Here is a 64,941-nt window from a genome sequence, read left to right on the forward strand (position 1 = left end):
AGGGCATTCTTTTCCTGAGCCAGCAGGGGAGGACCACTGGATTTCAGCAGGAACCAGGCAGCCAAGTTCACAGATGCAGAGTCAGACATTTAGATGCTATCATTGCCAGGGTAGCCACAAACCATCCAAATGCTTCCATTTCCAGCCTGTGGGAAAGTCAATCATATCCAAATAGCATGCAGGAGTAGAGGAAACAGTAATGCTCCAGGTCCTGGAAATGCTCCAGGTCACAGCAATGCACCAGGTCAGCGTTATGGTAGACCTAAAGCTAGTTCAGGCTCCTGGAAGTCCTCAAATGTGCACATGATAGATATGGAAACAGAAGTTGATATTATTGAGCAGGAAGATCAAGGTTGTACTCAGAAAGCAAGAACAACAGTACATGCAAGTTGAGAGAAAAAGGGCTGAAGATATAATTCCAGTGCCTGCAGAAAAAAATGAAAGTCTTTGATACAGCTGCAGCAGTGTCTGTTATCTCAGAAGGAGAGTACAAGAAGTCTCTAAGTCATATTCCCTTACGGAAACTGGTGTGACATTGACTAGTTATGCAAAAACAGTATTCCAGTATTAGGTGAAGTGAGTGTTAAGGTGGAATACAATGATGCATCCTATTAATAACCATTCATAGTAGTAGGAGGGAACAAAGTCTCCCTGATGGGAGGAAATTGGCTGAAGAAAATATGTTTAAATTGGGCCAAGTTATTTACAGTAGGGATCAGTAAGAGTACATCTGACAATTGAGGAAGTGAGGACTGATTCATTTTTAGCACACGAGTTACCTATAAACTACTTTACATATACAAATGACATACCAGGATCTGCTAGAGAAATTTCTGAAGAAACTCACAAGGAGGTGGTGCTCAGTAAAGTACTCAATTACATCATGATGGCTGGTCTAAAGAGTGTGATGATGAGAAATTGCAGGAGTAGTTCACACAAAGAAATGAACTATGTGTAGATCAAGGTTATATCCTATGGGGTTTAAGAGTAATTATTCCACCAAGGTTTAGGGAGAGATTGTTAGAGGAACTTCATCAAGTATACACAGGGATAGTCCATGTGAAAGCAATAGCAAGAAGCTAATTTTGGTATCCAAAGGTAGATAGAGATATTGAAGAGTTGGTGAAAAGTTGTGAAGTGTGTCTCAGAATGAGAAATGATCCAAACAAGGTTCCTTTCATTCCGTGGTCAAACACAAGAAAACAGTGGAAACGAGTACGTCAATTTCTTTGAAGTGAAAGATAAAGATTATTTTGTTTTGGTTGGTAGCTGTAGCAAATGGATAAATGTTGAGTTTATGCCTAATACCACAAGTGCCAAAACTATTGAGGTTTTGAGAAGTTGGTTTGCAATTTATTTTTGCCAGAAGTGTTGGTGTCAGATAATGGTTCATAGTTTACATCAGAAGAGTTTGAAATATTTCTGAGTAAGTATGCCATCAAACATACTCTAATACCACATATCACCTAGCATTGAATGCTGCTACAAAAAGTGTACAAATTGTGAAGAGGTCTTTGGAGAAGTACTTGCTCAGTGACAAGCTAAGCAGTAATTTCCATGTTTCTTTTCAACACAGGCTACACATATTTCTGTTTTCTTACAGAATAACCCCACAATCTACAATAGATTGCTCACCTTGTGAGTTAGTGTTTAAACACACTCCTAGGACAAGATTTAGTTTGCTTAAGCCTGATGTCAATAGCAAAGTAAGAGAAAAGCAAGACAGAGTGAAGATGAGTCATGATCACAGGTATGTAACCCAACCAGTTAATTTTCAGAATATTGTTATTGTATTCTGGGAAATTATGTTTGTGTGCCATTTTACATTTAATGTAATTTTTTTAAGTGGGGAGGAGGTATAGTATACTGTATTAAACTGGCTTATCATATTATAATATGTTTTGTATACTGCCTTTCTGCTGCCCTCTCTGTTGGGAGGTACAAATAAAAGTTTCCAACATGGCTGCGCCCAGTTAAGACCTCATGTTAGTTTTATTCTGAATACACAACAGAAATGGAGAAGAAGAAAAGACATGCACACACAGCTGCTGCCTGATGTTTCCAGTATTTTCTGGTTTTGTATTAAATTTCCAGCACCTACAGGATGGAATTTTATCCATGTCGCGTCATTTCTGATGGCGAAACCGAAAGTGGCAGCACTTTCACTCCCTCCCTTCTTTCCGGTTCCCATGTGATTACAATTGAAAATCAAAGGGCCAGTGGCGGGCACGGGAGACATGTGAGATCATGTGGCACGGAACGCTTTTCATTGGTGTAACCTATTGTCAGTCAGTGAAGCATCATGTATAGCAGGGCTATAAATAATCCTTCAGTACAATCAGGGAGGCTCATCAGCATGGCCATTTATCTTTAAGGAGAGTATTCTATGTTTTTTTTCCCCCTTTAACTTAGTATAAGCTTTTATCCACCCTCACCCATCCTCACACCTCTCCAACACCATCACCACCCATTTTGTCCCAGCTGCCCAGGGGCCTTCTCCTCAGGACACCGACAGGGTGAGCGTCATTTCCTCATTCCCCCCTGGCATTGAACCCCTTACCTCCAGCAGGCTAGACTAAGGAGGATGCCCCTGCACCAGTGCAGGAGATGCTTACAGAGGAGTAACAGACATGGCCTTTATTGTTGAAATTTTTTTTGTTTTTGCATTGAGTCGTCACTGATAGTTTCAGTATGCAGTTTTGCACTCGTCAGTCTGTGGCACATGGCTTCAAAAGGAGACTCAGCTGGCCCTCACTTCCATGCCTTGTAAAAGGAGATTCCCCAAGTCTACTCACAACTCACTTCCTCACTGCTTCAATGTCAGATATACTCTTGGGGGAGGCAGTGGTGTTGTGGTATTGTCACTGGACTAGTAACCCAGAGACCCAGGGTATTCCCACCATTTGAATTAAATTAATAAAAAAAAATGGAATTAAAAAGCTAGTCTAATGATGACCATGAAACATTGTCGATTGTCGCAAAAACCCATCTGGTTCACTAATGTTCAAATCTGCTGTCCTTACCTGGTCTGGCCTACATTGACTCCAGACCCACAGCAATGTGATTGACTCTTAAAATGCCCTCTGAAATGACCTAGCAAGCCACTCAGTTGTACCTTATAAAAAAAGACTTTAAATTCTCCTACATTGTACCTGATACCTATGCACTAATGTGCATCAGACTGCTCAGGTTCACTGATCTGCGAATTGAAAATTGAATTCTCGACCTTCATGTCCCATTAACAAGCTCATCAAGGAGCTTAACAGGCCGTTAATTGGAGGCGAGCGGGTCCCTGACATTCCCCTCCCACCCCCGCCCCACCCTCACTTTGAAAATTGGCATGTGTCCCGGAGGCATTGCAATCCAGAGACGCCTTCTGGGCATATGATCTTCAATCCACACCTAAACCAGTGCTCACTCACAAAGCAGTTTGAAAATCTAGCCCTATGCCTCACGGGATCCTGTATGCCGTTTTAGCCACTTTCTAAACCTGCCCTGCCATCTTCAACGATTTATGTTCCTATACCCCCAAGTCTCTCTGTTCCTGTACTCCCTTTAGATTTTTACTTTTTAATTTATATTACTTCTACTCATTCTTCCTACCAAAATGTAACACTTCACAATTCTCAACATGAAATTTCATCTGCCATGCACCCACCAGTCTGTCTATGACTTTTTGAAGTCTATCACTATCCTCCTCACAGTTCACCATACTTCCAAGTTTTGTGTCATCTGCAAATTTTGAAATTGTGCCCTTTGCACCAATTTCAAGAGATTAAGAAGTTCAATGATGTGGCCAGCGCAGGTAAAGTAACACACTAGCCACTTTCCTTTTGTTTCCTTGGGCAGCAGCACATTATTCACCACCTAAATTTTGCAGTTGCACAAATAGCCCTTCATACAGTACTCTGTTTTAAGGATCTTACAATATATGTTGCCATCTCTCCTAAATACAACCACCTGCATGCACAACTTTGCCCCTTCTTCCACGTTAACAGGCTGATACCATCACATCGCTTACTTCAGTTGCTCTGTACTACCTGGCAGATACTCCTTAGTTGCTAGTCTCCATATACTGTATGCATGCTTGAGCTTTAGTGCCAGTAGCAGCCACTGTAGTATGCACTTTGCTTGTAATTCCGAAAGAATTACACATAAAATCAATCACATGATGGATGGCTTTATCTGTTTGGGAGGTTTTCTGCAGTGTATTCATTCTACACAGAGATAAATAGCTTCCATCCAGTTGCTTTTGAAAGCAGAATGCTTCATTCTGGAATTTGTCAAACAAATAGTTCAGTGGAACAATCAGTAAAATTCAAGCCTTATATTTTTGAACATGAACAATTCAAACAATTTATGAGCATTACCTAAATGTTTTAGTTTAAAATATGTTTATACGAGCTGTTTAATGTACAATAATGTTATTAGCAAACAGTTGCTAATTTTCAGTATAGAGATGAAAATTCATAACTATTTTCATGCATTTAGAATTAGTCACTTGCATTTGCAGTTTTCTAAGTGTAAAATGGACCATTGTAAAACCTTGGTAGAATGGCAGGGTAAATTTGAACACTGTTATTTAAAAATTTGGAATATAGATGGTGTTAGTGCACTTGAAAGCCTGTATCAAACTGTTTACTCAGCCGGTGCAGACTGGCTCCTGTGAATAGGGTAGCCTCCAACCCGAGAAAACTGTCAGATGCAAACCTTTAGAGAAAGAAAACTGGCTCAGTGCCATTAGAGGTACAAAGAATTGTGTTCTATAAAGATTCTGAAGTATCTCTGAGTGTTGGCACAAACAAAAGCAGACAGTTGCCACCGCTGGGACTTAAATTAGGTTCACTATATCAGATCTAGCTGTGGGAAGCCTAACCTCAATACAATTCTCCCACTTCAGGTCTAACCTCAGAGAAAATGCCAGCCAGACTGGCAAAGTTGGAAATGTAACTTTGCACTAAACATATACATATAAGATTAGCAAATGCACAGTTGATTTAAGTTGTGTTTGTTATTGCAGAGTAATTGTGTGTACGTTGGTCTCTCATACGCAGTTATCTATTGTTGCTGAACTTGCCTTGTACTATAAATTGAGCAGATTTGACAGCAGGGGAATCGGGTATACTGTCAAGGCAATTCTAATGCAATTGGTTCTGCAATGTAAATGAATTATGAGACACAGACATAGTTTAGAGAGTCAGCCCAAGTTTTTTAGTTCCTAATACATACAAATAGGATTAAATTTGGGATGACATTGTTAGATTCTATGGCCCTGTTATTTACTGGGGTGGGGTTTCAGAGCAGGGGTAGGGAGTGCGGAATTATAGTTGGGAAACTCAAACGTGCAGGTTTTCATTCCATGCTGTATGTGATTTTTCCCAACAGGTTCCCTTCCCTGAGAGCCTGCCTGATTGACAGGCTTAGTTGCCTGTAAAACAATAAAGGCTCTGGAAAAGGCTGCAGCTGAGGAGCAGGTAGGTTTAGTGGTGGTGGTGGGGTGGAGGGGAGAAATCATGGGGGTGGGAGGGCGCATGGGTAGAGCAAAATTTTGGGGTGTTGGGGTGATCACAGAGGATGATCATGATGGGGTCAGGAAAGCTGACCTATAAAGGCACTTACATTATGGATTCAACCCTTCTCACCTCCTTTTCCCTGCCAGGATTCCTAAGACCTGCAAAACCTGGACGATAACAGTAAAAAATGCAAACCTTGTAAAATAAAACATGCAGCCTCCCTAAAAGGTTTCAATGACCAACCTTCCTCCTGTGAATAGTCACCTGGCCTTCATCCTGTCTTCACTAAAACCGAAAGTAGGCAAGTTTGAGGCCAGGTTTGAAATTTTTAACATTTTTACTTCTCACCTAACCCAAACACAAACATTTTTGCAAGTAGAAATTGCCTCCATGTCTGCCTGTCCCACTTTATTTATATTACAGAACCACCTCCATGACAGTATTCTCATCCCGGAATGGAAGATAATACAGTTTTTCAGGTTACCATTTTGTTAAACAAATGATTTCTTTTGCATAGATATTGAGCAGTGAGCAGATCGCTGAAACTTGTCGAGGAGTCATTGAGTCTAAGAAGCAGTCTGCAAAGAAGGAACAGTTGCCATTTCCCCTTAAGTTTAGAGGGGATGTGCGAGGCAAGTTCTTTACACAGAGGGTGGTGAGTGCCTGGAACTTGTTGCCAGGGGAGGTGGTGGAAGCAGGTACCATAGAGACATTCAAGAGGCATCTTGACAAATACATGAATAGGATGGGAATAGAGGGATACGGACCCCGGATGTGCAGAAGATTTTAGTTTAGGCAGGCATCAAGATCGGCACAGGCTTGGAGGGCCGAATGGCCTATTCCTGTGCTGTACTGTTCTTTGTTCTTTGTATTCATACTACACTACAGAATGTTTCGGTAAGTATTAGACACTTTGCTCATGTTATCTGCACCACCTGTCTGACCACTGAATAATAAGTGGAGTGTTTTCCATCCCCTCATTGCCTGCAGACTCAATTGCTCGAATACCCTCTTTATCAGTCTCCCATCCTTCACCCTCCATAAATTCCAACTGATCCAAAATTCTGCTGCTCATATCCTATCCTGCACCAACCTATATTGGTTCCAACAGCTCAAATTTTAAATAATTTTCCTTATCTTTAAATTCCTCCTTGGTCTTGCCCCTCCCTATCACTAGCCCTATAATGTCCGATGCCCTCTTCATTGCTCTGACTCTGGCCTCCTGTGCATCCCCGCTACCTTCACCACTTTGAGGAGGCCACTTGGCATGCTGCTACTGAAGGTTGATGTTACTTTTTCTGCATATTGATCTTTAGTACTTATGAGATTCAATAAGGACTTTTAGCTGATATTTTTACTCTGCTGGAAGTGCTGATTTACACTGGGGACATGGATTTCTCAATATTAATACATATTCTTATGCTATGAAGAGGAGGAGAAGGGCATGGAAGAGGCTGGCTTAAAAAGGTTCTTAGTCACGCATCATAGAAGGTGTTTCTTCCCTATCCACACATGCCCACTCATCAGGGTCTACAGACCAAAAATGTCTTCCTTAAGCATTTCTTACATTTGGCACCTTAGAACGCTGCATGATTCTCTGGAGCTTATGAACGAAATATGTCAACTGCTGGCTGAAGTGCTGTAGCCAGGAGAACAACGTTGTCTGTACTAAAGTCACTACTGACCTGAATCAGTTTGGAACTAGATCTTTCCAGTCAGCATCAGGTAACATTTGTCACATTAGTTAGGTAGCTACTCACCACTGCATTAAGGTGGTCACTGCTGCTTTATTCAGAAGGCCTGTGCAATTAATATAATTCCCTACAGAAGCAGAGAAAGAGAGACGAGTCTCTGGTTCTGCAGAATGCAAGGTTTTCAAAGGTACAAGGAGCATGTGGCACTCAAAATCTAAAATAACAATCCCTGAATTTTATAAATAGGATATGTTTTCATTCTATTAATACCTAGATAATGTGTGATGCCAATTCTGCATACCATGATAGACTGGCATGATGCCTTCATCATGCAGTAATCCACTGTAGCCTTTGAGACCCAGACCCTTGTATCCTGATGGTTCATTGGTGGCCAGAAATATGCCGTGTATTCATGGTTGCTGGCTTCAGTCAGGCTTCTGCAGAAAGAGGTGCCAACAGATTAAATATGAGGTCCATACCGCTACACGGAGAAGACAGTTGGAATTCTTTAGTCCTGTTTCGGCTGGTGCAGCCCTGCTATACAGCCCAGCAAGAGGCTCAAGAATTATTGTAACTTTCTGCAGTCTATGTAAAATCACAATGAAGAAGAAAACAATGAAGAAGAAAAGGAGGTAGAATGACCTCCCCTCACCCATACCATGAGGAGATTCAGAGAAACGAGATAATGTATGACAGGGCAGTCAGCACCCATAGAAAGAAGGGCACAACTGATAACCACTGCTTTCAATAAATAAAGTTTAACTCTTCAAATAAAGTCACTTAGCACCTGCCTGTTCTCCTACCATCTACCCAAAATGTTTCTCATTCTCAAAGACCTCTACCACATTCTTTAATACATCGGAAGTTTACATTTCGCTGTCATGATCAACACACAAAAAAGAGAAAGCATATGTAGAATTGAATTTGGAACTCCATATGCACAAACTGTCTTTACTTTGCAGAACAATGTATTCTCCAAAAAGTGCCAGAAATCACCCTATGTACAATTTCTTTCCAATACCAAGTCAACTCTTTGTTCCAAACTAACTTACTTGCTTTAGCTCCCAAGTTATGCGATGCTCCCTGGGTGAGATGGAGTTCAGCAGTGAGAAGCTAGGAGGTCTGAGGTGATTTTCATCTCAAGGAAGCAGCTATGACAGAGAGACCAGTTTCCAGCGGCTTTCTTTTGCAGAGACAAAAGGCTGGATTTTATTATCCCACTGCCGTGAGTGGCAGCGAGTGTGCAAAATGGCAGTGGTCCCGCCTGTGATGTTTGCGGCTGCGCTGCCGCGATTACACGGCAGGCAGTCATTTAGTATAATGATGGCGGCCATCCCCCCAATCATGTGGCAGGAGCAGCATTGGCGATGCCGTTAATGGCATTACCTGACATCGGATCAGGTGCTGGCGCCCTCTTTAAAAGGCTGGCAGCCTTGCATTTACTCTCTTTGCATTGAATAGCAGCTCACTGCAACAACACTTCAGTGGTTTGCTATAATTTTGCAACTCAGCAAGCATCCCCCCCATGCATCATTCTGACCATGTCAGATGTCAGAGCAAGGTTGGCCCCATGGTTCAGTGATGCCTCCCTCCCTGCTGATTCTCCTCCAGGATGCAAGGGAAAGGCAGCAGATGCTCTTCCTCAGCGATGACAAAATGAGGTGCTCCCATCTGACCAAGCAAGCCTTGATGGAGATCGCAAAGGAGGTTAGTAGCTGTGGCGTCATCCGACGCAACTGGGTGCAGTGAAGGAAAAGGGTCAATGACTTCCTACACTCAGCCAAAGTAAGTTGCGCGGTTCCACATAGCTTGCTGTGATCTGCTTGCCCACAAATGTAAAGACACACAGTTTCCACAGCCATTTCAAAGATAGGAAGATCATAGCGTAATGATAGCAGATGACTGACTGCATAAGTGAGACCAGTCTCCTTCGTTTCTATCTTCGCCCAATTGAGACCCATGACAGATAGAGTCAGTATGAGAGCAGCGACATCCCCCAGGTGCAGAAGAGGGGCTCATGTTAGCTTTGAGGTAACAGAGACATTAGGAACTTAACAATAACTGCATCCTTAATCTTTCGGGAGAAGAGGGCCCACAACAGCAGGGAGGCAGCCAGGACAGGTGGTGGGGTGCCCAACCTACGGCCTCTGTCTCAGGCCAAAGAGGAGGTACTTGAGTTAGTCAGGAGCCAAGTTAGATATGCCATATCGGGCAACGAGCTCAGGATCTTATTTGAAGAGAGTGATTATTGACTAAAACCGTGTTACGTCCAGGTGAGGAAGGGATCTCAAACTCCCCTCGTGCCCCCTTCCTGGTTTGGCTGTAACAGGGTTTAACTTGTAAATACATTGTTTTTAGCTGAACACCTTAGTGAGTCCTTGCTTACTGCTCCCTGATTGTAATTGCAAATGAACCAACCAGACAGGTTTTCTCGGGTTTAAACTAGAAAGATTGAAGTTAATTAGCCTTACAACTCTAATTCGGTTAAAATTACTAAAATGCATGAAGAGACCTGCTAGCATGCATACGAGATAAACACACACAATTTTGGATCTAAATTGGCTTAGTGGCAGGAGGCAGAGGGTTGTTTTTGCAAGTGGAAGCCTGTGACCAGTGGTGTACCACAGGGATCGGTGCTGGGACCCTTGCTGCTTGTAGTGTACATGAATGATTTAGGCGTGAATATAGGAGGTATGATCAGTAAGTTCGCAGATGACATGAAAACTGGTGGTGTCGTAAATAGTGAGGAGGTAAGCCTTAGATTACAAGACGATATAGATGGGTTGGTAAGATGGGCGGAGCAGTGGCAAATGGAATTTAATCATGAGAAGTGTGAAGTGATGCATTTTGGGAGGACTAACAAGGCAAGGGAATATACAATGGATAGTAGGACCCTAGAAAGTACAGAGGGTCTGAGGGACCTTGGTGTACTTGTCCATAGATCACTGAAGGCAGCAGCATAGGTAGATAAGGTGGTTAGGAAGGCATATGGGATACTTTTCTTTATTAGCCGAGGCATAGAATATAAGAGCAGGGAGGTTATGATGGAGCTGTATAAAACGCTAGTTAGGCCACAGCTGGAGTACTGTGTACAGTTCTGGTCACCACACTATAGGAAGGATGTGATTGCACTGGAGAGGGTGCAGAGGAGATTCACCAGGGTGTTGCCTGGGCTGGAGCATTTCAGCTATGAAGAGAGACTGAAAAGGCTAGGGTTGTTTTCCTTAGAGCAGAGAAGGCCGAGGGGGGACATGATTGAGGTAAGCAAAATTATGAGGGGCATTGATAGGTTAGATAGGAAGAAACTTTTTCCCTTAATGGAGGGGTGAATAACCAGTGGGCATACATTTAAGGTAAGGGGCAGGAGATATAGAGGGGATTTGAGGAAAAAAAATTTCACTCAGAGGGTGGTTGAAATCTGGAACCCACTGCCTGAAGAGGTGGCAGAGGCAGGAACCCTCATAACATTTAAGAAGTATTTAGATGAGCACTTGAAATGCCACAGCATACAAGGCTACGGGCCAAGTGGTGGAAAATGGGATTAGAATAGTTAGGTGCTGATGGCTGGCACAGACACAATGGGCTGAAGGGCCTATTTCTGTGCTGTATAACTCTATGACTCTATGACTATGACACACATAAATAGATACAGAGAGGAGGAAAGAATTAGACAGGGTGTTAAAGTAGAATTCGTAATAATGGAAATTCAGTTACTGGTTGGAAATGTCCTTGATAAAAGCTGAAGTCTTGGAGTTCTCGCTGGGGCCCAGTGCACAATTTCTAACTTGCTTCTCTGGTACCAAAAGGCTGAAGAGGTGCTCTGCCTTGAGGCTTAAGCTGCTGCCATGGGTCATACGAACATACGAATTAGGAGCAGGAGGAGGCCACCTGGTCCTTCGAGCCTGCTCCGCCATTCAATAAGTTCATGGCTGAACTGATTATTCCACATTTCCACCTAAACCCGATAACCTTCCACCCCCTTGCTTATCAAGAACTATCTACCTCTGCCTTAAAAATATTCAAAGACTCTGCTTCCACCGCCTTTTGAGGAAGAGAATTCCAAGGACTCACGACCCTCTGGGAGAAAAGATTTCTCCTCATCTCTGTCTTAAATGGGTGACCCCTTAATTTTAAATAATGAACCCTAGTTCCAGATTCTCCAACAAGGGGAAACATCCTTTCCACATCCACACTGTCAAGATCCCTAAGGATCTTATATGTTTCAATCAAGTCGCCTCTTACTCTTCTAAATTCCAGCGGATACAAGCCTAGCCTGTCCAATCTTTCCTCGTAAGACAGCCCACCCATTCCAGGTATTAGTCTAGTAAACCTTCTCAATACTGCCTCCAACGCATTTACATCCTTCCTTAAATAAGGAGGCCAGTACTGTAAACATACTGTCCCTGGGACTTTGTCTTCAAATTGCAGTCTGTTCAAACCATTCTGTGAGGCACAATTCAAACAGTTCCCAGTCTGGCCAGCAGGTGAGTCATGTGACCAGTTCTTTTTTCGAAACAGCATCTTCTGTGAGGGTTGTTGATTCTTAAAGTTCTCCAGCTACACTCAGTGGGGTGTGGAGCTCTGGCTCTTGCACAGACAAAGAAGGTTGATTATTATGATTGCCCAGACCAATCGTGTTAATTGAATCAGTGAACACTCCCATTGTCTCTCTATTCAACTGTGTCTCAGAATGCAAATGTGCAGCCATGTTTCAGCTGTCCAACATCTTTTTTAAACAAGTTCTGTGCAACATCCAGCAAAAGGGATCAAGTAGTGTTCCATCTGACAAAATTAATATGTTTCCATTTGGCAGGTGTGTTTTCCGTCACAACGGAATGAATCGAAATTACATTTTATAGCGAAAAACAATGCTCTTATCATTGCAACATATGTATCATAACACTGAAATGTCTGTTCTTTAGATTGTATCTTGCAGGGCAGTGCTTACAAATGCTTTAAGACAATGAGAAAACACTGACAACCTCTAAGGATGAGCAACACTTAGAGGATGCATCATCCTATGACTCTCCTGCACCTTCCACCAGCATAGATACTCTCACCTCGGTGGGTATCTGATCCGCATTAAAGTCAGGGTCACAAGCTGGCTACAGAACCACAAATGCGCCCAAACAGCTGGCTGAGGCTGAGACAGCCGAGACTTCTGATAGTCGGAGGACTGTGGGTGTCCAGACCCATACTGAAATTCAGGCTGATAATGAGCCTCTGGTGTGGGCAACACAGGGCATGCTGGAGTTGTAGGGAGAGGTAAGGCAACACCTAGCGGAGAGGCCAGAGGCCATGCACAGCCATGAGCGGATAATGGAGGAGACTATCCATGCCATGAGTCTTGCCATGTCCCAGACATATGAGCATATGGCTTCATCCATCGAGAGGTTGGCAACCCTTCGACAGCACCTTCCAAACCCACAACCTCTACCACCAAGAAGGACAAGGGCAGCAGATACATGGGAACACCCGCAAGTTCCCCTCCAAGTCACACACTATCCTGACTTGGAACTATATCGCCATTCCTTCACTGTCACTGGGGCTCATTTCCTAACAGCACTGTGGATGTACCTGCACCCCAAGGACTGCAGCAGTTCAAGAAGGCAGCTCACCACCACCTTCTCAAAGGCAATTAGGGATGGTTAATAAATGCTGGCATAGCCAACGATGCCTACAGCCCACGAATGAAAAAATGTAAAAAAGTCGTCATGGAGCGCCACATTCCACAGATGCGCAATGACCTTCAAACCCTTGCCTTGGCCATGACTTCAAATCAGCAGTGACAGGGCGAGAGAAGGACCAGGAGCCTGGAGAGTGTTCCTGCTCCTGGTCCTTCTCTGGAGAGCAGTGAGGTTCCGACAAGCCTTGAGAGGAAGGAGGGGAGGCTGTGCCCCATATCTGGGGTCTCCACTCAGAGCAATTTGAGCTTGGACACAGGCTCCTCCACCATGAGATCAGCTCCAGCAGCCGTGACACCTGAGGACAGTCCTGCACTGGTGCAGGAAGCCTTCAGGAGCCATGGTCCTCCAGGCCTCTGACAGAGGAGGCCTGCTGAATTAATCCCAGGTCAAGAGGCATCTTGATCTGCAGCCTGTCTCCAGTCCAGCTGCTAGCACAGAGGTAACACCACGAAGGAGCACCCACACATGTATTAAAAAGACACCATCACAAAATGGGTATTTATGGGTGAGTTAGATATGTCACGTTTTCTTTAATTAAAGAAACATCAGCCTTTATTGGCTGAAACCACATTCCACCATGGAGTGATTATGTGTTTTTCAATTCCATCATAAGTCTTACAGCACTGCCAATATGGCCACTGCCATCGTTAGCATGCCAATATGCATGATGTTTAATTGCACAAATTATGTCACATGGACTCAGTTTATTGCTGCCATTCATGCTGGAGAGACAGATGTTACGGAGGCAGAGGACGTGAGACTACATGCATGATGGTGAGTTTTGTTAGCAAACATATTTATTTAAATTCATGGATTGTGGAAACGCACAATTTTTAGTCCTGCCTTCCTTGCGCGCTGCTCACTATGTCTGGGCTCCATCACTGCTGTCTGATTTTTCATGTATGGCCTTGTATGCCCTCTGTGTCCTCATCGTCGGAGGAAGTCTCATGCTCCTGTACTTCATCTTGCAAGGCCTGCCCACTCTGTAGTGCGATGTTATGTAGAACACAGCAGACTACAACGATGTGTGCAACCCTGTCTGGTGCATATTGTAGGGCTCCACCAGATCTATTGAAGCAGCGGAACCGCATCTTCAGTATACCAGTGGCCTGCTCGATGGTTGCTCGGGTGGAGCCATGGCAGGCGTTATAACGCTCCAGCACCATTGCTGGGGTTCCTCGCTGGTGTCACAATCCATGTCATCAAGGGGTAGCCCTTATCCCTAAGAATACACCCCTGAAGGTGAGTGGGGGAAGTGCAAAACAGTGGCACTTGGAACTGGCGAAGTATTTATGAGTCATGGCAGCTACCTGAGAAGTGGGCACATATTTGTAGGAAGCGCTTTCTGTGGTCACATACTAGTTAGACATTAATTGAATGAAATCCCTTTCCATTCATGAAGACAACTGGTTGGTCCATGGGAGCCTTGATGGACACATGTGTGCAGTCGATCACACCTTGGACCTGTGGGAATCCTGCAATGGCCCCAAATCCAATGGCCCTCTCAGTCTGACTCTCAGGATCTGCCATGCAGCCATGCATAGTCGCTAGCCCTCCTGAACAGTGCATTGGTCATCTCTTTGATGCAGTGATGCACTGTGGATTGAGAGACCCCACACATGTTGCCAGTGGATGCCTGGAATGATCCAGAGGCATAAAAGTTTAAGGCCATAGTAATTTTGAGGGCCCCAGGCACAGGGCGACCACCAAAACCTATTGGTTGTGCATCATCATTCGGCAGTATGCTAAGTGTGTGACGGCCTCTCTGAGCATTTGCAATCATCTCTGGCATTGCCGCTCAGACATCTGCAGGTATGTCATCCAAGTCCTATAGACTCGCTGGCATATCTGGGCTCATGCTCGCCTTGGTGGCTGCTGCTGCTCGCATCCAGGAGTTTCCTCTTGAGCCACAGTTGCCTCTTGGGCCCACCTCCAGCAGAGATGCCTCATCACAGCAAGGGGGTCCAGGAAAACAGGGTGAATCATACCCATCTCTATCCTCCTTGTAACAGTGGCATCCTTCAAAATGTCAGGTACACCTATCTGGGCAAAGATTTGTGTTAATCTTGGTTCTACAAGATTCTTGTATGAGCTCCATGGTATGGCACTGGGGTTTTAGCACAGGTTCGCAGTAACTGCATAATTTAACACATTTTTATATATTTTCTCAGATTCACTGAATTCCTGTTCTCTGAAGAGTTCAAAGCTGAAGTACAAGCACCAAACACTCTCTGCAGTTGTTTGCAGGTCTCTCTAGGACTGTATGTTTCTTGGTTGACCTTCTTCAACTAGAGTACACTAAATTCCCAATCTTCAACGTATTCTCATAAAGAAAGGCTGTGCACTTTATTTGTAATTAGTTCTTATCAGTAAACATATCTAACAGCACTTCTAACTGTTCATATTTTATTGAATTAGCCAGTTACAGAAGTCTAGATCATGATCTATTGCCACACAAATTGCCACACAAATAATTATTGAATCCTGACAGAAGAAAATTGAGTCAGTAGTTTGGTCAGGTAATTGATGAAAGGGGAAATGGACATGATCAGTAATTTTTACACAAGCAAACATGTTTAAAAGCAGCACTTTAGACATGCAAAAGTACTGAATAGCAAAATAAAAGCACATCATTGACTCAGTATTATTGCAGCTTACGCAGTAACAGCCTAGTGTAATATTCAACATGTGCTCTGCTGAAGTTGCAGATGTATGGCAGTTTTGAGCTGGCAGATCAGCTGTTCCAGCACCATACAACAAAGTTACACTAAACTTGTATCAATTTTAAGTTAATAATTACAGCAAGAAATTTCAAGACAAAAAGAAAAGAGAATATAATATCTGGTTCCTCAAGAGCAGTTAACATTGTAAGTAGTTGAGTGATATAGACCAGGAGAATTCTTGTTTTGTCTCCCAATGTGATTTAATCAAATCCCAATGAAATGCTACAATTGGCCTCAGCAGTCATAGATTAGGAAAGGAAAGGTCAGACAGGATTCCTGTTCTCCATTGCGATTCAGCAACCATTGCTGCAAGTGCATATGTACAGAAATTAGATAAGTCCAGCAACTGGTTGGAAATACAGAGCACATCTGAAGGATGAAAGACAGGTTAATATATTATCTAAAGTGGAGACCCATTATCAGTTCTGTTTTAATGACCAAAAAATCGGGAGTGACATACATTTGGTTTAGTATCAAACTGAAAGAAAAAGCATATAATTGCACTAAGATGGGTGACAGGTCAGAAGATTGGACAGAATATAAAAAACAGCAAAGAATGACTAAAGGATCGATAAGGAGGGAAAAATTAGAGTATGAGAAAAAACTAACTAGAAATATGAAAACAGATAGTAAGAGTTTCTATAGATATTTTAAAAAGAAAAAAGTTAACAAAGTGAGTGTTGGTCTGATAGAAAGTGAGTCTGGGGAATTAATAAGGGAAAATAAGGCAATGGCAGATGAATTGAACAGGTATTTTGCATCAGTCTTCACTGTAGAGGATACAAGTAGCATTCCAGAAATAGCTGTAAATCAGGAAATGGAAGGGAGGGAGGAAATCAAGAAAATTACAATCACCAGAGACGTGGTACTGAGCAAATTGTTGAAGCTGCGGGCTGACAAGTCCCCAGGTCCTGATGGACTTCATCCTAGGGTCCTAAAAGAAGTGGCCAGTGAGATAGTTGATGTGTTGGTTTTAATTTTCCAAAATTCCCTAGATTCAGGGAAGGTTCTATTAGATTGGAAAATAGCAAATGTAACTTCTTTATTCAAAAAGGGAGGGAAACAGAAAGCAGGAAACTACAGTCCAGTTAGCTGAACATCTGACTTAGGGAAAATGTTAGAAGCTATTATTAAAGATCAGGGCATTTAGAAAAAATCAAGGTAATCAGGCAGAGTCAACAAGGTTTTGTGAAAGGGAAATCATGTTTAACCAATTTATTGCAGTTTATGTGCTGTGGCTAAAGGGAAACCGGTGGATGTATTGTACTTAGATTTCCAGAAGGCATTTGATAAGGTGCCACATCAAAGGTTATTGCGGAAGATAAAAGCTCATGGTGTAGGGGGTAACATATTGGCATGGATAGAAGATTGGCTAGCTAACAGGAAACAGACAGTAAGCATAAATGGGTCATTTTCTGGTTGGCAAGATGTGACGAGTGGTTTGCCACAGGGATCTGTACTGGGGCCTCAACTTTTTACAATTTATAGAAATGACTTAGATGAAGGGACCGAAGGTATGATTGCTAAATTTGCTGATGACACACAGATAGGTCGGAAAGTAACTTCTGAAGAGGACATAAGGAGGCTACAAAGGGATATAGATAGTTTAAGTGAGTGGGCAAAGACCTGGCAAATGGAGTATAATGTGGGAAAGTGTGAAATTGTCCACTTTGGCAGGAAGAATTAAAAAAAAACATTTTATCTAAATGGTGAGAGATTTCAGAGCTCTGAGATGCAGAGGGATCTGGGTGTCCTAGTGCATGAATCACAAAAGGTTAGTATGTAGGTACATCACGTAATTAAGAAAGCTAATAGAATGTTATCGTTTATCGCAAGGGGAATTGAATACAAAAGCAGGGAGGTTAACGCTTCAGCTATATAGGGCATTGGTGAGACCACATCTGGAGTACTGTGTACAGTACTGATTTCCTTATTTAAGGAAGGATGTAAATGCATTAAAGACAGTACAGAGAAGGTATACTAGACTGTTACCTGGAATGGGCAGGCTGTCTTATGAGGAAAGGTTGGACAGGCTAGGCTTGTATCCGCTAGAATTTAGAAGAGTAAGAGGCGACTTGACTGAAACATATAAGATCCTTAGGGGTCTTGACAGGGTGGATGTGGAAAGGATGTTTCCCCTTGTTGGAGAATCTAGAACAAGGGTTCATTATTTAAAAATAAGGGGTTGCCCATTTAAGACAGAGATGAGAAGACATTTTTTCTCTCAGAGGGTCATGAGTCTTTGGAATTCTCTTCCTCAAAAGGTGGTGGAAGCAGAGTCTTTGAATATTTTTAAGGCAGAGGTAGATAGATTCTTGTTAAGCAAGGGGGTGGAAGGTTATCTGGGTAGGTGGAAATGTGGAATAATCAATTCAGTCATGAACTTATTGAATGGCGGAGCGGGCTCGAGGGGCCGAGTGGCCTACTCCGGATCCTAATTCGTATGTTCTCTTAATATTACTCATTTTTTGGCCATATTATTTGATACATGCTATTACTTTAATCTTTGTTGTTGATACTTTTTTATCGAATAATTGACTGTCATAAAATATAAAACCATAGTTTGCACGTCGCGCAGTCCCTGTCAATAATGGATCAGATTGGGATGAGGATGCTTTAGTCTGAGATTGTAAATTCTCTATAGGAAGCCAGGTCTCTAAAACTCCCCCTAGTGGAATATTACTGAACCCCTGAAAGTGGCTGCAGCAGTTCAGCGATAAACCGCTTTCGAGGTAATGGATGCATTCAGTTTTTCTCGTGGTTATTGAACCGTCCCCTGCCCTTTCTTTGCCGGCGAACGTGTTGAGGATGAAACCCCCGGGCGGTATCTTCGTGTCTGTTTTTCTGTTCGCTGCTGAGTTGATCGCAGCCCTGTATCTAAGCAGCACTTACAGATCTGCTGGGGACAGGATCTGGCAAGGGCTTACACTGGTCTTCGTGCTGGTACCATCAATCCTGGTCCAGTTCACTCTAACCTTCGTCCACCGGGATGTGAGCAGGGATAGACCCCTGGTGCTGTTCCTTCATCTGTTACAGCTGGGACCATTCGTCCGGTAAGCACCTTTCAGTGTATTCTATTGCAGAGCAGCTATATTTGCTGCTGATAGGGTTCAGTTATGCGACTGGGAGATGGACCAGGAATCTCGCAAGGATATTTGACGAGATGCCGTGCACCATACTGACTTCCATTGTATTTATCGGGGAACAAATGTTCTCTGTGAATAGAGTGGTAGGAAGGTGGGTTATTGTGATGGACAATATGGGATCCTTGGTACATATCAATTTTGAGCTCGCTTCGAACACCGCCCTCATCAGCAACATTATTACGAATCCGATTTTGTCATGGGGTGGGGGGGGGGGGAGGAATAAAGGGTAAAAATTATCTTGTATGTTGATACATCTTAACCCCAAGCAATTTCACGCAGACTCGGTTCACTAACTAACTCGACACTCCCATTTCGGATTTCTTTTGCTTCTGTGAGATAACATAATGGATTTAAACAGCAGAGCAAAAATGTATGCACCACGTGAGTTGTATAAAATCTGTTTCTATTGGAGGAAATGTGTATAAAAAGAGGGGGTCATCTTGGTCCTGTTTCTGCACATAAGATAAATGGCAAATATTTGATGAATTAAGAATATCAAGCGTCTCCTTATAGTAGGCGTGAGTAAGATTGAAACAGACGAGGTGAATACACGCACACTGTTGGACTTTCTGTCAACCTGCTTCAGCTTGCAGGACCATAAATCATCTTTGCATTAAATTATTTTGCTTTTCGAACACTATTCAGCTCGCGAGATTAGCGACTAGAGTCTGGAGTAGAGTGTGTGCTAATTTCTGTGAACTGAAGTTCGCATTAAACCCTTTAGGAAGAAAATCATCTCCGGGTTAAATTATTTTAACAGCAAAATCGCCAAGTGCCTCTTGCTGAAATAATTCGCCACTGTTCATCCTTCATCACTGTAACTAGACCTGATGAGCTGGAAACTGTAACCTGAACATTTATACATAATGTAGAGTTTATTCTGCACCATGAGACTGATCCACCACCACGCTGAAACGTAAAGCTCGACACAGAAAATCTGCTTTCTCTTTGCCATCATCGACCTTGAATGCTAGCCCTAGAATTCAGAACCAATTTTCACAGCTTTGCCCTACACACAGCTTTCCAGGAATCATCCATCATGGAGCTGGAGCAGTAAAGCCGTGGTCCTTATAGCAAATGTGATAAAGTCCAAACGTTATTATAACAGAAGCAGCTTCTTACGTTTCCGAATGTGTTTATCAGAAACAACAACTATAACATTATTAAACAACAATAAGCATTTCAATAACAGGCCACGGAAGATGCGGCTAGTGGGGAGGGGTTTGCGTCGAAATTAAACAGCAATGCAAAATAATGATATTTCACGTAGTGGTCCTCGAAATATTTCAGATTTAGCAACATTTTGTTAGTTTCTGAAAATGTTAACCTGACCTATGCATGTTGTGCAGGCAGCCATCGTCTGTGTTTATCCAGGCGTGTCTAAGCATGCAGCTCCTTTCAATCTCTGCCTTTTATCTCACTGAGCTGCTCATGAATGTTGATGTTGATGCTCTTCATTAAATTTTGCGATATTCAACGCAGCAGAAGGAAATCGTGCCTTTAGGTAATGATGCGCAGATAGTGCGAACTGTATTTAACCGAAAACACAGCATTGCTAGACATGTATATCCCAGCTCTATTAAAATAAAGGGTTTTGCCAGTTGAAATACTCAGTAGCATGGCATAACTGTTAAATAAAATACCAGACAAATTAATTAGATTGTAATATCTAATAATATATTAAGTGTTGCATATAGTTTAGACTTACTTCCTGTTATGCTATCCCAATCACACTCCCTCTTGTTATAAACCAATACGCCCTGGAATTCCCCAAGAGCAATGCAGCGGGACCGACAGATAAAATTCTCTTGAAGTGTTTATCGGTCAATGAAAGAAAAAGGTTGAAGGCATTATGTAAGGGCAGTGGAAGATAAAGAAAGTGCAGTAATTCAGTTTTTTGGGAAGAAGAGCTTAGCACTATCAATCGTGAGTGTGTGCTAGCAGATTTGAATGTAAGGTTGACACCAAGGTAACAACCAAAAATTACTTTCTTTTGGCAAATAGGGAAATGTTCCTTTGGAAAACCAGGGGCAGTGAGGACTGAGTAAGCCATTGAACTTGGAGTATGGGGATAGTGAATTAAAGGATGTATGTGAAAGTATTGTGTGAGCATATGTTATTTTGATAAACCCTGATGGCCAATGATTCAATGTTGTATTGGTGGCAGTGATTAAACTTTATTCAGCACAAGCAAGCCTTGATACATTACAGTATCTGAGCAATAGTATACACAGTATAATTGAGAGTTATATTACCCTGTTTATGCCTTGGGTGGAAGTCATGACGAAAAGTGCCTTCATCCTTTGGCCCGAACTCCTGGCTCATTCTGTGAGTGTCTTTCAAACTCCCTGAATTCTCTCTGAAGTCTTCTACACCTCTTGTCTACTCAGATTCCCTTCTTATACCCCTTTCTATAATTAAAACATAAGTTTTATCAGACCATCATTGATTTACACCCATCATCTTACTGTCCAATTACAGGGATGACATGTACACAAGGCCACTGTTTCCTCAGAATTCAGTCTTCTGACCTCTTTTATCACATGTTTTAACCATTGGGGCTGTAATTAGTGCAGTTATGGCAATACAAAGGGCCATGTTTTTACACTGGAGATATATGGTGCCATTGATGATCTAATGATTCTGGTTAGCGGCTCCTCCTTATCCTTTCCTGAAGCAAGGTACCAGTCCTCCCCATATTTCTCACATTCTAGTTGAAGTGCCTCATCTCGGTTCCCATGGGAATGCAGCTGCCTCTGCTTGTGGTCCCATTCTTTCTTATTTCTTCTTTTTAAAATGTAATTGTTCCTATTACACATTGCTTCTCTTTTAATTGTCCCACTTCCCCTTCTATCCCTACTTCCCTACTGTCATCCACATCTGCAAGGCATAACAGTTCCTTAGGTTAATACAAAGGCAAAACAAACCAAATATGTATATAGCATTTTCCGTGGGATTACATGGTAGCAGTATTCTAACAGATAAATGTTCTAATTAAGCATTTATCCTAATAAGCAACTAGAGAATGCATGGGAAAACTCCCAGACACATATGTTTTATGCAAACTGTGAACATATAATGAAATTATTGGAAGAATTCATGATGGATGAACTAAAACATTGATAACAGTTGGAAAATTTAAAGTTTGAGAATCAGATCTAAGTCAGTTGGCACAAAAATCAGGCAGCCAATAGTAGAGCCATTCTTCTTTTAAAATCAATCAACTTATGTTAATGCTGTTGTAAAATAATGGCTGATTGAATAATATCAAATTGTAATAATGTTTAATGCTAAATATAGGAACTGGGCTTCCCATGAGAAATAGCATGAAGATTTAATAACAACAACTTATATATGGTAATAAGATGTCCCAAGATGTTTCTGTGATGGAAACAACACCTGCCAAATGGAAACATATTAATTTTGTCATATGGAACACTACTTGAACTTTTTACTGGACATTGAACATAACTTGTTTAAAAGGACCACAGAGCTGAACAGTTAAAACATTTGCATCCTGAGAGACAGTTGCATAGACAATGGAAGTGCTCCATGATTCAATTAGTGAGATGGTTTTTGTCAATAGTGATGATCAAAGAATATTGAGAGCCATTGTCTGTGTAAGAGCCAGCACTCTACCACCCCCCCCCCCCCACCCTCCCACCAAGTGTGTCTAGTAAGCTTTGATGAATCAACAGCCCTCGAAGACTATGCTGTTTCAAACAAAGAACTGGTCACCTGACTTACCTGCTGGCCAGACTGGGAACTATTTTTGAATTGTCCCTCACAGAAAGGTTTGGGGTAGACTGCAACTTGAAGACCAAAAAGAATGAAGGTATCTCTCTCTCTCCCTGTTTCTCTCTCGCAAGCAAAATCCCAGGAACCCACAAAAGCAGCTTAAGCCTCAAGACAGAGGACCTCTTCAGCCTTCTGGTACCAGAGAAACAAGTTTGAAAGTATGCACTGGGCCCCAGCGAGAACTGCAAGACTTCAACTCCAATCAAGGACTCTACAGCTGTGTTTTAAAAAGTTAAACCCTGTTGCAGCCAAACCAGGAAAAGGCCAAGAGGGGAGCCTGAGACCCCTTCCTCATCCAGTCACAACACTTCAGAGGAGCATTACAAAACAAAATATGACACCGACCCACATAAGGAGATATTAAGTCAGATGACCAATAGGTTGGTCAAAGAGGTAGGTTTTAAGTAATGTCTTCAAGGACGAAAGTGAGGTGGAGAGGTGGAGAAGTATAGGGAGAGAATTCCAGAACTTGGGGCCCAGGCAGCTGAAGGCATGGCCACCAACAGTGGAATGATTAAAATCGGGGATGCTCAAGCGGCCAGAATTAAATGAGCACAGGCGGCACAGTGGCGCAGTGGTTAGCACTGCAGCCTCACAGCTCCAGGGACCCGGGTTCAATTCCGGGTACTGCCTGTGTGGAGTTTGCAAGTTCTGCCTGTGTCTGCGTGGGTTTCCTCCGGGTGCTCCGGTTTCCTCCCACATGCCAAAGACTTGCAGGTTGATAGGTAAATTGGCCATTAGCAATTGCCCCTAGTATAGGTAGGTGGTAGGGAAAAATATAGGGACAGGTGGGGATGTGGTAGGAATATGAAATTAGTGTAGGATTAGTATAAATGGGTGGTTGATGGTCGGCACAGACTCGGTGGGCCGAAGGGCCTGTTTCAGTGCTGTATAAGTAAACTAAACACAGATAACTCGAAGGCTTGTGGGGCTGGAGGTGATCACAGAGATAGGGAGGGGTGTGGCCATGAAGTGATTTGAAAACAAGGATGAGAATTTTAAAATCAAGATATTGCTTGACTGGGAGCCAATGTAGGTCAGAGAGTATGGGGGTGATAGGGGAGTAGGACTTGGTGCGAGTTAAGACACAGGTAATAGAGATTAAGATGAGCTCAAGTTTATGGAGTGTAGAATGTGGGAGACCAGCCAGGAGTGCATTCGAATAGTCAATTCTGGAGGTAACAAAGGCATGAATGAGGGTTTCAGCAGCAAATGACCTGAGAAAGGAGCAAAGTCAGGGCCAATGTTACAGTCAGTCCTGGTGAATATGAGGTCAGAAGCTCACCTCAGGGTCAAATATGACACCATACCTGCAAACAGGCTGGTTTAATCACAGACTGTTGCCAGGGAGAGGAATGGAGTTTGTAGATACAGAACGGAATTTGGAGCAGAGACTGAAATCAATGGCTTCAGTCTTCCCAATGTTTAATTGGAGGAAATCTCTGCTCATCCAATACTAGGTGTCGGATAAGCAGTCTGATAATTTAGCAACAGTGGAGGAGTCAAGAGAAGTGGTTTTGAGGTAGAACTGAGTATCGACAGCACACATGTGAAAATTAACGCTGTGCTTTTGGATGATGTTGCCAAGGAGCATCATGTAGATGTAAAATAGGAAGGGGCCAAGGATAGATCCTTGAGGGACACCAGAGGAAACAGTACGGGAGCAGGAAGAGAAGCCAAGTGATATTCTGGATATTGTTAGATAAGAGTGGAACCAGGTGAGAGCAGTCCTACCCAACTCAACAACAGTGGAGATGCTTTGGAGGAGGATGGCTGGCCATCTGTGTCATAGCCTACAGATGGATCAAGAAGGACAAAGAAGGAACGTTTATCTTTGTCACACTCAAATAGGAGGTCATTTGTGAGTTTAAGAGCTGTTTCAGTACTGTGGCAGGGGCGGAAACCAGATTGGAGAGATTTAAACATGGAGTTCTGGGGGAAATGGGCACGGACTTGGGAGGCGACAAGCCATTCAAGAACTTTGAAGAGGAAAGGGAGGTTGGAGATGGGATGGTAGTTTACAAGGATGGTGGGGTCAAGGGTTGGATTTTTGAGGAGAGGGGTGAAGATGACAGATGTAAAGAAGAGAGGGGCAACACCTGAAGACAGAGAACCATTAGTAATATCGGCCAACATGGAGACCAGGAGGGGAAGTTCGGTGGTCAACAGTTTAGTGGTAATAGGATCCAGGGAGCAGGAGGTGGGTCCCATGGATAAGATGAGCTCAGAGCAAGCATGAGTGGACATTGAAGAAAAACTAGTGAAAGATGTGAGTTCAGAGCTAGGGCAGGGGGAGTTTTAGAGGAAGTTTGGCACGGTGGACTAGTGGAAGGGAGGGACATGGCAGAGGCAGCTGATTGGATAGTCTCAATCTTAGTGACAAAAAAGTCCATGATCTCCTTGCACTTATCATTGAAGGTGAGGGTGGAGGGGCCAAGGAAGAGAGGTTTAAGAAGACAGTTTGCAGTAGAGAAAAGAAGCCAAGGGTTATCTTTGCATTCCAGGATGATCCTGGAATAGTGAGCACTTTTACCAGATGGGAGCAGGAGCCAATAGTGTTTTATGTGGTCCAGTCAAATTTGGAAACAAATCTAGAAAACAGATCTGGAAAACAAATGAATGCACAAGCTAATTGCCAGCAATGTTTCTACGTTGAAATTGTTTTCAGGTTCTTTGTAATCCAAGATTGAATAAACTGAAGGAACAGCTACAAATAGTTATACAAATGAGATCCCATGATCCCATGTTTCCATTGGGGAACTGCACTTGCAGAAAAATTGGCCAGAGAATTGGGGCTATAATCGTGTAGAATTATCTCCAACCCATGAGGTTATAGGCTCCACCCTTTAGTTCAGTACAATGCTCGCATGCATACATGCAATTTATTTAAAAAATTAAACTCACATTTCTTCAGCTGGTATACAGACATCAACTAAGAAAAGTAGAGTAAGATGGTGCAAACCAATTATAATGTAGCAGGAATGTGCGGGAAATTCCAATCATCTTCTTGAGGATAATGTCATGTTCTTCCCTACTTGTGAACTTGGTTACTTCCTAACAACTTCTTCACAGTCTGAATTAGTACAGATTTTGCACGTTGAAGTGTTACACTAATTTAACAGAACTTCACAATATTTCTTTCATGCTCCTTTCTGTTTAATATTTTTAGATGTCTTGAAGCATTGTGCATCTACCTAAATGTTGGTAGAGTTGAAGAACCTTATGTCAGTATTACCAGAAAGAGGCAGATGCGAAGAAATGGTTACTCTGAAGAAATTGAGAAGGAAGTGGGTCAAGCTGAAGGCAAAATGTTCACACACAGAGCTGCTTTTAACCGGACTTCAGTGATTCAGGCTTTCATAGGCTCTGCACCCCAACTTACCCTCCAGCTCTATATTAGTGTAAAGGAACAGTATGTAACACCTGGTAGAGGTACGTATTGTTTACCGTGCGGGAATTGCACATTTACCTAAAGTTACTTAGGCAAGTGGAACATCATTGGGATCTGGGCTTGAATTCAATCTAGGCTAATTGGACGAAAGTCTAATATTTGGGCACTGTTATATCAAGGGATCTGTATCTCTGTGGTTGAATCTGCTGCTGAATTTTTCTTTTAATTTTTATTATTAAAAGAAATCTTTACAATATAACCTATCATTATCAAAGAATTACTCTGTTCATCAGGTATAGCAACATCAGAAATGTGTTCAGAAGAAGCAAAACAGTTCTCCTTTTATTTATGTGATGGAATAATCTCCTTCGAACACAAAAGGAGTTATTTTTGCAAAATGGGTGCAGTGCTAATAAGAATAACCTGTTTGAAGGTCTGGATTTAGCCCACAATTTTGTTCCTAATTGCTTATTACCATTATTTGAACTTGTCTGAAGGTGCTAAACCCAAGTCTGCAGGTCTACCACTTATAAAGAGAAGCTTTTTATGTTGTCTGATGCAACATAAATGAGATGCATGGAGTTCAGTTGATTGAAGATCTCAAACAGGTTTATTAACAGCTAACAAGTATATACAGTGCAGAGCTAACTTTTTACAGGACTTGCCTCTTGGTGTTACAATTACAGAGTGAGACTGGCACATAGTCACATGACCATGTCCTGGTACTTATGAGCATACTAAGAACTTAAAGGTACATTACTCTTAAAAACAATCACACAACTACCCCTTTCTTTCCAAAGATAAGTCTTGTATGCCAAAAGTAAAAATACATAAAATTAGATAACATCAAAATTATTTACACATGTCGAGAGATCGTGAAGTTTACAGATATAGAGGCTCAAAAGTCCATAAATCATCTTCCCATTTTGACAACTCTTGGTGGGGGAATTTGCGTCTCAGCTATTGCTGTTCTTTCTGAGTTTCTCCCTCTCTGCATTCAGTTCCTGTTGTTCTGCCTTCAGCCTGCTCATATACTCTGTTGCTTTTCTCAAGATGACCGCTTTTACGGCTTTGTCATTCTTGGAAAGTTCTGGCACCTCATCTCGAAGAGCCAATAGACAACACATCAACTCATTCCTCCTCTGCCTCTTCAGGGCATTGTGTGTCCTTTGCCTCTCCTCACCCTCCGCGTCTGAAGGCCTGGGGCTCAAGGTTGCAGACTTTTTGGGGTAAGAGTACTTGGTGTCATGGAGATACCTGTCCGTCTGGCTTGTTGTGGTGTTGTTGGTTCTCTATGGAGCAGAAGTGAAGCTGCAGCATAGTTGTTCTATTGCTGGGTTTCCAGACTGCAGCGTTTGATGTTGGTCAGAGTCTGTGAGCGGGTTCTGGTCCTTGGAGATTTCTCCTTGGCAATTTTCTTGTGGATGGTTACGATGTTGAGGTGCTTACATGCTGGTAGCCCTGCCACTGTTGGCCCGCTCATGTCTACTCGGTAGAACATTTGTGGTTTCCATGCAAACTTGCGTATCTGCATTGCATTGTTAATGTGTCACTGCGAGGGATGGGTGACCCGTTGTATGCAGATAACTTGGCAATTGTCAGTTGTATCATGGACTTCCAATGACTCCGGTACATATCTTTGAGGAATCGGACTGGTAGGATATTTGCACTGATGCCAGAGTCAATCTTGACCTTGAATGTCTGTTTCCTGCTTGCTTTGGGCACATGATATTAATAATGGCAAATGTTTCCAGTTGTTGGACTTAATCGATGTGATGTGTCAGGTTCACAATGTGGAATGTTTGCTTGTCTTCTGACAGAGACTTGCTCCTCCCTGCGTCTTGACTTACCTCTGTTTGGCTGCGGACCTCGTGTATCGGCTTGCTTTTATGCAGGTCTCTAGCTCTTTCCTGGTAAAGGTAATAATCTCCGGATTACTACCTACGCCATGTGCTAATTGGCATAGGGTAAATAAGATTAGAGAGGTAAACGGCTCAAAGATTGGTGTGGGAGAAATGGATTCCGATTCATGGGACACTGGCACCAGTACTGGGGAAAGAGAGAGCTGTTCCGTTGGGATGAGCTTCACTTGAACCAGTGTCCTGGCGAATCGTATAACTAGGGTTGTAGATAAGGCTTTAAGCTAAACAGTTGGGGAGGGGGGTGTTCAATTGAAGGGAAGTTTAAAAAGTCGAAAAGTAACGAGAGAGCAGAGGTGCAGGGTAGTGAAGGAACATACATTAATCAGAGAGTGACAGGAAGGGACAGAGAATACAGGCACAAGAGTACAACAGAAATTAGAACCAGGGTAGGTAAAAATGGTAAAAAGTCAAAGCTTAAGGCTCTTTATCTGAATGCACGTAGCATTTGTAACAAGATAGATGAGCTGATGGCACAGATAGAAATAAATTAATATGATTTGATAGCTATCACTGAGACGTGATTGCAGGATGACCAGGACTGGAATCTAAACGTTCAAGGATATTCAACGTTCCGGAAGAATAGGCAGAAAGGAAAAGCAGTTCGGGTAGCTTTGTTATTAAAGTAAGGGATCAGTGCGGTTGTGAGTAATGATATAGGTGTAATAGATCATGTTGTAGAATCAGTTTGGGTGGAAATAAGGAATAGCAAGGGAAAGAAATCACGGGTGAGAGTGGTCTATAGGCTCCCAAAGAGTTGCCTCTCTGTAGAACAAGATATTAATCAGGAAATAATGAAAGCGTGTAAGAAGGGCACTTCAATTATCATGGGTGATTTTAATCTGCATATAGATTTTGATTTGATTTAGAGATACAGCACTGAAACAGGCCCTTCAGCCCACTGAGTCTGTGCCGACCATTAACCACCCATTTATACTAATCCTACACTAATCCCATATTCCTACCACATCCTCACCTGTCCCTATGTTCCCCCACCACCTACCTATACTAGGGGCAATTTATAATGGCCAATTTACCTATCAACCTGCAAGTCTTTTGGCTGTGGGAGGAAACCGGACCCGGAGGAAACCCACACAGACACAGGGAGAACTTGCAAACTCCACACAGGCAGTACCCAGAATTGAACCCGGGTCGCTGGAGCTGTGAGGCTGCGGTGCTAACCACTGCGCCACTGTGCCGCCCCAAACTGGACAATCAAATTGGCAAGGGTAGCATGGAAGACGAATTTGTAGAGTGCCTCAGGGATTGTTACTTAGAGCAATATGTTGCAGAACCTACCAGGGAACAGGCTATTTTAGATTTGGTAATGTGTAATGAGGTAGGATTAATAAGAGATCTCATAGTTACGGATCCTCTAGGGGGCAGCGATCATAACATGGTAGAATTTCAAATTCAGTTTGAGGGTGAGCAACTCGGGTCTCAAACCAGTGTCTTCAACTTAAACAAGGACAATTACAGAGGTATAAAGAAAGAGTTGTCTAAAGCAAGCTGGGAAGATAGACTATAGGGGAAGTCAGTAGATGAGCAGTGGCAGACTTTTAAGTAGATATTTCATAACACTCAGCAAACATTTATTCCAATCAGAAGGAGAGTATCAAATCAAAAGCAAAGGCGAAAAATGCTGCGAAAATGAGTGGTAGGCCAGAGGATTGGGAAATTTTTAGAAACTAGCTGCAGATGACTAAAAAACTAATAAAGAGGGAGAAAATTGATTATGAGAGTAAATTGGCAAGAAATATAAAAACAAACAGTAAGAGATTCTATGGATATATTAAAAGGAAGAGAGCAGCTAAAGTAAGTGTGGGGCCCTTAAAGGATGAGAATGGGGAATTAATAACTGCGAACAGGGAAATGGCAGATAATTTAAACCAATATTTTGCATCAGTTTTCACGGTGAAGGACACTATAAACATTCCAACAATAATAGATGAACAAGGTATAAATGGGAGGGAGGAACTTGTAACAAATCTCTATCACGAGGGAAAAGGTGACGGACAAACTGATGGGACTAAAGGCAGACAAATCGCCAAGACCTGATGGCCTTTAAAAGAAGTGGCTGCAGAGATAGTGGAGGCATTGGTCATAATATACCAAAACTCATTGGATTCCGGTAGGGTACCAGTGGATTGGAAAACTGCTAATGTGACACCCCTATTCAAGAAAGGAGGGAGACAGAAAGCAGGAAACTACAGACCAGTTAGCTTAACATCAGTCATTGGGAAAATGCTTGAATCCATTATTAAGGAAGAAATAGCAGGACATTTAGAAAAACATAATGCAATCAAACAGATTCAACATGGTTTCATGAAAGGGAAATCATGTTATACAAATTTTTAAGAGTTCTAACATGGTTTCAATGCGAGAAGTATAACAGGTAAGGCAGATGAACTTAGAGCTTGGATTAGTACTTGGAACTATGATGTTGTTGCTATTACAGAGACTTGGTTGAGGGAAGGACAGGATTGGCAGCTAAATGTTCCGGGATTTAGAAGCTTCAGGTGGGATAGAGGGGGATGTAAAAGGGGTGGGAGAGTTGCATTACTGGTTAAAGAGAATATCACAGCTGTACTGTGGGAGGACACCTCAGAGGGGTCATGCAGCGAGGCAATATGGGTAGAGCTCAGGAATAGGAAGGGTGCAGTCACGATATTGGGGGTTTACTACAGGCCTCCCAATAGCCAGCGGGAGGTAGAGGAGCAGATATGTAGACAGATTTTGGAAAGATGTAAAAGCAACAGGGTTGTAGTGGTGGGTGATTTTAACTTCCCCTATATTGACTGGGACTCACTTAGCGCTAGGGGCTTGGATGGGGCAGAATTTGTAAGGAGCATCCAGGAGGGCTTCTTGAAACAATATGTAGATAGTCCAACTAGGGAAGGGGCTGTACTGGACCTGGTATTGGGGAATGAGCCCGGCCAGGTGGTCGAAGTCTCAGTCGGGGAGCATTTCGGGAACAGTGACCATAATTCCGTAAGTTTTAAGGTACTTGTGGATAAGGATAAGAGTAGTCCTCAAGTGAACGTGCTAAATTGGGGGAAGGCTAATTATAACAATATTAGGCAGGAACTGATGAATTTAGATTGGGGGCGGCTGTTTGAGGATAAATCAACATCTGACATGTGGGAATCCTTCAAACGTAGGTTGATTAGAATCCAGGACCGGCATGTTCCTGTGAGGAAGAAGGATAAGTTTGGCAAGTTTCGGGAACCTTGGATAATGAGGGATATTGTGAGCCTAGTCAAAAAGAAAAAGGAAGCATTCGTAAGGGCTGGAAGGCTGGGAACAGATGAAGCCCTTGAGGAATAGAAAGAAAGTGGGAAGGAACTTAAGCAAGGAGTCAGGAGGGCTAAAAGGGGTCATGAAAAGTCATTGGCAAACAGGATTAAGGAGAATCCCAAGGCTTTTTATACATATATAAAGAGCAAGAGGGTAGCCAGGGAAAGGGTAGGCCCACTCAAGGACAGAAGAGGGAATCTATGCGTGGAGCCAGAGGAAATGGCCGAGGTACTAAATGAGTACTTTGCATCAGTATTCACCAAAGAGAAGGACTTGGTGGATGATGAGTCTAGGGAAGGGAGTGTAGATAGTCTGGGTCATGTCGCTATCAAAAAGGAGGAGGGGTTGGGCATCTTGCAAAGCATTAAGGTAGTTAAGTCCCCAGGGCCTGATGGGATCTACCCCAGAATACTGAGGGAGGCAACGGAGGAAATTGCTGGGTCTTGACAGAAATCTTTGTACCCTCATTGGCTACAGGTGAGGTCCCAGAGGACTGGAGAATAGCCAATGTTGTTCCTTTTTTTAAGAAGGGTAGCAAGGATAATCCAGGAAATTATAAGCCGGTGAGCCTTATGTCAGTGGTAGGGAAATTATTAGAGAGGATTCTCCGGGACAGAATTTACTCCAATTTGGAAACAAATGAACTTATTAGCGAGAGGCAGCATGGTTTTGTGAAGGGGAGGTCGTGTCTCACTAATTTGATTGAGTTTTTTGAGGAAGTGACAAAGATGATTGATGAAGGAAGGGCAGTGGATGTTGTCTACATGGACTTCAGTAAAGCCTTTGACAAGGTCCCTCATGGCAGACTGGTACAAAAGGTGAAGTCACATGGGATCAGAGGGGAGCTGGCAAGATGGATACAGAATGGCTCGGTCATAGAAGACAGAGGGTAGCAGTGGAAGGGTGCTTTTCTGAATGGAGGGCTGTGACTAGTGGTGTTCCGCAGGGATCAGTGCTGGGATCTTTGCTGTTTGTAGTATATATAAATGATTTGGAGGAAAATGTAGCTGGTCTGATTAGTAAGTTTGCGGACGACACAAAGGTTGGTGGAGTTGCGGAAAGTGATGAGGATTGTCAGAGGATACAGCAGGATATAGATCGGCTGGAGACTTGGGCGGAGAAATGTCAGATGGAATTTAATCTGGACAAATGTGAGGTAATGCATTTTGGAAGATCTAATACAGGTGGGAAGTATACAGTAAATGGCAGAACCCTTCGGAGTATTGACAGGCAGAGAGATCTGGGCGTACAGGTCCACAGATCACTGAAAGTGGCAAAGCATGTGGATAAGGTAGTCAAGAAGGCATACGGCATGCTTGCCTTCATCGGTCGGGGCATAGAGTATAAAAATTGGCAAGTCATGCTGCAGCTGTACAGAACCTTAGTTAGGCCACACTTAGAATATTGCGTCACCACACTACCAGAAGGATGTGGAGGCTTTGGAGAGGATACAGAAGAGGTTTACCAGGATGTTGCCTGGTCTGGAGGGTATTAGCTATTAGGAGAGGCTGGATAAACTCGGATTGTTTTAACTGGAACGACGGAGGTGGAGGGGCAACATGATAGAGGTTTACAAAGTTCTGAGTGGCATGGACAGAGTCGATAGTCAGAAGCTTTTTCCCAGGGTGGAAGAGTCAGTTACTAGGGGACATAGTTTTAAGGTGTGAGGGGCAAAGTTTAGAGGGGATGTGCGAGGCAAGTTCTTTACACAGAGGGTGGTGAGTGCCCGGAACTTGCTGCTGGGGGAGGTGGTGGAAGCAGGTACGATAGCGACGTTTAAGAGGCATCTTGACAAATACATGAATAGGATGGGAATAGAAGGATACGGTCCCCGGAAGTGCATAAGGTTTTAGTTTAGACAGGCATCAAGATCGGCGCAGGGTTGGAGGGCCGACTGGCCTGTTCCTGTGCTGTACTGTTCTTTGTTCTTTGTTCTTTGAGGATATAACAAGCAGAGTGGATAAAGGGGAACCAGTAGATGTTTTGTATTTGGATTTTCAGAAGGTGTTTGATAAGGTGCCACATAAAAGATTATTGCACAATATAGGAGCTCAGGGTATTGGGGGTAATGTGTTGGCATGGATTGAAGATTGGCTGACACACAGAAGGCAGAGATTCAGGATAATTGGGTCTTTTTCAGGTTGGAAAGCTGTAACTAGTGGGGTGCCACAAGGATTGGTCCTAGGGCCTCAGCTTATTACTATCTACATTAATGACTTAGAGGAAGGGACAGAGTCTAGTGTATCCAAATTTGCTGATGATACAAAAATAGGTAGGAAGGCATGTTGTGATGAGGACACAAAGAATCTGCAAAGGGATATAGATAGGTTAAGTGAGTGGGCAAAAGTTTGACAGATGGTGTTCAATGTGGGAAAGTAGCTCTACATACATTAATACACAGCACCCTGTTCTTTGCAGACAGAAAGAACATGTACAAACATTGCGTCTGTTTCAGCTAAACAAAATATGTGAAAGCCAGTCGCTGGTTCATTCCTCAGGGCAATGCCTTGACCAATCAGAGTCAAACTGCCTGGTTTAAATTTCAAACAAAGCTTGGCAGTTAACTGTCAGTTACCTAAACTGGTGCATTCTCCATGGCAATGCCTCTACCAATCAGAGTTCACTTGCAAACCAATCAGCACTCCCTTCTCCTACAGCATAAAGTTGTTGTTTCCCCTTTACATTGGCATTCTTGTGGATTGTCCTGATGAGTGCAATATAAAAAGTTTCGACAGCATGTCTCTATTTTCATCAATACTCAAGTTCTGTACTACCAAATGACGATTTACAATGGCTTCATATTTCCTGCCAAGTTCCAGCAGTGCATCAATGCTGTGACCTTTCTTTTTCCCCAAGAGGTCCTTCTGAAATGCTTCAATGGGTGTTGATAAAATCACCAGTTACATTACTCGGTCTGACAGCTCAACTTCTGAAAGATCACACATATTGCCCTTGCTACAGCATCTACTGATGAACTGGTCTATTGACTCTGTGGCTGTTGTCTGTAGGGCATCAATTCCAGGCGGTGAATTCAAAAATTCACTCTCAAACGGAATTGATCTTCCAGCACTTTCCATATCTTTGGGGGACTTTTCTGGTCCTCTTCAAATATGTCTGAGTATTGATTCTGTGTAATCCCTCATTTCCAATTGCTATCATTATTCTTACAGCTTGCTTTTGTGATTCTGTAATTACTTGGTCTGTAAAGCACAACTGCATTCTTTGTGGAACAGTTTGAACTCGGATAGAATATCCAAGGTTTTCCAGTTCATCCTGGGAAAATTGGTATCCATGTTCCTGCTGTTCTTTTTTCTTTAAAACTTGCTTTCAGACCTTGCTTTACGACTCTGTACTTGTTTCCTCTTTAAGAAAACAGACTTGGCTGCTTTGATTGACAGATGCAGGTTTTTAGCAGTGCTTGTCTGCTTATCTAGCTTCCAGCCTCCAGTCTGTTTGTTTATACATTTATGGAATAGGCATTTCAAGTGCTCCTTTTCTCTCACTGCTCGAGTTTGTTTATGCAGCTGTTCTATAGGCAATTCATCACAGTTGAGTGGTTTTATGGGTTTTTTTAAACTCTGGCTAAGTGAATAAAAGCTCTTCACACTAGAGTGATTTAATGGGTTTATTTTTATAGCTCCAGCTGTGAGCTGCATGAATGGAGTTTTTACTATTTGCACTTTTTGCTATCAGGTGCCTCCTGTAATTGCGCAGACCTAATCAGCATGGGGGAGCCTTTGAAAACAGTTGATTGGCCTGAGATAGGGAATGGGTTTTCCCTGTATTTTTCTTTTGCTGAGCCTTTTTTTAAAAATCAACTTTGAAAACACCTCAAAGCTTTTTTTTTAAAACTGGGATTGCTCCATGGACAGCACACTGACTCACCCACTCACAGTGATTGATTTGCAGTTTCTCATTCATCTCTGTCTTCTACAGCTGGAGGTGAGTTTTTTTTTGTACACTGTATTGGGCCAGTGTTTCTTTTAACTTTCTCTCTTTTAGCTATAGGTAATTTTTAAAGTTGTTTTTCTGTGGTCTTCAATCTTGGCTTCTGTCTTCTCACCACAGCTGCCACCAACTAATGAGAAGCTTTTTATGTTGTCTGATGCAACAAAAACAAGATGCGTGGAGTTCAGTTGATTGAAGATCTCAAAAAGGTTTATTAACAGCAAACATGTATATACAGTGCAGAGCTAACTATTTACAGGACTTGCCTCTTGGAGTTACAGTTACAGAATGAGATTGGCATGTAGTCACAAGACCACATTCTGGTACTTAGCTCATTAGCATACTAAGAACTTAAAGTACATTACTCTTAAAGGCAATCACACAACACCAGATAAGTGCTGATTAGACACAATCTTTATGGAGCAGTTTATATGGGCTCCTCCCACCCACTTCCACTGGAGAATGGACTGCTTTAGCTGGTGCACAGTGGCCAAGGGAGAGGGTGCACAGGTTATTAATTGCAATTGCAGCACTGGACGTCTTACTGGGGAAAGTCCAGGAGAGGAGGAATGTCCTATACCCACAAGGGGGAAGGACACCTCTTTGCCTTCCTCATATTCTTGTCCGTCTCTCCTGCAGTAGCAGGTGCTGCTCTACTGGTATCATGTCCTCCTCCCATTCCTCATCCAAACCAAGGGGGACCTCAAGCAAGATACCCATGACCGAACACTTCCTTTCTCTTGGTGACTCCTATAAGGTGTCCAACAAGGTGATGTAGCACAGTATTTCCTTTTAGATGAGAATTTCCAGAATAAATGTTACTTGAGTGTTGGTGAAGCCTTGACTAAGTGTTCCAAAACATCCCTCAATTTGTTTCAGAGGCCCTATTCAAAGCTCCAGCAACAATGAACATGAAATGGTGAGCATCCCTTTAAGTGGCTCTTGAAATCAACGTCAATGCCTTGTTTACTCTCAAACAGCTGGTCACTGCTAGGTGAAGGCTTTAGTTGAAGTGCTAACAGGCATTTTAAGTGACGGCCAGCTGTTTAACCAGCCTCTGGGTGGCTGTTCCTGGCTTCAATTCCTTTAACATGATGGTGTCTTACGTGAAACTGATATTGCAGCTTACAGCCCCACCTTGGCCACCCCAGAGGCTCCTTAGTGTCGATCTGAAATGTTAACTCTGTTTCTCTCTCCACAGATGCTGCATGACCTGCTGAGCATTTCCAGCATTTTCTGTTTGTGTTTCTGATTTCCAGCATCCTCAGTATTTTCCATTTGCAATATTTATCTGTATCTGTTATTCATTGTGCCAGGGTATTTGCTATTATTTTGTAAGAGTTATGTACTAATTTTGTTAAATTTCACCCTGTTTATATATCTACTTTCAGCTTGCTCCCTTGCTGACAGCCTTCACTCCAATAATAGTATCATAGGCTGAGAAGTTCATTTGAGCAGTGGCCATTTCTCAGTTCAATTTATCTTACCAAAATTACTTATAACTTTATTTTTCTGACCTCTTAACCTTTTTTTATTTGTTCAAATGAGAACTGCCCACTTGCCTGTTTCATTACTAAAGCTTCTCATCCCTGGCATCAGCTAAGGGAATCTTTTCTGCACCCTCTCCATAGCCTTCATACCCTACTTAAAATATGGTTCCCCAAATTGGACAAAATATTCAAACAGCAGCCTAACCAATGATTTGCACTGGTTTAGAATGATTTGGTTTGTATTTGATACCTGTATAGACAGAACTTGGGATCCTATATGCTTTTATTTTGCAGCTTCCATCAACTTTTCTTTCAACTTTTAAAGATGTATCTGAATCCCCAAGTCTCTCTGTTCCTCTCCTTTATTTAAGTATTATCACTTAGTGCATATTTCCTAACTTTATTCTTCACTCAGTAACGTATCGACTCACATTTCTCTGCATTAATTTTTATCTGATACCTAGCCAATCTATTAGTTGGTCTATGTCCTTCTGAAGCCGCATGCAGCTCTCTTCACAGTTTATTGCTTTCCCTATTTTTGTGTTGCCTGTAAATTTTGATATTGCACTCCCAATTCCAGGATAAATATGGAAAAGAACAAGGGCCCTAACACTGGACCCTGAAGGATACCACTGTTTACATATACCTCCAGTACAATAAACATCCATCAACCACTCATTTCTGTTTTCTGTCCTTTAACCTATTTTCAATCCACACTTCTTTAAATACCTTGGGGTGAGTTTCTGTGGCAATTCTCCTAATTGTCCATCATAACTTTGGAAGAAGAACTGGGGAAATCTCAGAAAAACAACCTAAATGCATTTGTCCGCCCATTTAAAATACTTTACCATTCAATACCACTGCTCATTTGGACACCATATTCTGTGACTGGGTTATATTTTAATACATTTATATGAGCATTGGTTGGTGTGATCATTGCAGTTTTTTGTTTTGTTTTAACGCTACATTCTTATTCAAAAATACTACAATCCTGTTTCATTTTCAGGAGTACTGATGGTCATTTCCCTGCTTACCATTGTATATGGAGCCTTGCGGTGCAATATCCTCGCTATCAAAATCAAGTATGATGAATACGAGGTACATGTGAAGCCTGCAGCCTACATCTGCATATTTCTATGGAGGAGCTTTGAGATTGCCACCAGAGTTGTTGTTTTGGTCCTTTTCAGCTCAGTGTTGCAGATATGGATCCTTCCTGTGGTTCTCTTGAACTTTTTAACGTTTTTTTTGTATCCATGGATATTATTCTGGAACAGTAAATCACCTTTCCCTGAGAACATAGAAAAAACATTTACCAGAGTAGGTACAACAATAGTATTGTGTTGCCTTACATTTCTTTATGCTGGCGTTAATATGTTTTGTTGGTCAGCAGTTCAACTCAAGTTAAATGATCCTGATTTAATTAATAAATCCCAGAATTGGTACAGACTAGCTGTGTACTATATGTTAAGATTCATTGAAAATGCTGCTCTTATTCTCTTATGGTACATCTATAAAACTGATGTGTATACCTATATATGTGCTCCTTTGTTGGTCATGCAGTTGTTAATTGGGTATTGTATTGCAATATTTTTCATGCTTGTGTTTTACCAGTTCTGCCACCCATGTAAAAAGCTTTTCACCTCCAGTATTTCTGAAGGATTGTTAGCTTGCATCAATTTTGCTTGTTTTATATGCCATTGTCACAAATCCTCTGAACCTGCAGCAAAGGCTGACTTGGAACCAAACAATGCCAGTGACCATGAACAGGGTACTCAATCTATCAGTAAATCTCAGGATTAGAAGAACCTTCAAAGGGCAACAATCAATGCACAAATAGTCATTCTTTTTGTGTACTGAACCATTTTGTTCAGATACAGTTCTCATGATAAATTATAAGCTTTCGTCAGGTGAGCTCTGCAGCTGATAATTCCCATGAAAGGTGGCTGCATTGCAATGTTTAAGGTTCCATCTACTGTTAATTTCAGTGAAACATGACAGTAAACTTTACAAATGCAGGCTCCCAGCATGAAGTCTCACCTGCTGGGAGGACATAGCAGGAAGTTGCAGGTGCACTTCACATGATTTTTAATCCATTAGTATTAATGGATGGAAATTAGTCAGGAATGTGGCCTAGGTTTCCCAATTTTCACCCCCAGTGCTTGAAAGTTACCCTGTTAACAATCCTAAATGAAGTGCCACTTTCAGTTGCTGCTATTAGCTCATTAGCTTTTTATTGTATTGGTCCTTGAGTGTTCAGAACAGAAGTAGAACCAGTGATATAATCTTGAAAGCTTTATGCTTCCCTCAAAATTAATTTCCAGGCAGTTAAATGCCATCTATTTAATTATGCTAAGATTTTGACCTTATCAAATTAACCAAGTTACATTGTGGAATATTAGCATTTTTTAATTGGGCATAGCTCTATTCTGTTACATAGATTTTTAAGCAAATGAGCTGGATTTTATTGTTCCAGCAGAGGCCTGCCATGGAGGCCAACGCCGGGAGGGCCCAGCCCAATCCTCCCGGCAGCAGCGAGACTCCTTGGCGTCCCCCCTGCTGCAGGGTGACGGGAACTGAATTACAATATTTAAATGCCTGGTATGAATACATTTAAATAAACTTGACCTTTAATCTTCCGGGCCCGCCACAATCCTCAGTGTGGCAGCCGGCACTCCTGCACCTTCAATTCCCCATCTGGGGAAAGCCGGCGTGTCCCTGGTGGGGATGGGGGAGGAGTTAAGATTTTCAGTGCAGGAATGGGGTCAAATAAATGTAATGGATATAGGGGATAGTGGGAAGGGGTGAACTTTAAACTTGTGCGGTCTGGGGGTTATGGGGGAAGGTCAGATTTAAAAGGTAAGTGCTTTGTGGGGAAGGGCAAATATTTAATGTAATTGTTATTGGGGGGTGGGGGGTGAAAGGGGCATTAGAAATTTATTTAATAAATTTTGGCAGAGTGTATCTTTAAAAATGTAAATATGCCGGCAGGGCAGGCTGCCCTTTAAAAATGACGCCAGCGCCTACACACAGGCAGCTGACGCCATTACTAATGACAGACAGCCCAGTCCCTCCATGTGATTGAGGGTGGGGGTTCGGGCCGCCCCGAATATTTAAATGGGCCACCACGTGGGAGATTGTGGCGGCTCTTTGGTGTGCTATTTTTTAAGCTCGCCGCCAAGATCGGTGGCAGGCTCTTAAAATCCAGCCCAATGTATTTTACTCTTGTTCCAATTTTCCCGGCTCCCGTTTTCTGAAGGAATTAATTCCCTTTTCTGATTGCGGTTCCACAGGGAGGTGTCAACCCCTAATACCTTACCAAAGTGATCATTATTCACATGTGACTCTTGACAGTGGGTGTCAGAAAGCTTTCCAATGTGAAGGACATCACAGCTAAGCCCAATCCTATCATCATTTCACATCCATGCATGCACTCTTCCAGAAAGGGTCAGTTTGCCTGTCAGGAGTGGAAACTTGGCTGATCCTTTCTCCTTTCCATAACTCACTGCACTGAGGTCAATTGTGGTATCCACATTTCCACCCCACTGACAACTCCTAACAGTTCAGTTTGCATTCTGGATCATGACATAAAATCCCACTGGGCTAGATTTACATTTTTATGGCCAGTGTGCAAAGCATTGCCTGGTCAGGGCTGGGTCCCTTTCACTGATAAGCTGTGAATCATGGCCCCAGATAGGGGTGTGCTTTTTATTGAAAAAAAATTCCCTGTCCAATCTTTGAGAATTCAGGCCCCAGGTGGATCCCACTTTTCCTGGTTTTAGTGCCAGTACTGTACCAGGTGCTGACTGAGGATCAAAGACCAGGAATTCCCAACATCCCCCCTCACCCTTTCCCCTATCGATGGCCTTGGAGAGATGAGTGTCTGCTGACTCATCACAGAGCCTGTTTGGGGAAAATCCATGACAGTGCAGATTCTACACAGCCTATTGGAAGGAAAATGCTTAATGGGCTGAATTGCCTTTTCAAATTCTAACCCTATGTTGATGAAGCACACGCTAAAGCTGTCGTATACGAATGAATAGAAAATGTAGAACTTGCTAAATTGCTCACTGTAGCTTTAGATGTAATAAATCTTGCTCAATAGATATTTATTGTTAAAGATTAATAAACTTGTGTACTTGTTTGGTCAAGTCAATCACTGTTATATGGTTCCTTGATAGCAAAATAGATGAGGGATTTTGAGTTTCATAATGCATTAAAGGCTGTTCAGTACACTCATTAAAATGTGAAAGCCCCATTATAGCATACAAGTGCTAAACATGACAAAGACCTTCAAAGTCCATGCAGCAATGTCTAAAAAAAAATGAAAGAATTTGTAGCTTCAATATATGCTGGTCAGTAGGACAAAAATACAATTAATTGTCTTCTAAATTAAGTGTATACATTTCTTTTGGGACATTCTACAGAAAATAATTAACCGCATCAACACTTAAGATTCTTCACCCAAGTTGGGAATTTCTGTGGTGAGCTGTTTGGTATTCCAGCAAATCTTTCTGCTTTGTGTGTGTGAAATGCACATGCAAAGCTCTAACTTGAATGTCAAGATCAACACCAGTGTGGCAATCTAATAGCATGATAGTTGATCCCTTGACAGACCGTCACATTTTCTTGGATTCAGCTTACCTGTCAGATTGTGACTTCTGAATTGGGTTTTATAACTCTAATAGCTGGGTGGAATGCTTCGTATCCTACCCCACCTCTGGTACAAGGAAAAACTGACGCAAAAGCCTATCACTTGAGATAGGAATGCATAAACAAGTTAGAATAAATCACATGAATCAATATTTAAAGGAAAAAGATTGAAAATTTTGCACATTAATTCCAGTAATACTGTAATTATTTATAATTTTAAGCAATTTTTGGAATGAGTGCATCATGTACTAACTACTAAGGCACCTTGACTGGGTGTTAACGAGATGCATGGAACCAACATGTTCATAAAAAAATGAGAAGATATACTATTTCAAAGACAAAAGCAGAATCTTGTAAATATTTGCAATGGAAAGAATAGTCATGAATACTGAATGAAATTTGTATATATTAATAGTAATTTTTTAAAAGTATAATGTCATGTGTTTCCACTGGAACTGAAAATAGTTGCTTCATTTTATGGATATTTGACTATTGTAGCCATAATGTAAAATAAATGGATACATAGAAACATCAATTTTGTATTCATGGTACATTATTTTTGTTTATTTTATGTAAGAATAAATTGGGTACTTAAACCCTGCAGCAGCACACTAGTTTCCTTCCCTTCCCCACCTCAATCCTTGCATTCTACCATAAATGACAAGCTCCCAATCAGATGTGTTACTACTTCTGGGAATTCACTTGATTGTACAAGTTAGGCTAGCAATAGAAACTGCTTTAGGGTCACCATATCTGACTTCACATTGACTAAGAATAGAAATATCATGGGTCCAGAGTAACATGCACTGTCTAGTGAAATTTTCCACATGCTACACCACAGATTTACACATTTACACATCTACACATTTATGAATTGAATCCCTTCTATTAACATGCACATTGGAATTGCAACTGGAGTCACTCCCTCAACAACAACTCCAACTTGTATCCATATAGCACCTTTAGCGTAACAAAGCATCCCAAGGTGCTTCATAGAGGCATTATAAAACAAAATATGACACTGAGGGCGGAATTTAATGGGCCCCAAGGAAACAGACTAAGAGGCAGGGAACCCATAGAATCATGATGGATCGTGGCCTGTCAGAAGGCTTCGCAACTCTCCCTGATCTTGTTGTTGTCAAATGCGGAAGAATGGTAGTCTTTCTCTGAACTCTTGTGGCTTGGCTTGGACAGCCTTCATTGAGGTTTGTAGTATCCGGTGCTTTCTAAATGTCAAGTTCAACATCTGATTCATCCAAATGAATGACTGACTGATGTCGTTGATGAATAGGAATAAGATTCCTTCTGTTTCAACATATGGAACCTTCTGAAGTTCTTACTAAATAAGATCGCTGTTGATTCTCCTCTCTTAAGATAATGACTCCTCTGCTTTGGTCTCATACCCATACATTTTGCCCTCTGACAATGCCGGTAAGTTCCTGGGACAGTTATGGACAGGTTCCTGTTATAATTATGAGCTTGTTTCTTTCGGTAAGACATTTCCCTGTCTTGAACTCTCTGATAATCTTGGATTTGTAGCCCTGGAAGTAATTTCTTGGGTAGGATTGGAAGTTGCATTCAAAGTTTTCTTCCCATTAACAGTTTGGATGGTATTAATCCACATAACAATGGAGTAGCTCTGTCGTTCTTGATTTTTCTTTCACAGTGCTTTAATAGCTCTGACTGCTCGTTCAGCTTCTCCATTAGATTGTGGATACCTGGGGGAACTTGTTAGGTGTATAATTCCCCAGTTTTCCGCAAAGTAATCGTTTGCAAATTGTGGTCCATTCTCGGACACTATCTGATCAGGTGTACCAAATGTTGCAAAGATTTCTTGTAACGCTCGAATATCTGTTTCAGTTGTTGTTGTGTACATATATTTAACCTCGATCCACCTTGAAAGGTAATTGACTGCAATCAGATAGGATTTTCCATCAAAGATGAATAGATCCATCGCTAGATGTTCCCATGGTCTTATTGGGAATTGGGTCGAGTTAAGAGGTTCTCTCTGATCCTGGCTGTGCACTGCACAAAAGTGGCAATTTGACATCATTTCTTCTATATCTTTCGACATTTTGGCCACCACACGGACGCCTGAGTCCATGCTGTATGTTTAGTTATGCCCATATGACCCTGGTGTATCTTCTCCAAGGCCTCTACCTGGAGTGACTCTGGAATCAACAGTCTCTCATCATATACCAGCAAATCATCCACTATGGTAAAGTGTCTTCTGTGTTCAAAGAAGATTTTCATCTTCTTACCTTTAGGACTCTGTTCTGGCCAACGTTGCTTGCAATATTGACAGACATAGATGCATTTTTTATCTTGCAACAATGCATGACAAATTTGGTGGTGTTTATTTGAACGTGCCGGCCATTGTGATGTAATGACCTGAGAATAGGAATCAAGTTTGTTAATAAAGTTAACATTCTGTTGTATAGGATGGTCAACCATCGCTCTGAACATTGCATCTGCTGTCATATGTTGCTTGCCCTGTATGTATATCATTTCGTACGAGAACCTCATTAGCTCAAACGGAATCTCTGGATTCTCAGAGGCATCCTAGCGAGTTCCTTTTCATCAAGTAAGGAAACTAGGGGTTTGTGGTCTGTCTCTATGACAACCTTTAAGCCGTTAATATAGTCTGAAAACTTCTCACAAGCCCAGGTGACTGCGAGAGCTTCTTTCTCTCTCACAGTGTATCACATCTCAGTGTCAGACAATGTTTATGATGCACAATAAACAGGTCTTTGACTTCCATCTGGCTGTTCTTGGAAAAGGATTGCCCCTATCCCTGTAGTCGAGGCGTCAGCTGCAATTGTGGTTGGAAGTGCACTAAAACATCCAGCGAAATCAGCATCTCCTTGATCCTTTGAAATGCTTGTTCCTGATGTGCATTCCAGCTCCATGCTTGAGTTTTCCTTAATAGTTGTTACAAAGGCTCAGTAACTTGCGCTAAATTAGGTAGGAATTTTGCTAGCTGATTGACCATTGACCAAGAAACCGTTGAAGATCGTGGACAGAAGTAAGAATTCGCTAATGGCTCTTGTCTTTTGCGGGTCTGCCATTTTTCCACTATTGCTGACAATGTGTCCTAAAATCGAACGGACGTCTTTGAAAACTCACACTTCTCATTAAGTGTTCGGCCTTTATCCTGCAAATGATTCAAAACTGCACTTAACCCTCAGACCATGTTCTTCAACGGACTCACTGTGAACTATGATGTCATCCATATGGCATATACACCTTCAAAGCCCTGTAAAATATTTGACATAGTTCTCTGGAATATTTTCAGTGTGGTGTGATATCGAGTGATAGACGGTTAAAACAAAATCTTCCAAATGGAGTAATGAAGGTTATCAATAACCTTGACTTCGTACCCATTGGAACGTGCCAAAAACCACTATTCGCGTCAAGCTTCGTGAAGATGGTACTTTTGGATAACTTTGCCAAACTTTTGTCCACTGAGGACATCGGATGGACTTCTTGTGCCACAGCCCTATTAAGTTGAGTTAAGTCTACACAAATGTGAAAATCACCATTTGGTTTCAGTTCCTAAACCTTTCCCGAACACCACTCTGTTCAGTAACAGGGGAAATGACTCCCATCCTGGTCATATCTTCTAGTTGATTTTGGACTAGCTTCATTAGTTAGTGTGGAATCTTCCCAGGCATGAAAAGACAGACTGGTTTAGCATTTTTCCACAAAGTAATACTATATTTGGGCTTTAGTGGGGAATCTAGAACTGGGGGGCGGGCAGAGTTTAAAAATAAGGTGTTTCCCATTTAAGATGGAAATGAGGAGGAAATTCTTCTCTCAGAGGGTCATTAATCTTTGGAATTCTATTCCCCAGACGGCAGTGGAGGCTGGGTCATTGAATATATTCGAGGCTGAGCAACAAGGGAATCCAAGAGTTATGGGGGGCTGGCAGGAAAGTGGAGTTGAGGCCACAATCAGATCAGCTATGATCTTATTGAATGGCAGAGCAACCTCAAGGGGCCTAATGGCCTCCTCCTACTGCTATTTATTATGATCTTATGAAGGAATTCCCTTTGGAATGAAGATCCAGGAAGAATGCAGAATCAGTTGCAGGACAGAAAGACAATGGAAAAGTTGAAGGTCACCATATGATCCAGAAGCAGTAAAGGGATGTGCTTCAGTCCAGGACAGAGTAGTTCTGGTCAGGAACCAGACTGTTGCTGAAGTTGACCAACCAGAAGAAACAGTCCAAACATAGGCTCAGCAGGGGATTGAGTCCCACAGATCCTCCATCAAAGCAGCAATGGGGGAAGGGCTGAAGCTGATCAAAGCTAGTTTAAATATAAATAACAGAGCAGCAGATCAAAGACACAGCAGCTGAGTCTTGCAGTGTTATCATGTTTAGTCCCGTGCAGAAGGGTAGTCTTGATGTCCAGAGAAATCCAGTGAATCCAAGAATTTGAAGCCAAAATTTGAGAGAAGATCCAGAGCTCACTGAGGAAAGCAATGAGCAGATATAGTCGGGGATGGGCAATGGTAGTTGAAACAAGCAGTCAGCTTGAAATTAGGGCTAAAACGCACTGACTGTTGGAAGAGAACATTGGAGAGCCTTGCCATTCTGTAAAATACCAGCTCTTCCTGCTGCTGTTCTCTGCTGAACTCAATATATTGTTTTGTATTGACCTTAAGGGCCTATCAAGCATTCCCTGTAATGTCACTTGGTGCTTGCTCAAGAGGCGTCGCTCCTCTCCGAAATCATAGACAAAACAGTTAAACCTGCATCATGGTTGTATGTTTTATGTGGCATATACAGAACAATTATTCAATTGTTAATTGGTTTCAAAGTAGAAGGCCATTGGAAACATAAATTGCCCCATTAACAGGATCTTTATGCTGTATTGTGTGTCTACAGTGAGCTATGGCTCATCTGGTGAGGACGTGAGTACAGAAATATAGGCTGACACTCCAGTGCAGTACTGAGGGAGTACTGCACTGTTGGAGGCGCCACCTTTTAGGTAAGAAGTTAAACTGAAAACCCATCTGCCCTCTCAGGTGGACGTAAAGGATCCTGTGGCATGATCTTAAAGAAGAGCCGGGAATTATCCCCGGTGTCCTAGCCAATATTTATCCCTCAATCAACATCACAAAACAGATTATCTAGTCAGTTCCACATTGTTGTTTGTGGGAGCTTGCTGTGTGCAAATTAGCTGCCACGTTTCCTACATTACAAGAGTGACTACTGTCAAGCCATGCCCCCACCTGCCAAGAATGAGGCACATCAGTTTTGTTATGAACATTGATTTTTAACAGTTGTTGGAGTGAGGAAATGACTTGTTAAACAGATCAGCTGTGGCTGGAAAAAACATTTACATACTAACAGACATTGAAGGTGAGGAAGTGCATTCCAGGGCCTGCCAAGGAGGATACAATCCCCAAGGGCCAGGACTGGTTAGACCAGATGGTCACATGACTACCTGGCTGTTCTAGGGTTTTCGTTTGAACTGGCCACAGAGAGTTTGAACTCACAGTGTCTGCTCCTGGACTGAGAAGATTTCTCACCTGTCTGCTCCCATCTCTTTCTCACAAGCTTCTAATTCCACTGAAGACACATGAACCCCAAGAGAGAAAAGTCTCCTACAGCCAACAAGGTTTAAGAAGAATATTGGGCCTCAACAAAAAGATCTACCTACAATCAAGGACTCTACAGTGAGCTCGAAGAACTGTAACAACAATTCTTCAGATATTGCCTCAAACTTTTCCACTTTATTTTTCTTCTGCTCTTTTCTGTCTCTATTTGAATGTATCGCGTATACATATTAGCATGGGCGTGTCATGTATCCGTAGGCATCAATCGAATTAGAGTTTAAGTTTAAGTTTAATAAATTTCAACTTTTCTTCTTTAAACCTAAGGAACCCTTATAATTGGAAAGTGGTGAACAAGGATTCACCAGGTGAAGGCCAAAAGGGAACCCTAGATCTCTTTCTTACCTGGGCCGTAACAGAAATTTGGGGGCTAGTGTCCGGAATTGACTGACAGGCAAACAAGAGAAATTGTTCCCAATCAAAAAAGAGCAAGATTTTAATACAGGTTTTCTTGTGGTTGTGTGTGATTGAATGCTAACATGTCTGCAACTGAAGCTCATAGCTCTCCAAGCCAGCATGAAGTAACTTGGGATAACTTAAAAGCACTGTCTATGGAGGAGTTGAGGAAAGTGGCTGAGCAGTGTGGGATCACTGTACATGGCCAGGATAGGAAGTCTGACCTCCTAAGACTAGTGGCCAACCATTTTCCCTTGAATCTGAAGAAGCAGAAACAGTGTTAGAAGTAGACCCAGACAGGGTACTACTAGCAAAGATACAGTTGGAACAAAGGAAACTTTAATTAGAAGACAGGAAAAGAGAAAGAGAAAGGGAGAGACAGAAAAAAGAGAGAGGGGGCAGGAGAGGGAGAAAGAAAGAGCCTTCCAGAAGGAACATGAAGAAAATGAAAGGCAGGAGAGGGAGAGAGAAAGTATAAAAGCAAAATACTGCGGATGCTGGAAATCTGAAATAAAAACAAGAAATGCAAACAAAAACAAGAAAGAATATTCTGCAATGAATGTGAAGAAAGAGAGCTGAAGTGGCTTGAGTTAACTAGGGGGTGACAGAGTAACCCCAGTTAAGGCATGGCCAATATGGAGGAGCATAATTCAGGGATGGGTACAGAATTGTTAAAACTAGCTCAATTAACTCCAAAATTCAATGAGGAAGATGTAGAAGATTTTTGTGTCCTTTCAGAAACTGGCAAGGAAGCTAAAATGGCCAGCTAAGACCTGGTCTCTTTTACTGCAAAGGAAGCTAACTGGAAAAGCCCATGAGGTTTATTCCCTGTTGCCAGATAAGAGTTCATCAAGTTATGAACTGACAAAAAGTGCTATCCTCAGGGCATATGAATTAGTACCTGAAGCCTATTGCCAAAAGTTTAGAACCCTCAAGAAGCTAGCTAATCAAACCTATCTGGAGTTTGAAAGAAGTAAGCAGCTGGCTTTTGACTAGTGGCTGAAGGCTCTTAAAGTACAGCTCAGCTATGAGAATCTCAGAGAAGTAATTCTGTTAGAGGAATTTAAACACTCTCTTCCACTCTCCATAAAGACCCATGTAGTGGAGCAGCGGGTTCAGGGAGCCTGACAAGTGGCTGTCCTGGCTGATGAGTTTGCTTAAATTTATAAGTCGGTTTCGCGGGGAGACCCTTTCCTAGTCACCCCCACAAATCCGAAAGGGACCAAAGGCTGGGAAGGTGATAGAAGCCCAAGCAGTCCTGGGAGAGAAAGTAAAGCAGGAGACACAGGGGGGTCTCCTCTAGCCAAAAAGGAAGGTACTGTAAGCAAGTGTGAGACCCGGAGACCTGTGTGCTTCCATTGTAATAAAGCAGGGCATTTCAAAGCTGACTGCTGGAAACTAAAGGGAAAACCTGTAGGGTTAATCAGGGCACACCCGCTCAGTGAAGGAGACCCTGATGGAAAGCACAGCAGAACAAGCTGTGAATTTAACTGTAGTAAGAGTGAGATCCAGGAAGCTTACAGCTGCAAGTGCAGGAAAATTTAATAGGATTCCTGAAGGTTATCAGGGTTTTGTGTCTGAAGGGAAAGTAACCCCTATCCCTCGAGTGCGGCAAACAAGCCCATAGTAATTCTCAGGGACACAGGGGCCACTACATCCTTTTTACTGGGAAAAGGCCTGACCTTTCCTCCTGATAGTGCAGTAAACACCAGAATAGTGGTGAATGTTATTGGAGGGCAGTGTATGCCTGTACCTGTACACCGGGTGCACCTGGGGTGTGACTTAGTTTCAGGACTGGTGACCGTAGGGGATTGTCCCTAGTTTGCCTGTGGACAGGGTTGGCCTGCTCCTAGGTAATGATTTGGTGGGGGTGAAGGTGGTAGCCCCCCTCAGTAGTGAAAGAAAGACCCCAGGAGGTCAGAGAGAGTGGGCAGTGGCGGGAGACGGACACCTGCAGTTTCCCTGAATGCGTAGTGGATCAGGCCATGATCAAACCAGCTCCCCCAGAGGAGACTGCATTGGTACTTCAGGCAGATGACCATGAGGTCTGTCAGTCTGAGACTTTCTGTGGAAACTTAGGAGACCCTGGGAATGAATTAAATGGATTTTCCCTAGGTGAGCCGACCCAGTAGTGCGAGAGTTAGCGTCGGCCGCCCAGTCTGAAAGTGAAGCAGAGGGAGGCCCTACTTGCTACTATTTAAAGAATGAGGTACTGATGAGGAAATTGAGTTCTCCTCACAGACCTGAGAGCAAGGAGTGGACAGTAGTTCACCAGTTAGTAGTGTCACAGAAGCACCAGAGAGAAATATTAAGAAGGGCCCACAAGACTACAGTGGCTGTACATGCTGCTATATGAAAGACCAAAGCCCACATTAGACAGCAGTTTGACTGACAAAAATTCCACAAAGATGTGGCGGAGTACTGCTGGAGCTGCCACATGTGCCAGGTTGAGGGGAAACCCCAACCTACAGTGAAACCTGCACCCCTAAGTCCTGTACCGGTTTTGGGCGGACCCTCCAGCAGAGGGCTGGTGAACTGTAAGGGACCCCTGCCGAGGACAAAAAGGGACAGGCAGGCGCAAGGCTGGCAAAAGGTGAGATAGGGAAGGGAAAAAAGTGACCAAGAGGGCAAGTTAAAGGAAGTGTGGGAGGAATCCCGGATGAAAACCCCTACTGTCTGGTCAGCCAAACCCAAAAAATGTGAAATGTTAGACCCCACATCCTCCTACATATATGCAGACGCAAGAAGCACCTCACCAGAGTTGCTGACAGCATTTACAGGAACCTGCAGAGACAAAGAAAGACCTCTAGGGGCAGAGAAACTGTGAGGGTGATGCCTCACCTACTCGGTGCCACAGGGAAGTGCAGTAGAGTCTGCACAAATACATGCAGACAGGAGTATCCAAAGGGGAGATTATCAAAGAATCCTCTCCCACAGTCAGAACCAAAGAAAACCATCCATCCCCCAAAGTCAAAAGCCTTTGCATGACTCAGCAAAGCACTGAAAGAGAGTTCAGAATAGACCCACCCACTACTGACTCTCCTGAGAAAAAAACATTCCAGCTTAGGGCCAATTAAATTTACTCCCCCGCACTTTTCAGACCTCAACAGAAACAAAGACCCTAGGCCGCCATGGAAATGGGCAAACGGAAAAGCAATTTCCCCAAAAAGGAGCCATGTATTTATTGGGATGCCAAAAAAGGGGCGATTTTAATAAGTTTTAGGATTTGTGAAGGAATGAGAGAAATGCATGTTTTTTTTCTGTATCATATTTTTTTCTCGACCCTTTTAATGAAATGCGCTTTTCTCAAATCGCATTTTATTCCACTGGGTGTGGAGGTGCTCGGCCCCCACCTGCCAAGAATGAGGCACATCAATTTTGTCATGAATATTCATTTTCAATTGTTGTTTGAGCGAGGAAATTACTTGTTAAACAGATCAGCCATGGCTGGAAAAAAACAGTTATATACTAATAAACATCGAAAGTGAGGAAGCGCAGTCCAGGGCCTGCTAAGGAGGATACAATCCCCAAGGGCCAGGGCTGGTTAGACCAGCTGGTCACATGACTACATGGTTGTTCCAGGGTTTTCATTTGAACTGGCCACAGAGAGTTTGAACTCAGAGTGTCTGCTGCTGGACTGAGAAGATCTCTCCTGTTTGCTGCCATCTCTTTCTCACAAGCTTCTAAATCCATTGAAGACACATGAACCCCAAGAGAGAAAAGTCTTCTACAGTGAACAAGGTTTAAGAAGACTACTGGGCCCCAACAAAAAGCAAGATCTACCAACAATCAAGGACTCTACAGTGAGCTCAAAGAACCGTAACAACAACTCTTCAGATATTGCCTCAAACTTTTCCACTTTACTTTTCTTCTGCTCTTTTCTGTCTCTATTTGCATGTGTGTATCACATATGCATGTTAGCGTGGCGCGTGTCGTGTGTCCGTAGGCACCAACCAAATTAGAGTTTACGCTTAAGTTTAATAAATTTCAACTTTTCTTCTTTAAACCTAAGAAAGCCTGTTTGTGCTGGTTTCTTTGCCTTATAATTGGAGAGTGGTGAACAAGGATTCACCAAGAGGGAACTAAAAACACAGTGTGTTTAAAATTAAACCCTGTTATGGCAAGACCACGTGAAGGCTGAAAGGGAACCTTAGACCTCTTTCTCACCTGGTCGTAACACTACACTTCAAAAGTACTTTATTTTCTGTAAAGCACCTGGGATATCCTGATATCATGAAAGGTGCTATATAAATGCAAGTTTTTATTTCAAGATACAGCACCAAAACAGGTCCTTCGGCCCACCAAGCTTGTGCCAACCATCAACCACCCATTTCTACTAATGCTACATTAATCCCATATTCCTCCCACATCCCCACCTTCCCTCAATTCCCCAACCACCTACCTATACTAGGGGCAATTTATAATGGCCGATTTACCCAGGCAGGCTGCAGTCAAGAGTTACCAAACAGGGGATATCCCAGGCAGGATTGGGGTGACAGACAAAGATTGTGACCCCCAAGCACAGTGGAAGCTTCCTTGAAGACTTCTACCAAGTGAGCACAAACTCTACCCAGCACGGCACAGGTGATATAATCTCATCCGGTACCATAAGCTACTGCAAAGGCACATAGAGGTGTTGACTCTTTTGTAAAACTTAATAAAGTACCACTGTACCACACTGGAGTCACATCGATCATTGGGACTGGTAAATATACTCAACACTGGTGGCCCCACTATCACTGATGCCACTCTCCAGCCATTTCAATTCACTGGAACTGGAGGGTTATAACTAGCAGGAAAGGATGAGGAGGCTAGGCCTGTTTTCTCTTGAAATGAGAAAACTGAGGGGTGACTTAACAGTGACCTTTAAAATTATGGAAGAGTTTGAGTGCGTTGGCACAGGGAGAGACACTTGTGAGGAAGAGCATAACTAGAAAAAAAAGCATACAGTAGCCTTAGCTTTATTAATAAGGGCATAGAGTACAAAAGCAAGGAGGTTATATTGAATTTGTATAAGACACTCGTTCGACCTCGGCTGGAGTATTGAGTCCAGTTCTGGGCACCGTATTTAAGGAAAGATGTGAAGGCATTGGAGAGAATACAGAAAGATTCATGAGAATGGTCCCAGGGATGAGGAACTTGATTTACAAAGATAGATTGGAGAAGTTGGGACTGTTTTCCTTGGAGAAAAGAAGGCTAAGAGGAGATTTGATAGAGGTATTCAAAATCATGAGGACAGAGTAGAGAGGAAGAAACTGTTCCCATTCATGAAAGGATCAAGAATGTGAGGGTACAGATTTAAGGTAATTGGCAAAAGAAGCAATAGCGACCGAGGAAAAACTTTTTCACGCAGAAAGTAGTTAGGATCTGGAATGCACTGCCAGAGAATGCGAAGGAGGAAGGTTCAATAGAAGCATTTAAAAGGGATAATGTACAGGATTATGGGGAGAAGGTGGGGAATGGCACTAAGTGAATTGCTCACTCGGAGAGCTGGTATAGACACGATGGGCCGAATGGTCTCCTTCAGTGCTGTAACAATTCTGTGATTCTGTGATTCACTCCATGTGATATCTACAGCTGAGTATACTGAATACAGCAAAGACTATGGGCCCCAACAACATCCCGGGTGTAGTGCTGAAGTCTTGTGCTCCAGAACTAACCATGCTTCTAACCAAGCTATTCCACTACAGTTACAACACTGGCATCTACCCGACAAAGTGGAAAATTGCCCAGGTATTTCTTGTCCACAAAAACGGGACAAATTCAATCTGGCTAGTTATTCCCCATCAGTCTACTCTCAATCATCAGCAAAGTGATGGAAGGTGTCATCGACAGTGCTATCAAGCAGCACTTTCCCACCAAAAACCTGCTCACCAATGCTCAGTTTGGGTTCTGCCAGGGCCACTTGGCTCAGACCTCATTACAGCCATGGTCCAAACAAGGACAAAAGAAGCAAAAGAGACAAAAAGCCCTTGATATCAAGGCAGCATTTGACTGAGTGTGGTATCAAGGAGTCCTAGTAAAATTTGAAGTCAATGGGAATCAGGGGGTAAACTCTTCTTTGGTTGGACTCATACTTAATACAAAGGAAGATGGTTGTGGTTGTTGGAGGCCAATTATCTCAGCCCCAGGACATCACTGCAGGAGTTCCTCAGTGTGGTGTCCTAGGCCCAAGCATGTTTGGCTACTTCATCAATGACCTTCCCTCCCACATAAGTTAGAAGTGGGGACGCTCGCTGATGATTGCACAGTGTTCAGTTCCATTTGCAACTCCTCAGATAATGAAGCAGTCCACATGCAGCAAGACCTGGACTACATTCAGGCTTGGACTGATAAGTGGCGAGTAACATTCGCGGCACACAAGTGCCGGGCAATGACCATCCGAAACAAGAGACAGTCTAACCATTTCCCTTTGACATTCAAAGGCATTACCACCATTAATGTCCTGGGGGGGTTACCATTGACTAGAAACTTAGCTGGACCAGCCATATAAATACTGTGGCTACAAAAGCAGGTCAGAGGCTGGGTAAACTGTGGTGTGTAACTCATCTTTTGACTCCCCAAAGCCTGTCCGCCATCTACAAGGCACAGGTCAGGAGTGTGATGGAATACTCTCCACTTGCCTGGATGCATGCAGCTCCAACAACACTCAAAAAGATCAAAACCATGACACTGTCCAGAACAAAGCACCCCACTTGATTGGCACCACATCAACCAGCTTAAACATTCACTCCGTCTACCACAGGCACACAATGACAACAGTGTGTACCATCTTATAAGATGCACTGCAGCAACCTGCAAGGCTCCTTCGACAGCACGTTACAAACCCCCAACCTCTACTGCCTAGAAGAATACCGGCAGCAGACACATGGTACATCAACACCTGCAGGTTCTTTTGCAAGTCATAAACCATTCTGACTTGGAACTATGTTGCCGTTCCTTCATCGGCATTGTTTCAAAAGCCTGGGACTCCTGACCTAGCAGCACTCCACCACCTTCTCATGGATAATTAGGGATAGGCACAACAATGGTGGATTTGCCAGCAATGCTCACATCCCGTGAATGAATCAATAAAACACCAACATGGTAATTGGAAACAATATAAGCAAAAAAACAAAATACTGCTGCAGCTGGAAATCTGAAATAAAACAGAAAATGCTAGAAACACTCAGCATATGTGGAGAGAGAAATAGAGTTAACGTTTCAGGTCAATGACCTTCATCAGAACAGTTCTGCTGCTGTGCAATGGATGTTGTGGATATCAACTTTCAGAAGGTTTTTGATAAGCTACCACATATAATACATTGTAAAATTGAAGCACATGAGATTAATGGGACAGTGGCAGTACAGATATGAAATTAACTAAGAAACAGAAAACAGAGAACAATGTTGAAAGGTTATTTTTTGGACTGGAGGGAAGTACACAGTGGTGTCCTCCTGGGGGTCATTATTAGAACCATTGCTTTTTTTGATGACCTGGACTTGTGCATGGTTGGCATCCTTCCATCTACAAAAGATGATGGCCACGCAGCAAACAATCCATTTAAATGGGGTGTCTTCTCTTGATGCACCTTTGCTGATGACTGTGAAGGTCAATCCTTGAGAGGCAGGTTCTGTCACAAATACTGCACATGAAGCTGCCAAGTGATGCTGTGTGTTGTGCTTTTGATGTTGGTGCCTGTTGCCAAGCTGCTGTAGCAACTGGTCATCGTGGTAGTGCACACCAGTCCACAGGATATGTCACCATTTCACTCTCTCTAGTCAGCTAGTGATTCCCAAGTGTGATAGTTGATATTTAGGGCCTACATGTCATGCTTGCAAGCATCCTTGAAGTGGAGCTTTGGGTGCCCCACTGGTCGTCTGGCCCCAGCTACCTCACCATACATAAGATCCTTGGGTATGCAACCATCTTCCATCCTGTGGATGTGTCCAAGCCATGGAAGATGCCTCTGTTTGATTAGTACCAACCCACTTGGGAGCTCTGCCTTTGAGACGACTGCTGTATTTGTGATTTTGTCTAGCCAGGATATACCCAAAATGCACCGTAGACAGCCAAGATGGAAATTATTGGGCTTCTTTTCCTGGTAGCTGGAAGCCACCCATATTTCACAGCCATACAGCAAGGTGCTGAGAACACAGGCCTTATAAGCCATCAGCTTGGTCCTAAGAGACAGAAAACAGAGAACAATGTTGAATGGTTATTTTTTGGACTGGAGGGAAGTACTCATATCACATGTGCGTTTCGCAAGTCAGCCAAAGGTGGTAGCTGCTTTCCCTATACGTGTATCGAGTTCTGCATCAAAGGACAGTTTGTCTGTCACAGTGGACCTAAGGTAGCAGAATTTGCTAACCACTTCCAGTGGGGTGTTATTTAGTGTGATCAGGGGCAGAATGCAACACCTTGTCTCATGACCACGGTTTTCTTGACACTTATAGTCAACGAGAACAAGTGGACTTGGGTATAAATTGCATAATATCAAAGTTTGCAGACAACTCAAAATTCAGAAATATAGTAAACAGTGAGGACGATAATAATAAACTTCATGAGGACATAGGTTGGCTAGTGAAATGGGCAGACATGTGATGGATGCAATTTAACTCAGAGAAGTGTAAAGAGATGCATTTTGGTAGGAAGAATGAGGAGAGGTGATATAATCTAAAAGGTACAATGTTAAAAGGGGTGCAGGAACAGAGTGACCTGGGATGTATGCATCTAAATCTTTGAAGGTGGCAGGACATTGAGAAGTCTGTTAAAAGGGCATACAGGATCCTTGGCTTTATAAACAGATGCACAGGGTACAAGAGCTAGAAAGTTATGCTAAACCTTTATAAATCATTGTATAGGCCCCAGATGGAGTATTGTTTTCAATTCTGGGCACCACACTTTAGGAAGGATGTCAAAGCCTTAGAGAGGGCGCAGAGGAGAATTACTAGAATGGTGCCCGTGATGCGTGACTTCAGTTATGTGGAGAAACTAGAGAAACGGGTGTTGTTCTACTTAGAGCAGAGAAGGTTTAAAGGAGATTTAATAGAAGTGTTCAAAATCATGAAGGCTTTTGATAGAGTAAATAAGGAGAAAAAAATTTCCAATGGTATAAGGTTAGGAACCAACAGATGCAGATTTAAGCTATTGGCAAAAGAACCAGAGACAAGATGAGGAGAATTATTTTATGCAGTGAGTTGTTACGATCTGGAGTGGTGGAAGAAGATTCAATAGTAACTTTCAACAGGGAATTGGATAAATACGTGAAGGGGAGAATTTTGCAGGGCTATGCAGGAGGAGGAGATTAATTATATAGCCCTTTCAAAGAGCCAGCACAGGCACAATGGGAGAATGGCCTCCCTCTGTGCTGCATCACTCAACGATTCAATGATCTGGTGAAAAGGTTGGTAAATGGAGTTGAGGTACAGGTCAGCTGTGATCTAACTGAATGGCAGAACAGGCTGTATGGGCTGAATGGTCTACTCATGTTTTTATGTTCCCTCTAAATCACACAACATCCTGACATACACATAAACTGCTGTTCCTTCCTTGTTGCTGGATCAGACTCCTAAAATTTTCTACCAAGCAGCATCAGTATTAGGCCTGTAGCAATTCAAGGTTGAGACTCACCACCATCTTCTCAGGGCAACCAGTGATGGGGAATACATGAGGTTTGCCACTGTCACCCAGATGAAATATGATGTAACATGTTACATCTCTAACTTTTCCCAGTTCTGACAAAGGTCATCCACCTGAAATGTTAACTCTGTTTCTCTCTTCACAGATATGCCTGACCTGCTGAGTATTTCCAGCATTTCCTCTTTTTATTTCGAACAGCATCTGCCTGGTTTCCATGTTTAATTATTGAGGTGCAGACAGTGGAAGTTGCTGTACAATTTACTCTTTAATAATAGTGACCAAATAACCTCACCATTCTTCTTATGCTAAAATCCAAACCAATGTCTTCGGACCCACTGTAAACACCATACCCTTGCCACCAATTTCATTGTCCTTCCCACAAACCTTGTTCCCTTGCCAATAATTCCACTCCCTTCTCTGCCCACTGTCTCAGGTTAAACAGGATTGTATACAATTCCACCCACATGCTGTCCATCACAAAGAATACCTAGTTCCAGTTCAGTAACATCACCCATCTCCACCTTTGCCTCAGTCCCCCTACAGTAAACACAGTCTATTGGTTAAATTAATCAGAAATCCACCTTAATGTATCAATCGGAATGCTTACAGAGCCTAGATCTTTTTAAATGTTAAAATAGAAAAAAAAAGTGGAAAGCATTGTTCTACTTACTTTCTGATTTATCCACTCACGAAGAAAGGACAGGTCTCTTCAGCAACACTGCTAGCAAGTGATCAGATCACACAGTCGAGAATGGCAGATGCAAATCACTATCCTTCCACATGGTGGCACTGCACACTCACTCAAACATGGTGGGCTAAAAATATTAAAATCCTTTCTATCAGGTTTTTGAATATTTCAACATTTTATCTTGTAGAAAATAGCGCATAACTCTTCAGAAGACCACAAAGTACCTATGAGGAAGGCCATTCAGCCTATCTCACGACAGCTATGTAGAACAATACCACACAGCCCTCATTGCAGCATCCAACTGTTTCTGGAATGTTTAGTTTAGTTTAGAGATACAGCACTGAAACAGGCCCTTCGGCCCACCGAGTCTGTGCCGACCATCAACCACCCATTTATACTAATCCTACACTAATGCCATATTCCTACCACATCCCCACCTGTCCCTATATTTCCCTACCACCTACCTATACTAGGGGCAATTGCTAATGGCCAATTTACCTATCAACCTGCAAGTCTTTGGCATGTGGGAGGAAACCGGAGCAGTGATTGCAGTGTTTGCCTAAATCATTTTGTCAAGAAATACATTCCAAGTGTTGATCACTCTGTGAGACAATGGCCCTCCTAAATGGCAACATAGTGGTTATGTTAGTGGACTAGTAACCTGGAGGCCTGGACTAATGAGCCAGAGACATGAATTCATGAGAGAGAGAGGGAGGGGTAGGTAGGTGTTGGTTAGCTCAGTTGGCTAGATGGTTCCAGCGTGATGCAGAATAGCATGAGTTCAATCTCTGTACCAGCTGTGATATTTCATGGACACCTGTCTCCTCGCCTTGCCCCATGCTTGAAGAGTGGTGCTGCTCAAGCTATACATTGCCAACTGTCTCCCTCTAATGGAGAGAGGTGCCTATGATCCTTTGGGACGACAGCTAGAAAAGCAACAACAATCAGTAATGGTGATCATGGAATGACCTGATTGTAATTCCCATTAGCGAAGGATGTCTGCCACCCTTAGCTAGTTTGTTCTATTTGTGACTCAATAACTCACAACAATGTGGTTGACTCTTAACTGTTATCTGAAATGGCCTAGTAAGCCACTGAATCAAACTACAACAAAGTATAATACCAATAAAATCAGATGCACCACAGGATTAACCCAGTTATTGGATTCAGAAATGACAAAAACACACCTAGCCGACCCTGCAAAGTCCTCCTCACTAACATCTGGAAACTTGTGCCAAAACTGGGAGAGCTGCCCCACATACTAGTCAAGTAGCAGCCTGACATAGTCACACTCAGAATCACAATGTCCCAGACTCCTCGCTGTGTGGCAGCACAGTGATTTACAGTCAGGAGGAAGTGGCCCTGGGAGCCGTCAACAGTCACTGTGGACCCTATGAGGTCTCATGGCATCAGGGAAAACACTGGCAAGCAAACCTCCTGCTGATCACCACCTACTGCTGTCTCTCAGCTGATGAATCAGTATCCTTCATGTTAAACACCATGCGGAAGAGACTCTGAGGGTACAGAATTTACTCTGGGTGGGGAAATCAGCTAGGAAATTTATATTCAGTTAATTAAATAAATCTGGAATAAAAAAAACTAGTATCAGTAATGGATGGGGGTTTGGTTAGCTGAGTTGGCTAGAGTGTGATGCAGAAAGATGCCAACAGCACGGGTTCAATCCCCATACCAGCTGTGGTAGTTCATGGAGGCCTGCCCCTTCACCTTGCCCCAGGCTTGAGAAGTGGTGTCCCTCAAGCTATATATTACCAACTGTTTCTCTCTAATGGAGAGTGTTTCAGTAGCACCACTACTAACATAAGAAATAGGAGTAGAAGTAGACCGTATGGCCCTTGAGCTTGCTCCGCCATTCAATGTGATCATGGCTGATCTTTTGCCTCAACTCCATTTTGCTGTCATTCCTCATTTCTCCTGATTCCCTGATAGACCTAAAACCTGTCTATCGCAGTCTTAAATATACTCAATGATGGAGCATCCACACCCCTCTGGGATAGGCAGTTCCGAAGAAATTCCTCTTCATCTCAGTCTTAAATGATCAACACCTTCTCCTGCGCCTGTGCCCCCGTGTTCTAGATTCCCCAGCCAGGGGAAACAACCTCTCAGTGTCGACACTCTCAACCCCTTCAGAATCTTGAATGTTTGAATGAGATCACCTCTCATTCTTCTAAGCTCCAGAGAATATAGGTCCAATTTACTCAGCCTCTCATCACAGGGTATAATCTAGTGAAACCTTTGTTGTACTACCTCCAATGCAAGTATAACCTTCCTAAGATGGAGACCAAAACTGCGCACAGTATTCCGGTGTGGTCTCACCAAAGCCCTGTACAATTGCAGCAATACTTCCTTGTTCTTGTATTCCAAACCCCTTGCAATAAAGGCCAACATGTCATTTGCCTTCCTAATTATTTGCTGTACCTGCATGCTAACTTTCTTTGTTCCTTGTACGAGTACACCCAAATCTCTCTGAACATCAGCATTTAAAAGTTTCACGCCTTTTAAAAATATTCTGCTTTTCTATTCTCACTACCAAAGTGAATAACCTCACACTTCCCCACATTAAATTCCATCTGCCACCTTGTTTCCCACTCACTTAGCCTATCTAGATCTCTTTGAAGCCTCTTTGTGTTCTCCTCACAGCTTACATTCCCACCTCACTTTGTATCGCCAGCAGACTTAGATACATTACTCTCAGTCTATTTGTTCAAGTCATTAACGTAGATGGTAAATAGTTGAGGCCACAGCACAGATCCTTGCTGCATTCCACTAGTTACAGCCTGCCAGCTTGAAAGTGTCCCGTTTATCCCTACTCTCTGCTTCCTGTCTAATAACCAATCCTCCATCAATGCTATTATATTATCTCCCAACTCCATGAGCCCTTATCTTTCATATTAACCTTTTGTATAGCACTTTATCGAATGCCTTTTGGAAATCCAAGTATATTACATCTACTGGCTCCACTTTATCCACCATACTAGTTACATCCTCAAAAAATTCTAATAAATTTGTCAAACACGATTTCTCTTTCATAAAATCATGTTGACTCTGTTTGATCATACTATTGTTTTCCAAATGCATTGTTGAGACTTACTTAATAATAGATTCCAGCATTTTCCTGAGTACTGATGTCAGGATACTGGCCTGTAGTTCCCTGTTTTCTCTCTCCCTCCTTTCTTGAATAACGGTGTTACATTTGCTAACTTCCAATCCACTGGGACTGTTCTACAATCTAGAGAATTTTGGAAAATCAGGACCAGTGCATCCACATGTCTGCAGTTTCCTCTTTTAGAACCTTAGGATGTAGGCCTGGGGATTTTGTCAACTTTTAGTCCCTCAAGTTTCTCCAATACTTCTGCTCTGCTGATATTAATTACGTTTTTACCCTCTATTTCTGTATGTCTATTGTTATGACCGAGGCGGGAGGAGTATACTGTTTATTCTAGTCCCACTTCTCCACAGGTCACAACATACATTTAAATTTTCCCACTTACCAATACAGTCAACCATAGACTCTATTTTTCCTAGAATAAAACAGACCAACCCAGGTTTCTTTAATAAACAACAAAATTATCAGTTTATTATAAAGCACGTCTTAACCAATAATGAAGTAACACATACACACACAAATTGAAATGCTAAAGCCCCTGATTTATCTTAGCCTCTCACACACACACACATACACCGGTTAACTAGGTAAAATATAAGGGATTTTTGTTTATAGCGCTGTTACAAAGAAAACAAAAAAATGACTTAGGCTGAATACTTGTCTTTGGTTTTAGTTTGGCATCCCAAATGCATATAGACGGCTCTCACTGGGATCTTCCTAGAACAATTCTTTCCAGGCGATGTTGAAGATCAGTCTGGGTAGGCTTTCCCAGAAATGCAGCTACAGAGGCTTCTGATAGGTCTTACAACAGAAATGCAGCAACAGGGGTTTAAGTTCCCACTTGTTCGATGTGCAGGGCTTCTTCAAATAGAATTGGAAATAGGAAACTCACATACTGGAAATGCAGGATTTCTTTGCAAGAGAGAGCGAACTGGGTTTTCTTCTTTGGTAGGCAAAAACCAACTGTCTGTTCTAACAGTTCGAACTTAAACAAAAAAACATTCTAGAAGTCAAGCCTCCTGCATCCACTCAGAGTGGTGCTGCATATGGCTTTCCAAGAGGTTGGCTACTCTCTCAATGGAGGAGCTCATGCGCTCAAATACCTGAGTCATAATGGTGCTGCATGCACTACTCCATTATCTTTCCATGACTCTGCAATGCCTCAGGAATCTCCGACATGCAGGAATTCATCTGATACTCCAGAAAATCCCTCCTTGTGTGTGATACCCGAGGCTCAGCAACTTCGCCAGCGAAACATGGCTGTGTCTGTCCTCTGTCCTCTGAAGGGGACCATCCACAACTGACTCTGCCTCACTCTCCTCCTCCTGCTCACTTCTAATGTGTGGTTAACACAGTACTCTCCATTCTTGATTTAGGCCCAAGCGAGGTGAATATGACTGTGCTGGTGGGTGGCGCAGAGATGCAGGCTCTGTGAGGTCTTCCTCCCATGCTGAGGAGGCCAGTGCGACTGTGCTGGGACAGTCTGCTCCCCCTCTGCTACTTGGTCCTGTGGAAAACACAAGAAGGTGGCGATGAGAACTTAGGTTACTCAGGAGGTGCATCAGGGCAACCAACCCAATAGATGACACTGATCGAAGAGTCACAACACTCATTGGACAGGTGTTGCCTCCATGCCCTTCACCTGAAGACAGAGCAATCAAATAACCTGCTCTTCATGGCTTCCCATCTCACCATTGCCCACGCCCAGCTGCGATGGCACCTCGCAATGAACACTGCTGCATCCTCCATCGGTGTCAGATTGTGCAGGTCCGCCACATGACCACATATAAGAGATCTCATGACTGTTGTGAGCTCTCTTTTCCCCCAGGATGAGGGGAGAATAATGTCTGAGTGGCCTGGCCTCCCTGTCCTATTACAGCAGGACATTGACAAGGGCTGTTGCGCACTTCTCAATTGCGTCCCATATGTGAGGGTGGCTGACTTCCCACTGAAGCAACTGGCCACTTGATCTGACAAAGTTAGGGAGAACTATGAGCACTCAGTCTGCTCAGCTCATGTACATGCTGCTGCATACAGAGTTAGAGGCCTGTCATCTGGTTGCCACTTGCCACTCACCTTTCCAGACCTTATCAGGTCATTGAATCTTTTTTGACACTGGACCTACGTCCTTCTGGTCACTCCTCTAACTGCTGACCTCCGTCGCCACCTCTATCCAGGCCCTTTTGGTGTCTCTGGGCGGATTTCTTCTGCTGGACGCTGGGAACAATATCTCTCACCTCTCAGCAATTGCCTTGGGTTAACGCCTCAAGAGAGGCATCTGAGAACCTTGGGGCAGCCCATGGACAACTGCCTGTGCTAATGCAGGCACTCTGTGACCTCTCCGACACCATCTCCTCAGCAAACAGCAAGCCCTGTCATTGCTGCTGCTCACCTGTTCAAAGCACCCTCCATTTCTAGCTCCCAACTCTAGGCAGCTCCCGGCATCGCTAATTGACGCTGACGCAACACACAATCAGGACCCGAAATGTTTCGGGCATCAGGTTCCCGACCCTGGATTGAAAATGCAGGCCTAGGAATTAACCTGATGGCTCTCCTCTGTATTGCCTCTGATATTTGAATGTCTCAGTGACCAGACTGGACACAGTACTCAAGGTGTGGGCTGACCAGACTATTGTACATTTTGATTACGACGTCCACTGACATGTTATCGTCTGTTTTGGCCACATGTCTTGTTGATTGCTGCACTCCATTGGTTGAACGTGTTGAGTCTGTTCACACTCCTAGATGCCTTTCAACTTCATCCTTTCTATTTTAACACCATTCATGAGGTATGCATAGTGGCTATTTTTCTTCAATTTTTTTACACTTGTCTGCATTAAATTTAATCTGTCATTTCTTGGCCTGAATTTCAGAAGTTAAGGCCTGGATATTAACAGGGGAGGGTTATGTAGGCAGGTGGGGGGGAGCAAAGTTAGAGATGGAAAACCTTGAAAGTCCTGGTTTCCCCACATGTTGTGGAGTTTAATTCCACAGTGTGCAACTTTTGTTCCTGACAGGTCCTACGCCCAGAGGTCAGCCTGATTGACAGGCTTGGCTTCCAGTTGGGTAGGGAGCATTCCACAGCAGGCCACAGGAGCAGATAGATCGGACCCCCTGACTCAAGGGGCCTTTGTATGGGGGGGGGGGGGGGGGAGGGAGGCTGATAGTCAGGGAGCTTGAGGGGCTGGAGGGAAGCACTCCTGTTCCTCTCAGCACACAAACAGTGCTGTGAAGGCACTTACCTTCTCCCTGAAGCTGTCCTTGCCTCACTTCAGCTGCCGAATATCCCAAGGCCTGAGAAAACCTGTCGCCCACTGCAAACCCTGTACAGCAGATTAAATCAGGGGCTGCCAACCTCATTAAAATATTTGAATTGTCAACCCATGTCCTGGGAGTGGATTGACTACCCTTCCTTGCCCCACCTGTGGGCCATCAGCTGCAGCAGAGTTGTACTCAACCACAATCTCTATCATCATAGCCCAGCACATCCCTACTCTACCATTACCATCAAGCCAGAAGACCAATATAAAAGCAAAATACTGCAGATGCTGGAAATCTGAAAGAAAAACAAGAAATGCTGGAACCACTCAGCAGGTCTGGCAGCATCCGTGGAAAGAGAAGCAGAGTTAACGTTTTGGACCCGAAACGTTAACTCTGCTGCTCTTTCCACGGATGCTGCCAGACCTGCTGAGTGGTTCCAGCATTTCTTGTTTTTATTTAAGCCAGGATACCAACCCTGGTTCAATGAAGCCTGCAGGAGGGCATGCCAGGAGCAGCACCAGGCATACCTCAAAATGAGGTGTTTTTTAAAATTCATTCATGGGATGTGGGCGTCGCTGGCTAGGCCAGCATTTATTGCCCATTCCTAATTGCCCTTGAGAAGGTAGTGGTGAGCTGCCTTCTTGAACTGCTGCAGTCCATTTGGGGTAGGTACACCCACAGTGCTGTTAGGAAGGGAGTTCCAGGATTTTGACCCAGCGACAGTGAAGGAACGGCGATATAGTTCCAAGTCAGGATGGTGTGTGACTTGGAGGGGAACTTGCAGGTGGTGGTGTTCCCATGCATCTGCTGCTCTTGTCCTTCTAGTTGGTAGAGGTCACGGGTTTGGAAGGTGCTGTCTAAGGAACCTTGGTGCATTGCTGCAGTGCATCTTGTAGTGCATCTTGCTGCCACGGTGTGTCAGTGGTGGAGGGAGTGAATGTTTGTGGATGGGGTGCCAATCAAGCAGGCTGC

General features: G+C 43.0%; 1 protein-coding gene across 1 annotated transcript; it reads left to right on the top strand.

Annotated features, from left to right (window-relative positions):
* The first annotated feature begins 18,425 nt into the window (after positions 1–18,425).
* On the top strand, positions 18,426–38,406 carry xk (X-linked Kx blood group (McLeod syndrome)). Its single transcript, XM_068039898.1, has 3 exons — positions 18,426–18,670; positions 25,731–25,993; positions 37,613–38,406. Exons 1-3 carry the CDS (start codon positions 18,426–18,428, stop codon positions 38,404–38,406), a joined length of 1,302 nt encoding a protein of 433 aa, XP_067895999.1.
* Positions 38,407–64,941: the final 26,535 nt, after the last annotated feature.

The sequence above is a fragment of the Heterodontus francisci genome, chromosome 10 (assembly GCF_036365525.1).
Source record: "Heterodontus francisci isolate sHetFra1 chromosome 10, sHetFra1.hap1, whole genome shotgun sequence".
NCBI classification, from domain to species: domain Eukaryota; kingdom Metazoa; phylum Chordata; class Chondrichthyes; order Heterodontiformes; family Heterodontidae; genus Heterodontus; species Heterodontus francisci.

Bases quoted from the DNA above. Each gene is read 5' to 3' on its own strand.
- xk (XM_068039898.1), top strand. From the start codon at position 18,426: ATGAAACCCCCGGGCGGTATCTTCGTGTCTGTTTTTCTGTTCGCTGCT. The intron at 18,671-25,730 runs GTAAGCACCTTT...TAATATTTTTAG, and splicing joins CAGCTGGGACCATTCGTCCG to ATGTCTTGAAGCATTGTGCA. The intron at 25,994-37,612 runs GTACGTATTGTT...TTTCATTTTCAG, and splicing joins GTATGTAACACCTGGTAGAG to GAGTACTGATGGTCATTTCC.